Below are 72,089 nucleotides of genomic sequence, written 5' to 3'. Positions count from 1 at the left end.
TTTACTTTGGATTTTGGTGTTTGATGACCAACACAACTAAATTAGACTAATGAATTTGCAAGTGTTTATTTTGTAGTTCAATAGGGTGCAAGACGTGACTTGGACGAAGGCAACATGGTGATCCGATGATCAACACCTTAAGAAAGACCTTAGAAGCATAAGAGAAGACCCAAAATATAAAGCAAAGTCCAAGCACAAAGATTGGAACCAAGCCATACGCAAGATCGCGAAGAAACAAGCTCACTGAGGTGACCGGACGCTGGACCGAACGCTGGGCAAAGGACTCGGTAGATAGGCGATCGGACACTAGACCAGATGCTGGCATCAACCAACCGGACGCAGGACAGCAGTGTCTGATCAAGTACAGTAAGGTTCTAGAGCAGCAAATCTGCAACCAGACACGTTCGGTGGCAGGCGACCAGACGCTGGCCAGCGTCCGATCAGTATATTGCCGGCTCAATGGTCGGGACGATTCAGCGTCCGGTTAGTAGCAGTTTCATAGGAATTCGACCCCAACGGTTACTTTCTCAGTGGGGCTTATAAATACAACCCCCAACTGGCCATTTGAACATAGTGGAGCTAAGGAAACATACCAAGGGTGTTGATACACCATTTTAGTGATCTCCACTTGCATAGTGCTTAGCGATTCATCAGGTGATTAGCGTAGGTGCTTTGCGAAGTGCTTAGGTTGATTAGACCACCACTTACGCGCTTGCTCTAGGTTTAGGCCTAGTGTTTAGTGAGGTTTGCATACCTCTTACCACTCGATGCTTGCGAGCACCATTGTTGTACATCGGAGGGGCTTGAAGTCTTGTGAGATCACACCAACCGCATTTGTGGTGTGGCTGCCACCGTGTACCGGAGGGAACAAGGCCCACGGCGTTTCGGTCGGAAGCTTGATAGTAAAGACGGCGGGGAGCTTCTGGGAGAGGCTTGTCAAAAGGCACGTCGGAGACCCACTTACGCGTGGAGAAGGCCTGAGGCTATCCATGGAGTTACCCGACCAGTAGCTTGGCCCTTGCGAGGGGCTCTAACGAGGACTAGGGGGAAGCTTGCGCGCTTCTCGATACCTCGGTAAAAATACCAGAGTCATCGACGGGAGTTTGCATATCTCTACCTTGCTCTTTAGCTTTTGCATTTACATTGATTACTTTACTATGTTTGCGGTAGAGATAGCAACACACTAGCAAAACCATAGTTGCATATCTAAATAGTTTATCTATTGCATAGGTTTTGCTAGGGTTAGAAAAAGAGGCCATAGTTTTAAGGATTAGATTTTTAAGTTGCCTAATTCACCCCCCCCTCTTAGGCGTCACGGTCCCTTCAATTGGTATCAGAGCCGGTTGGCTCAATTTGGACCTTTGGCTTAACCGCCGTTGAGCCGACACTATTTAGAGTGGTTGGGATGGATACCGCTAGGCCTCCGTACTTTGACGGCACTAACTTCCCATACTATAAAGCTAGAATGGCTTGCCACCTTGAGACGGTTGATTTGGGTGTATGGAGAGTCACTCGTGACGGGATGAAACCCATCAAGAATCCCAAAAAACCCACAAAGAGTGATGAAAAAGAAATGCACTTCAATGCTAGAGCTAAAAATTGCTTGTTTGAATCACTTAGTATGGATGTTTTTAACCAAGTATTCACTTTAAATACAGCACATGAAATTTGGTTAAAACTCCAAAAGCTCCATGACGGCACAAGCAATGTCCATGAGCAAAAATGTTGTCTAGCAAAACAAAACTATGATTCCTTTACTATGAATAATAATGAGCTTGTTCGTGATATGTATTCTCATTTGAATCTAATTATCAATGAGCTCCATTCTATATGATTATTAAAGCTAGATGATGCGGACATCATGAGGAAAATCATCTCCGTGGTACCACAAAAGAAATATGCAAGCATCATCACCATCCTTCACAATATGGAGGACTTGAGCAACATGACCCCGGGCATAGCCATTGGTAAGTTAGTGGCATTTGAAATGTCACGTAAGATGGGTCAAGAAAAAGCTTCTTCATCAAGTAAAGGCAAAGCTCTCGCTTGTAGTAAGAAAAAGAAGATGAAGGGCAAGCAAGTTGAGACAAGCTCAAGCTCAAGTTCCTCAAGTGAAGATGAAGAAGAAGATGAGGACGATGATGATGATGATGATGAAGATTCAAGTGATGATCAATCTTCCTCCTCCACCTCCAATCTTGATGAAGAATCAATCAAAGTGATCAACAAGGTGGAGAAGATGATCCAAAGGCTCAATGTCAAGGGTGTGCCCATCCAAATTCAAGATTTTATTTTCACAAATCAAAGAAATGAGCAAAGAAAGAGAGGATACTATGGATACGACGAGTTGAGGCACTTTGTGGAAGTTTGTCCAAACAAGCCCACACCCAAGACAAAGAAGAAGGCATGCAAGAACCAAGCCCTCACATCAATAAGATCATGGGATTATTCTTCAAATGAAGAAGAACCCCATCATAAGAGGCGAGGCCACAAGCAATCATCATCAAGCTCTTCTCGTGTGTGCCTTATGGCATGAGGTAACGAAAGCTCTTCCTCTAGTGAGAGTGATAGTGATGATGATATGCTTTCTTATCATGAACTTATGTAAGAAAATCTTAATTATGCTAAAGCTTGCACTAGTCAACAAAAGAAGCTCAAAAGTTTAAAAAAAAGCTAGATAGTTCACAAAAAGCATACAAAACCTTGCTTGAACAATATGAGAACTTTGCTAATCTCAATGTTGAACTATCTACTAAAATTGAGAAACTTGAGACTAGTGCAACAACAAATGCATGCACAATCAATGATGAGCAACTCTTAAAGAAAAATGAAAAATTAAAAGAAAAATTAGCTAGCTCACAAGAAGCATATAATAGTTTGCTTGCTAAAATGGAAACCATGTGCAAATATTGTGATGAGCTAACTAATAAAGTTGCTAATCTTGAAGCCGTTAGCACAACCCCCACCAAGGCATCTAAAAAGAAAAGTTCTATCTTTAACATATCTAAAAAGGATGCCTCTACTTCTTGTAATGATTTTATGTTTAGACTCACCTTTGTGCAACCAAGTTTATGTTGAGAAAGTTGTTGTAGATACATGCACACAAGAGGTTGCAAAGGAGAATGAGCAACTCAAGCAAGAAGTAGCTCGCCTCACCAAGGACTTGACTCAAGTGAAAGGCAAGGCGAAGCAAACCCAACTTCATCAAGATAACACCGTCAAGGGAGTGAAGAAGCTTGATAAAGGACAAACCATGGTTTGTTATATGTGCCACAAGGAAGGTCACAAGTCCTATGAGTGTAAGGTGAAGAATGGGGGAGGAGCAAAGAAGGAGAAAAAGCAAACAAGCAAGCTCTCCAACACCTACACCAACAAAGTGGACAAGAAGGCCTCCACACCTTATCTCTTAAAGAAGAAGAAAAATAACAAGGTAGTGGCCATCAAGGTGAACAAGCAAGCCAACAATGGGGTCAAACGCTTTTGGATGCCAAAGAAAATCATTTCCAACATGAAGAGCACCAAGAAGGTTTGGATCCCGAAAGGGAAGTGAGAAGTCCGTCGGACTTTGGGGAATTCGAAGACATGGCAAAGTTTAGGTGCATTTCATGGGGTGCATCATGATGGACAAAGTCATTGCCAAGTAGGTTAGTGAATACTATGGACCCAAATTCCTCTTCCCATGTTAGGTAACTAGATGTCATTACTTTCAATTAGTATTCATTTCAATTGGTATTGTTTTTCAATTGATATACTCTTAAAGCATCTAGTTATCTTTCATGCATATGTTTACATTTACATGCTTAAATCTTTTGTCATGCATTCAATAGGTATATCATATGGTAGGCTTGCTCGGTTTCATTATCAACCCTTGGAGCAAACCTACATGGTTTAAAATTCTTTAGGAGCACGGCACATAGCTTGTTTTACAATTATTTATCTAATATGTGCCAAAGTCCAAATTGTAGATAATCTCTCCCAAATATCATCTTTCAAGTGGTATTTTGATACTTAAATCAATGTGCACAAATTTTACAAGTATTCAACACTTGTGTGCACAAATTTAGGGGGAGCTTAATCTACAAGTTGGATGCTTTGAGACTAACACCTTTTCAAGCTTATCTTGTGTGTAGTAGTCTCATTGCAAGGAAAATGGAGTCCCCGGAGGAAAGCATTATACTTCAATTGGTAGAAATTAAATTGATTTTCACATGTGGTATTTCTAAACCGATATCACCATGTTGATCTCACTTTGTTATTTATTTGCTTTCTCCATGCATTATATAGATTAACCTCTCTTGTGCAATAAATTGCTAATTATGCATATGCTTTGCTTTTTATCATATGTATGCATAAATTTAGGGGGAGCTTAGTCTATATAATGTGATAGTCAAGTTTTGTGACCTATCCCATGCTAATCAAATACTTCATTTGGTTCACAAAGTTTGACCCTCCCTTGTGCTACTAATGTATTCCTTTTTGGCTGTTTGATGCCAAAGGGGGAAAATTTGAAGGACCAAAGACAAGCATTTAGTTACAAGTAGTAATGGTCTAAGAAAGGGAGGAAAGTGAATTATGGATTAGTCTAAGTAATGGGAGAATTTTTTAGAAAGCTAGGCTTTAATCCATAATATCACATGGGGACATTTGCAAGGGCAAGACAAGCTTTTAAGTAAAGTTTTTAATTGGTATCTATCAATTAGTATCATACTCCCTCTGTTCCTTAATATAAGCCATATAGATTTCTAAAGAAAATTCCAAAATATAGGTACGTATCAGCTCCCACGCCGATTAGTTTGGAAACCTTCCCACCGTACATAGCACATGCCCCAGCCAATTCCTTAGATTTAGGAAGCAATCTAATTGAGAGAGAGAAGATGGCCTGATTTTCCTTTTTTTCCTCGGTCTCACATCCTTTCCTAAGCCATATGTTAATATTAGTGCTAAAAACTATATGGCTTATATTAAGGAACTGAGGGAGTATAACATTGCCCTTTGCATTGCATCCTAGCAAGTAGGTAGTTTTTAATCTCCAAATTCTTATCATTTGCTTGCTTTGGTCGTGTTGTCATCAATCACCAAAAAGGGGGAGATTGTAAGAAAAATGGACCCTTGGCCTATTTACTTTGGATTTTGGTGTTTGATGACCAACACAACTTAATTGGACTAATGAATTTGCAAGTGTTTATTTTGTAGTTCAATAGGGTGCAAGACGTGACTTGGACGAAGACAACGTGGTGATCCGATGATCAACACCTTAAGAAAGACCTTAGAAGCACAAGAGAAGACCCAAAATATCAAGCAAAATTCAAGCACGAAGATTGGAACCAAGCCGTACGCAAGATCGCGAAGAAACAAGCTCACTAAGGTGACTGGACGCTGGACCGGACGCTGGGTAGAGGACTCGGCAGACAGGCGATCGGACACTGGATCGGACGCTGGCGGCAACCAACCGGACATAGGACAACAGCGTCCGATCAAGTATAGTAAGGTTCCAGAGCGGCAAATCTGCAACTGGACGCGTCCAGTGGCAGGCGACCGGACGCTGGCTAACGTCTGATCAGTATATTGCTAGCTTAATGGTTGGGATGACCAAACGTGTCCGATCAGGACGATTCAGCGTCTGGTCAGTAGCAGTTTCACGGGAATTCGACCCCAATGGCTACTTTCTCAGTGGGGCTTATAAATACAACCCCCAACCGGCCATTTGAACATAGTGGAGCTGAGGAAACATACCAAGGGTGTTGATACACCATTTTAGTGATCTCCACTTGCATAGTGCTTAGTGATTCATTAGGTGATTAGCGTAGGTGCTTTGCGAAGTGCTTAGGTTGATTAGACCACCGCTTATGCGCTTGCTCTAGGTTTAGGCCTAGTGTTTAGTGAGGTTTGCATACCTCTTACCACTCGGTGCTTGCGAGCACCATTGTTGTACATCGAAGGTGCTTGAAGTCTTGTGAGATCACACCAATCGTGTTTGTGGTGTGGTCGCCACCGTGTACTGGAGGGAACAAGGCCCGTGACATTTCGGCCGGAAGCTTGATAGTAAAGACGGCGGGGAGCTTCCAGGAGAGGCTTGCCAGAAGGCACATCGAAGACCCACTTACGCGTGGGGAAGGCCTAAGGCTATCCACGGAGTTACCCAACCGGGAGCTTGGCCCTTGCGAGGGATTCCTTGCGAGGGGCTCCAATGAGGACTAGGGGGAAGCTTGCGTGCTTCTCGATACCTCGGTAAAAATACCAGAGTCATTGACAGGAGTTTGCATATCTCTACCTTGCTCTTTAGCTTCCACATTTACATTGATTACTTTACTACGTTTGCGGTAGAGATAGCAACACACTAGCAAAACCATAGTTGCACATCTAAATAGTTTATCTATTGCATAGGTTTTGCTAGGGTTAGAAAAAGAGGCCATAGTTTTAAGGATTAGATTTTTAAGTTGCCTAATTCACTCCCCCCTCTTAGGTGTCATGATCCCTTCAGTCGGATTTCATCATGACTTCTGTTTTCATCCTTTGTAGCGTTGGTAGGTAGGGGAATCCTTTGGCGCTGGCATCGAAGAAGAGCATCGCCCTCCAATCAGGGCGGCGGCCATCGGCTGGTGTCGTGCCCATTTTGGGCAGGAGCGGCGCCAGTGTGACCATGTCGCCAGCTGGTCAGGCACCGCTCGTGCTGGCACCTATGCCCTCGGGCATTCAAGGGTTGCCTTTGGATGTCGCGGAGCAGCCGGTGATGGCCGCGATACCGCTATCGATGGCGGGGCGGATAGGGCTGCCGACCACGCTCATGGCGTCGACCATGGTAGGCGTGATGCAGCCGGTCATGACCCAACCAATGCAGGTGGAGGTGGTGGTAGCCATGAGAGATGGGTCATAGCTGGGCGCGATTGCACTGTTGCCCGAGGCATTGGAGCAACCCATGCCATCGGTGCCCAAGCAATGGCGCTTGGCACGGGCTAGACAGAGGGGGAGGTAGCCAAGGGGTCCCCAAGAGCCATGGTGCTGGGAGAGAGGTTCGTGCCCACACCGCTGGCTCCTTCCATTGCCGAAGGGGGCATTCCAGCGGGAACATCATGGCGAGAGGGGTCGATGGTGCTTGGGGCCGGCGAGGAGTCGTCCCTAACCCTAACATTGGTGGGCAGTGGCTCGCCCACGCGGGGTGAGCCCTTGCTCTAGTGGACGGATCCATAGGATCCGGTGTCGATGCTTTTTAGCCTTGACGACGCCGCAAAGAGCATGGTATGGGAGAGCCTCAACGTAGGGATCGCGTCTATGCTCAAGGCCTAGGACCATGCCATGGGTGCATTGTGCTACATTGTTGTTCCCTCCGACCAGGTATGGTTTGGTCCTACTTCTTGCCCTCTTCTTGCTCTATTTACTTTTTATATCCTGACCATCATCTCCCTGTAGTCCCTTATAGCTCGCAGCTGGGGTAAATCTTGGTTCCTTCATCAATAGAAGGAAACCAAGGACTACCTCGTCGAGGAGGCATGACAGCTTAGCTCACTGTCACCTAGTAGAGGGTGGTCGAGCTGACTCCCCTTGTCGAGGAGGCAGCCAATCTTTGGTCATGGGTGGACAAGGCCCATCAGGATGCTGATGAGGCTAAGAAGGCGTTCGAGGCCCTGTCGGTGAGGTCACGGATGGATGATGAAGAGGCCGCTAGGGTCAGGAAGGAGCAGGATGAGTTGCTCCAGAAGGACGCCAAAACCCGCTAGCGGATCCTTGACCTTCTAGGTGAGGTTGAGAAAGAAAGGGATCTGAAGCTAGGAGCCAAGGAGAAGCTCATGGCCCTAGAGAAAAGGGGGAGCTTGGATGCCACGACGGTCGCTCAGCTGTGCAAGGAGCGGGATGAGCTGATCTAAACTGTGGGGAGGCTTCGCTAGGAACGCGGCATGGCTCATGAGGAGCGTGACTAGGCTTTCCGAGAGCGTGACCAGGCCTACCAAGAGCACGATGACACGCAACAGAAGGTCAGCTCCCTCTAGACCGAGCTTGAAAAGGAGACGACCCAAAATCTAGAGGCCGAGAGCATTGCTGGTGGGCTGGCTATGGATCTCATCGAGGAAAGGAGAAATCTTTAGGCAGAGAGTGACAAGCTCAGTATCCTAAGCGCTGCCCTTGGAGTGGTCTGCGATGACCTTGAGGTGGTGTGGTCAGAGGAGACTAGCTCGCTCATGGCTTATGCCATTGAGATCATGGCTCATGTGCGCCAGCTCAAGAGGAATGCCCTTAGCGCTAGGGTCAATTAGTCCTTCATGATTGCTCATTCTCATTATAGGGACAACATCGATCTTGAGGCGATGAGCCATGGCTACACGCCTGGTTATGAAGTCCATGAGCTGGAGGAGATGGAAATAGCGGTGGCTCACCTTTCGTAGGACCTAGCGGACAGGATAGAAGGCATAGTTCTCCCCTAGAGGGGCTAGTTAGTTAAATAGGTTAGGCGGTCATTCTTGTAATAAGCGGACAAGTTCTGACCCTTGTGCTTTGTTTAAACAAACTTCTTATTTCATTTGAACAAATTTATTCTTTCTTCCTTTTTGTGTGTAAAAAGGGGTTATGCGTTTTGACCCTTTGTTAAGACCGTAGAGCTTGAGGTGTGGGCAAGAAACTCTGATTGCGCTAGTAAGCAAGAGTGTTGTAGCCGCTAGGACATAGGTTTCTTGCAGTCCGACCAGCCTTACTCAGTCGTTCATTTCCACAAACCTTGCCTCTAGGTTTTTAATGTGAGGAAGGGGTCGGGCATGGCGACTGTTTAGAAAGGATATATATATACCCTTATTAGCCCCCGAGTGAAATCCAAACCCTGGCCGTTGCCAGGGTCGGGTTTCACTAAAGATAGAGAGAGATGATAGCGAAAGTAGTAGGAGGAAGCGTCTCTTGTTTTAGAAATGTTATCCTTAGTTTTTCATACGTATCCCCTCCCTAGGATCCGAGCCATCGTTCTGTGACCGCGCATTCAGTCTCCTTGCGAGTCCAATCTTTCCTCGAGCCCCCACACGTAGCGGGGGTCCGGTCGAGTGTCGGCTTATCTTTATGACCGTTACCCCCATCTGTGGTTTCTGCAACCAAAGGGGTTGAGCTAATGTTACTTGCCTCGATGGCTCGAGTGACATGCTTGGTGAGCTTGCTAATGGGCATGTCCGAGTGGAATCTAGGTCCATTGTTCATGACGGGGTCAGCATAGCCCTCATGTGGCATTCCACTTCTCCTTAACCCGCCTCCTGGTAGATATTCGAGTCATTTCGGAGATCGACTCAGGTGGCCCATTGGCCTCCCCTCGATGGAGATTCTATGGGCTTGGCTCGATGTTAGGATCGAACGAGAAGGTCGAGATGACCCTGTCCACTTCTGAGCGGTCATGCAAAGGCCGCTGGGGCTCATCTGCGTTCTCTCCCCTGGCTCTGTTTGACGCAAGGCGGCCTCGAGCCCTTCGTGGGTCAGCCTTCGAACCTCGGTCGGTCAAATTCCTGAGTTGGGGTTGGGCGGCTCAAGCCCCCAAGACCCATTGGGCTTGATAAGTGTCGGCCATGTTTTATGCGTCACCCCGTGCATAATTTCCACAACTGGAGAGGTTGAGCTAATGACACTTGCCTCGATGGCTCGAGTGTCGCACTTGGCGAGCTCGCTAACGGGTATGTCCGAGTGGAATCTGAGTTCATCGTTCATGATGGGGTCGGCATAGCCCTTATGTGTTATTCCACTACTCCTTAATCCGCCTCTTGGCAGATGCCCGAGTCTTTTCGGAGACCAACTCAGGTGGCCCACTAGCCTCCCCTCGATGGAGATTCTGTGGGCTTGGCTCGAGGTTAGGATCGAACAAGAAGGTCGAGATGACCCTATCCGCTTCTAAGCGGGTCGGGCAAAGGCCGCTGGGGCTTATCTGTGTTTTCTCCCCTGGCTCTATTTGACGCGAGGTGGCCTCGAGCCCTTCGTGGGCCGGCCTTCGAACCTTGATCGGTCGCCGCTCATATCGAATGAGACGACTACCACTTCATGATGTGACGCAAAGCGTTGTGATGCAATAATTGCATATGCGATGCTTGGATGTATGGGATGAATGAATGGATGAATGTATGAAAGCATGCATGGGAATGGATGAATGTATGATCATGCACTAGAAAAGCAGAACAGGGGTTGGTAAAGTTACCTTGATGGCTCGAGTGACGGGTTTGGGGAGCTCCTATCGGATATGTTCGAGTGGAATCTGGGTCCGTCGTTTGTGACAGAATCGGCATAACCCGCATGGGGCCTCCCACTGCTCCTTACCTGTCTCTCGATAGCGGCCCAAGCCGTTCGATCGACTTGGGTGACCTGCTGGTCTCTCCTCGACGGAGATTCCATAGGTGGGCCCCTCTAAACCCTTCCTGGGAAGGCGAAGGCTAAAGCTCAGAGTATGGACAACTAACTCTGATCACGCTGGTGAGCAAAAACACCGTAGCCATTAGGGCATAGGTTTCTTGCGGTCCGACCAGTTTTACTCGGCGTTTGTCTCCGCAAACCTTGCCTCTAGTTTTTTAACATGAAAAAGGGTCGGGCATGGAGAATATCTACCGAATAGACACACTCTTACTAGCCCCCAAGTGAGGACTGACCGCTGGCCGTTGCTATGGTCGGGCATCACTTAGAGATCGTGGAGTCGATAGCAAAATCAATAGGAGAAGACGTACGTAAATTAAGGGTGATCCATCTCTCGGCATTGGCCCAAGCCGTCCGATCGACCTAGGTGACCCGCTGGCACAGGACTTACCTTGATGGATCAAGTGACAGGTTCGGGGAGCTCTTACCAGATATGTTCGAGTGGAATCCAGGTTCGTCGTTCGTGACGGTGTTGGCATAACCCGCATGGGGCATCCTATTGCTCCTTGCACGTCTCCCAACAATGGCCCAAGACGTCTAACCGACCTAGATGACCCGCTAGCATAGGACTTTTCTACGGAGATAGAGGATGAGATCATCCTCTCCAAAAATTTAGTTAGGCAGATAAGCTAGGTGGCGAACTCATAACAAGTGAACAAGCTCTTAGATTTCGTTATGGCCAAACATATTTTTAGCCCTTCTCCCCTTTTGTATAAAAGGGTTAATGCATCCTGACCCTTTCCGTCGTTAAGGCTGTAAAGCCCGGGGTACGGGTGAAGAAACTCTGATCACGTTGGTGAGCAAAAACATCGTAGCCTGCTGGGGCATAGGTTTCTTGTAGTCCGACTAGTTTTACTCAGTAGTTCGTTTCTGCAACCCTTGCTTCTAGGTCTTAACATGAGAGAGGGTCGGGCATAGAGAATGTTTGTCAGGTGGATATACTCTTAGACGCGTACCGACTCTTTCCATAGTTAAGGCTAGAAAGCTCGGGTTGCGAAAAAAACTCTGATCACCCTGGTGAGCAAAAATGCCAGTAGCCACTTAGGGGCGTAGGTTTCTTGCAGTCTGACCAGTTGTACTCAACTGTCTAGTTTCCGCAACCCTTGCTTCTGGGATCTTAACAGTGAGAAAGGGTCGGGCGTAGAGAATGTCTACCAGAATAGATATGCTCATATCAGCCCTCGAGTGAGGCCCTGACCCCCTGCCGTTGCTAGGGGTCGGGTGTCACTAAAGATCGGGGAGTTGGTAGCGAAACTGATAAGAGAAAGTGTGCGTATATTAAGGGTAAAAACGACATAGCTGTTCGATGTTCCAGGCATTGACGAAGACTTCGTCATCGATGGTCTTGAGCTTGTAGGTGCCTGGTAGGAGCACCTTCGCGATGACGTACGGTCCCTCCCATGGTGGAGAGAGCTTGTGATGATTCTTGTTGCTCTAGACGAGGCGGAGCACCAGGTCCCCAACATTAAACGCCCGACCCCGCACTCGATGGCTATGGTACCGGCATAATGCTTGCTGGTACTTGGCCGAGCGGAGGAGGGCAACGTCGCGTGCTTCCTCTCGCTGGTCCATGGCATCCTTGAGGGACACCTTGGCTCCCTATTCATCATACACCCTGACCCTCAACGCTCCATAATCGAGGTCGGTCGGGGGGATAGCCTTGGAACCGTAGACCATGAAGAATGGTGTGTAGCCGGTGGCTCGGCTCGGGGTCATCCTCAGGCTTCAGAGCACCGTGGGAAGCTTCGCGACCCATCGTCCACCAAACTTGTTCAACCGATGGAAGATCCTAGGCTTGAGGCCTTATAGGACCATGCCGTTTGCGCACTCGACCTGGCCGTTCGTGCGGGGGTGCGCCACGGCGGGCTAATCGACGCGGATGTGGTATTCATCGCAGAATCAGAGGAACTTCTTTCCGGTGAACTGCGTGCCGTTGTCCGTGATGATGGAGTTCGGGACCCCAAAGCGATGGACGATGTCGAGGAAGAACAACATGGCTTGCTCGGACTTGATCGTGGAGATTGGTCGAGCCTCTATCCACTTTGTAAACTTGTCTACGGTGACAAGCAAGTGCGTATAGCCCTCGAGCGCCCTCTTGAGAGGTCCGACCAGATCGAGCCCTAAGACCGCGAACGGCTACATGATGGGGATCGCTTAGAGTGCTTGGGCCGATAGGTGGGTCTGCCGAGCGTAGTATTGACACCCTTCGTAGGTGCACACGATATGTTCAGCGCCGGCTACCGCGGTCGGTCAGTAGAAGCCTTGCCGGAATGCGTTTTCGACTAGGGTTCTAGGCGCGGCATGGTGACCGCAGACCCCACCATGGATGTCCATTAGCTCCTCTTCAGGTACCATAGTATTGGTCCCCGACAATATATGTGAAAACATATGCAACATCCAGATAGAACACATGCAACTTGCAACATCAAAACACTTGCTGCAATAGAAGACTAAAACCGATGAAATATATTGTTGCAACATATGTGTGAAAACATATGCAACATCCACATCAAAATACTTGCAACATAGTGTGAAAACAGATGAAACAATGTGAAACAAACGTTTGCAGCATGCCTCTGAAACGTCTGAAATAATTGAAACATACATTTGCAACATAGAGGGGAGAGGCCTGGATCGGTCGATTCCAGCTAACGGGGTGGGAGCCGGCGGCGAGCAGTTGCACGCGAGCACCACCCAGCATCAGCGGCGTGCGCGAGCACTGCCACCACCAGCGTCATGCACACACGTCACGTAGCATTTTCGATATATTAATTAGATAATAGCCAACTACCACAAAATCTCAGCACTTGCAGGTAATGTGGCGGCATTAATCAAACTCTCGGTATCTCTAAGTCTAGAGGAAAGGGGGGCTTGCACGTCGTCACTTGCATTGCATGTACCGGACCGGGCAGTGATGAGAGAGATGGGATGAACACCACCCCGTCCTTCACCATTGAATAACCCGTGGTGGCTTAAACATCGTCACCTCAAATCCACATCCACGGCTAATCAAGCCTCTGCCTACCTGGACGAGCATGCGTTCCCCGCAACCTGGTCTAATGCTGCTCCAATAATGGTGCCGAAATGACTGGCGCGACGCTGGGACAATTGACACAGCGCCACCACACCAAAGGTGGAGACGCCAAGCCACATCAAATTTATGAACAAACGGGCAAACGGCACAACATGGCCAGCGTCCGTCGTCTGTGGCACCGATTGGTAGCAAGCTAGCCTCACCCTCCGCGCGGGGCCTGTAGCAGCAGCAAGCCGGCGGATCTGTCTAGCGATGTGGCGGCGGCTTCTCGTCGTCGAGCATCTGAATGATACCACTTCAAGCACAGGCCCTTATAAGTTAATTTGTTTAAAGAGGTTGCATGTTTTGTCTTCAGATAAATTCTGTCTATTTATGTCGACAGGTCCACCTTTTTAAATTTAAATTAAATTTAGTCTTGTGAAATCATTGGTCCCTATTCGTTTCGCTGAAATTTAGCTGATGCTGATGCTAATACTGATTTGTTGTGAGATAAAAAAAATATTATTCGTTCACTAAAAAGTACATGCTAAAACAAGTTAAAACAGAACGGCTTTTATTGTAGCGCGATTCAGGATAGAGTTTATTCGAAACGTACGGTTTGGAGAGAAGTAGTTCACACTTGCGTAGGATAAGCTTAAAAAGTCTGACCGGTTTGCAGTTTGCACCCGTCACAAAAGACGACACGTAGCTACTCGAGCACGACTGCACGAGATCCTTTTCATGTCAAGTAGGGGATGCGCTCGTCAACGGCTATCGCGATTCGCGAGTCATGCAGAAGCAGCTTTTGTTCTGTCGTCGTCCTGATCTGATGCAGAGGCGAAGCTTCCGCGAAATTTCAGCTGAATATATATATATATATATATATATATATATATATATATATATATATATATATATATATATATATATATATATATATATATAACTACTACCTGTAGCTGGCTATAAAATAACTTATTTTATAGCCACTTTGAATTACGATAATTACTATGTTAATTTACGAGATTAACTCTTTACTAAATGGTTACTATAACGTTATGGTAAATATCCCTATGCGTTATAGTAACACAACTATCGTAAATATGTATTGACATTATCGTAAATTAGTATATAAAATTATCGTAAATGGAAGTGGCTACAAAATAACTTATTTTGTAGCTGGCTATTGAATATACTATATATATATATATATATATATATATATATATATATATATATATATATATATATATATATATATATATATATATATGCAAATTACTAAATGCCTACGTAACAAGTGGTTCTTGCGTTTGTATCGGTTCATTTGTAACCTTCACATATAAAGACGCGGGACGTTAGCAGCTTAGCTAGGGGCGATGCAAATAGCATGTACGTATAATTCTGTTTGAAAAAGATAATACGTACTTCCTTCCGTGCCGGCATATATACTACTTGCAGAAGGCATGCATCACTAATGCACGTCAAATGATGCTAACGAGGCGGTGAAGGCGGAGAGGCAAACCGGAAGAGAGTAGAGCTGGGGCTTGAGCCGTGTAATTTGAGGGCAGATCTTTTGGCATGATCCAAAGCACAACATGGATACGCGAGTCATGTTGTGTCTAGGATTGCGGCATAATGGTGGGCTGCATTGCTCGGACCGTACTTTTGATTGTGTATGAACCGACACAGTACAAAAAATAGTATGTAAGCACATCAATAATACTATTTCTAGTATTTACCATACTATCTCTCATCTAATTTTTAATAGAGTATGAAAATCATCAGAACTTTCGTGACAATGTTAGGTACAAAAAATATATTTTTATGTCATGAGCAGACAAAGAAATCTAGCAAATATAATTTGAGAGTCGTGCTTGGACCCGCATGATATCAAGACATGCATGATGGCATTGCTATGAACGGTGCGCCGAAGCAAAGACTTCACGTGCCACACCGGTACAGCATGGCCAGACATGCCTCGCGTACATAAGGGATCATGGTCGAGAGCGGGCTAAAGCATGAGAGTTGTGTCGTGTCGGCACAGCCCTGCATCTAACCTATCCAAAGTCTACGCAGTCCTGTCCATGTCCACTGTTGCCCTAGCTAGCCCCTAACGCTGAGCGGCCAACAACGATTGAAGCGTCAAGGCGAGATGCTAATATGCGAGTACATTGTCGGCTCTTATTTTCCAGTAGAAAACCCCTATATACTTCCATACTCTCTTACTCAATCGACGGCTAAAAAGTTTAGATAAATAGTACTGAAGTCTCTTTTGTGTCTATATTTCAAACTGTTAAGTATGACATTTGAACTATTTAACAGTTTATATAGTAATTTATGAAAGTTTTTAACTTAATCTTCGAATTTAAGACTTATCATGTTAATTGTTTATAGAATTAACAAATAGTTTTACCAAATTTCTATAATTTCTTTTGTACAACAAATCCTAGAAATCCTAGATCCGCCGATGGTTTTACTAAAATAATGACGACGAGGGACAAGTAAATTTAATCGGAACATTCTCTAAGGTCTTCGCTGATGACTTGACCAGCTCAGTATACTCTCAGTGCTCTTTTTCGATGACCAAGGGGCCCTTCGGTACCACTACTGGGGCAGCTCCCGGAGCAGCTTCACAAGGATGCCAGCCAAACACTTTGGGAGGTGGCCGCTCCACGCGTCAAGTGGAGCTGGAAAAGGGCAGCTTCGCCCCGCTCTCACTCGTCTCAGTGGGGCCTCACGTGGGTACGAGGAGGCGCACAGGGAGGCGCGCGTGGCAAGAGGAGGCGTGGCGGCATAGAGAATGAAGCTGTGCCGTTGTGGGGTCGTCAGGCGCGCGAGCGCGCCGTCGGGTCGCTGAGGACGGCCAGGCGCGAGGACGGAGCTCCTCGGAATCGAGCGGCTAGGAAGAGGATGAGGAAAGAAAAAAGAATGAAGGAGATGAGATGGAGAAGAAAAAATAAATAAAAAAGAGAGAGATAGTATGGTCATTTCATCTTATTTATCTACCGTGAGAAACTGTTTTATCGAACACTTCAACAAATTAAAACAACTACAACTTCATAAGTGGAGCTGTTCGCCTGTTCTTCTATGAGCCAAAGCCTGAAAAACTGCTCCACAAGTGGAACAGAGCTGTATCAAACGGGCCTGACATGCAGTATGACGGGTCAGTGTTTAGTGCCGCTGTTCACCACAGTGTCCCAGAGACCAAGATCGCTAGATCAGTCACAAGGATGGGTCGGGTAAGGTTATTAGTCGCTGCTGTTGTGTTCAGTGAATCAGCGTATCGATGACAACTCGGCATTCATTCATGCATTCATGCATGCGACGAACAGGTACCAATGCAAGCTTCGGTACAATGGGAAACTCACCTGAAACTTCATCCATGTTGGAATCAAGGCTGCAAAGAAATGCCACTGCATGCGCCGGTGCTGTAGGCTGTAGCAGCATCGCAGGCAGCACTTATTTCGACATATTCATATAGGACCATCCAAAAATCCAAATCCACACATTCAGTTGATTTGATACTATATGCATGTATGTGGTAGACTAGCTAGATCCAAACAAACATCCTGGCCGATACCATACAAATTAAGAAGATTCCTACTTGAATCCTTGATTCCATCTCTTGAGCCTTACAAGATTCCTCTTCAGCCACATTGAACAACGTCAGGCATTAGCATCGTACACGAAGAGGATCCGAAGCACCAAATTACCGCCAAGTGAATCGATGCAAGCACAGTATTATACAACAAGATACATACATATATGGCGCACAACACCGTGCAACGCTGATGTAGACTGAAGACTACCCTAGCACCAGTAACCACCACACTATGCCATACCCAGCCAGTAACAACATACCATCACATCTCGCCATACTAGAGGCTACTAGAGCCAGTAACCACCACACTATGCCAACGCTGATGTTCTCTATAAAAAGATGCCGCAGCGAGCGTCCAGGCAGGATCGATCACGAATGTCTAAAAGCCACTGCACCTACTAGTAGAGGCTTAAAGGCGACACAGCGCCAGCAGAGAGCGGCCGCCATGGCGCTTCTTTGCTCACCTCGTCAAGCAAGCTCCTGTTCCACCCTTATAACTCTAGCAGCAAGAGCGCGAGACCAGTCGTAGCACTCACACACTAACCAAAATCCACACGAGAGGGCTGGCTTCCGGCAAAACAAGCTAAGCTGCCTCGACACAAGTACAACACAAACCATATAAAAACGCTAGCTGTAGACCCGTTGTCCGGCCGTCGTCCCTGGCCGTGCAGACTTAGCGTGCTACTCCAACGAGAAGAGCAGCTAGCAGGCAGTTTCTTCTCCATCCGCCGGCGCCGCTACGACGGCAGCAGCTATCTAGCTAGCTAGCCGAGGTATGTAATAACTGTTCCATTATATTCCCAGCCGACCGCCGGCGGCACCGTGCTCACGCGTGCAGATCCAGTAGCAGCGCCGGCGCCGGTAGCGATGGTGACCCAGCCGGCCGGCTTTGATTCGTTTCTTCGCTGTTCTTTTTCAGTTCTTCTTTCGCTTTGTAGTTCGCTTTTACGTATCAGGGATTCTTGCTTGATCCAGAGGATTAGGCATCCATCGCTGATGCTGCAGGGGCGGAGCTAGAGCTAATTCGCGGGGTGCGTTTGTCTTGTGGGTGCTGTAAACTTTTATAACTGGGTTGCAAATATGGTGAAAAATTAAACATTATCACTATTTTTTCGTTTCGACGCGGGCGCACCCACAATTCTCTATATAGATCCGCCCATGGATGCCTGATAGGTTCCTTCTTTAGACGACAAATCTAATCGCGAAGCGACACCTACTGGGTCAGCTTGGCATTTCCGACTATTTTGCACAGTAAAAGTACACACAGACTTGTGTTTTCATAATACTCTTTGACTGGGCGTTGTTCGTATTTGAAAATAGCAAACCGTGTTCATATGTTACAGGATATATATGATTTTGACGGGTTTTGTTTTAGGATCATTTTTAGGGTTGTTAGGTGGGGTGGGACTGACTTTTCGCAGACCCGCTGGCCAGATTTGGTCCAAAAGTGTAGCCGGGCCAACAGGAAGACACTCGGGCTAAGCTCTGTGGGCTAGAGTTGGGCCGAGTTTGTTTTGATTAGCCTACTGCTTCAACAGTGTCCAACAGAAACTCCACGATTTCTTTTAGATTAGATTGTGAACGTTACTCAAAATGTTCTGATTAGTGGAAGTCTATTCATATGTTCAGTAATAAAAAACAGTAAATAAATATCCTAGTATTAACAAACGTTTGAGTAACCTTCAACGACAAAAAGAAAAACAAAGCCCACGATTTTGTTTAGATTAATTAAGAGAAAGTCCACAGATTAGTGAAAGATTAAGTGTTCCTATGTTCCTTAAAAATGGTAAATAAATATCCTACTACGTATTCGTTAATTAATCAACGTTTTAGTAACTTTCAATGAGCAAAAAGTTGCAGCTACGCTGGTTTGTAACACAAATAATCAGAACATTTAAAAACAACTCAAGCCATCCTCCAGATTTTTCTTTGGGAAAAAATATTTTTAGTAAATTATTCTGCTCTGTGATAGTATTTTGTAAGCTTCAAAATTCGTGCTTGCATAAAAAAAAACCTCCATCACGCGCTATCTTTGAGCCTTTGACAGTCAAGGACTCAAGGTTAGTATATCATCACTTGACTCTTGATGGTCTCTCCCCGGCCTTGTGCTGTGAGTCTTTCTATGCACTACTCTTCGATTAAAGTATTCACTTGTGTAAGTTTTCTCGCTGGCCGCCAGTTCTCTGCGTCTCCTCGTCGAAGCACGATGAACGCTGGTATGCTATGGTTGATTGCCCAGGTAGTTTGCAGGGCAAGTACATGTTATTGAGTCTGTAGTACATCTGAAACCCAGTATTTTATTTGCAAATATACTATATATTATGTCTACTTTATTTTCTTAAGCGGGAGGAACCTGGGGGCACGTGCAGCCTGCACTGTTTTGGGCTTTGTTTTTTTTAATAATATATAGTGTAGAAAGAGTTATGACTCCAACTTTTTTACAAGGGGCATAAATTAGATTTAGACCAAAACCATTGCAGAGTTTTAGTAAAGATGTCACAAACAAATGGAGAAAGCATGGAAAATAAAATACGATAAGTTTTAAATTATGGCCCAATCCTAAACATAAAGTTGTCTATAAGATAAAATATGCGTAACCGTCGACTCCATAGTGGCCTAGATGGAGTTGATGTTTTTTTAAATAAATAAATAAATACATAAATAAATAAAATAAAAAAATATTCAAGGCTGTTTCTTTAGTTGAAACTTATTGTTTATATATATAAATTACCAGCTTAAAAGGAAGCAATATCATCACTTGGACGACAAAAAAATTAGACAAGTGAACTTATAAATGCATTTTTTGTTTACTCCATTGGCCACTCAACTTAAAAGGAAGCAATATCCATCACTTGCACGATTACTCAGACCCGTTAGAGGTCATTGTCGTCCAATCTATTTTCTTAATCCAATCAGTAGCTCTCTTATCAATTACAAAAAAAAAACTTAAAACAGCATAACGACAACCGGAAAAGCACCGTTTGCATAGGTTAGCCACATGATGCAATCAGATATGAAAAGAAAAAGGGTTCTTTTTTTTAAAAATGGGGACTATCAGCCTAGCAAATGACAACACCATGTTGGCTTGATCTTATCAGGCATGATATAGTGTTTTTCTCTTACAATAAAATAATATCAGCTGGCTTATAAGCCACAGAAACGATAAAGCGAACACGGTGATACATGCATGGCTTTTATATTTAGGCCTTGTTTAGTTGGCAAAATTTTTTGAGAAATGGTACTATAGCACTTTCGTTATTATTTGACAATTAGTGTCCAATCATAGTCTAATTAGGTTTAAAAGATTCGTCTCGTGAATTTCGTCTAAACTGTGTAATTAGTTTTATTTTTTATTTATATTTAATGCTTCATACATGCGTCCAAAGATTCAATGTGATAGGGAATCTTGAAAAATTTTATAAAATTTTGGGAATTAAACATGCACTTATATCACCGTCAAGCCAAGCCATGCAAGAGGCGTGACATGCAGCCTCCGCTGCCCGTCCGCCCACGCCACACAACACGAGTCACGACAGCAACGACCGTTCCACGCCGCTGCCGCATCATGCGCGAGCGCATGAGAGTCAACACCTACTCCACGCTACGGCGACCCACGCGCTAGTGGTTTGGTTGCCACTGGCGCACGCGGGTCGGGCTCGTGCGCGAACAGGGAGGGGAGGGCAGGGCCGGGGCAGTGAGGTCACCCACGAGATCGCGACTGGACTCAAGCGTCTCCCACCAAAAGTCTCTAGTCGCCACCCTTCCCTCCCAAGCCCCAGCGCCAGCGGCGTGGTTCCTGTGGTCGGGCCGGCGGGCCCCGTCTCCCTCGCCGGGCTTCCTTTCTCCGTTTCTCGTCTCGTCTCTCTCCCGGCGCCCGCGCCCGCCGAAACTCGAATGGAAACCGATCCGTCACCCAAACCTCGCCCGCCGCGACGTCGAGCGCGTTTAAAGCGCAGCAGCAGCATAAGGAAAAGAGGAAGCGAGCGAGCGAGGATCCGGGAGCGTGAAGCGCGAAAAAAGCAGGGGAACGAGCGAGGAAGCAACGCGGAAACGGGAAAGCGAGCGAGACAAGCGCCCGATTTGGTCCCCCGCCCGCTTCGTTTCCTCCGCCGCACGCCTTCTCCGGTTCTCCCCCACTACCCCACCTCCCCCTCCCGTCCCCTCGCCTTCCCGCCACGCGACCCGCTGCGTCGCCGGAGCGCTGTAGCTGTCACTGTGCGCGCCCGCCCGCCCGCCCGCTCGCCGCGCGCGGGCGCTCCCGCTCGTTAGTGGGGTTCTCGGAATTCGAGGTTCGCTGACTGATGTGCTTGTGCGGAATGTGGCTGCAGATCGGGGAGGGGTGCGGTGTCATCTCTCCTGAGCAAGCGGCGCGGCGATGGCCGGGGGGCAGGCGCCCGAGGCGTCGCCCGGGCGGTACCAGCGCCGCCGCGACGAGATCGACGACGACGACTGCGCCGACGTGCTCGGCATCGACGTGCGTGGTCCCGACGCTGACCCGTTCGACATCCCCGCCAAGCGCGCCCCCGTCGAGCGGCTCCGGCGCTGGAGGGTGAGTACCTCACCCCCATTCCCGGCCACTATTTTGAATTTGCTGTGCTGTGCCCTCTGCCTTCTGATACGCTGACTTGAGTGCCTGCTTTGTTGTAGTTGTAGCCGCTTTCTGTAATTCTGGGTAATGTGGTTTAGTTTTGTCCGCATCTATATAAAACTTTAAATGCGAGGCAGTTCACTGTTCACATTACCGTGTGCAAACCCGATAAGGAACCGTATAAACCCGATAAGAAACAGTACATACCCGTTCTGAAACAGTACGCACCCGTTTCATTTTTCCCCTTTTTTTTCCTGCCCTCCTTCCCACGCGAAGCGTGGGCGCCCACGCACGCTAGCCAGAACTTTAAATTTGAGGCCTTTCACATCATCGCGTTACTGTTCATCCGGTGTTTTCACATCAACCCGATAAGTTTTTTCCTTTTCTTTACCCGAAAAAGGAACAATGTCAGCCCGTATCGCCGGATGCCACACTGTTGCTTTTGTTTCCTAATGAGATACTTCAAATTCACAGCCCTCATAGCATCCGAATGCCTCCTTAGCCTGTCCAAGTGCATGTGTTGTGAACTAATAGCAAGGATTATTAAGTCATAATTTGGTGACACACTTTTTATTTGTATATTGGATTAGTCTATTGGGTGGACTTGATACCTGAAGTAAATACAACATTGCTTCTGGTTAATACTAAGATAAAGAGTAAAATGCACCACGGTCCTTAACTTTTCCCAAATTCTCATTTAGGTCCATAGACTCAGGCTCTGGGTCCTTAATTTTCTTTTTGATACATAAAGAGTTTATGGATCTAAGTGGGAATCTAGAAAAAGTTTAAGGACCCCAGTGCATTTCACTCAGATAAAAATTGAAAGTTTTAGAATGGATACAATCTGGGGCAGAGCAACCATAGGAGATGACACAACAAAACTATCTCACATATCTTTAGATTGAATACAATAAGAAACTGTAGGAGTTGACAGTTTACACAACAAAATCCACCTATGACCATTCACCATCTCTAATACGTCCTCCATTGAAAGAAAAATGCAATTCACCGTACTAGTTTCTAAAACAAATGATTGAATTGCCTTGAAGAGCTGAAATAACTCCAGGGTTAGCTAGTTGATTTCATTTGTTAAAATCTTTTATGCTTTGTGAGCTCGATAGAAGTCCACCCATACAACAGGGCTTGCCAAATTGACATTAACATTCTTTCTGAAGAAATGGAGCTTTCTCTGTGGATGAAGCATATGGTATTTATGGTGTTCATCCATGAAGAAAATTGCTGTAATGTCCTTGGCCTGAATTCTAGTGCTTCAAATCCACCATGTTGCCGCATAGTTCAACCAATGTGAATGTGGTACTGTGGCTGACAAACAGTAAATCACTCTCCATTCCTTTTATTTGATGTTAATGACTTTCACGCTCTCCAAGATATGACATTGACAGCTACTGTAATGACTACTCCCTCCATCCCAAATTATAAGTTATTCCAAGAATCTTGTAGAGTCAAAGCATCTCAAGTTTTACCAAAATTATAGAAAGAATTATAAAGATTTATGACATTAAGTAGATATACTATAAAAATATAATTAATGAAGAACCTAATGATACTTAAATATAAGGTTGGACGAAAAACTCGAAGCTCGTTAGCTCGCTTGGCTCGTGGCTGGCTCGACTCGGCTCGGCTCGGCTCGTTATGATAACGAGCCGAGCCGAGCCAAGATTTTAGCTCGTTAGCTATAACGAGCCAGCTCGCGAGCTAAACGAGCCAAGCTTCCAGGAAAAAAAGTATCAAAACTTATATTAATTTTTATATTACTTCATGTCTTGCACTTTACAATTGTCTGGTAACTGGTCTAGACCCTATAAATTGACTGGTAACTGGTCTAGATCCATTTCTTTTATATTATTATTATTCTCAAACTTTAGATAAATGCAAATATTATATTTTGTGTATTTTATACCTGGCTCGCGAGCTTAACGAGCCAGCTCGAGCTTTTAACGAGCTGAGCCGAGCTGGCTTTCTGGCTCGTTAGGATAACGAGCCGAGCCGAGCTAGCTCGTTATCTTAACGAGCCAGGACGAGCCAAGCCGGGCTGAGCCAGCTCGTTATCCAGCCTTACTTAAATGGTATCATAAATGTTATTATTTTATCATATAAATTTGGTCAAATTTAAGATGCTTTGACTTTCTAAGATTCTTGGAATGACTTATAATTTGGGATGGAGGGAGTATATGTTAGTGACAGTTGGTAAAATTATAATATTACAAAACTATGTTATAGGGATATCATTTGCTTTGGGCATATGGCCAATTTAGATTTATTGTGAAATAGCTGGACCGCCCAGATTCTAATAACAAAGAACACATTGAAACTGTTAGTCGCTGAATTCTTACTCTTGGTAGTAGTAGAATTTTTACTCTTATCGAAAAAGGATGACACTAGGAGTTGAGGCAATTTTTTGGTTTATTTTCAAATGCCATACCCACCTGAGGGGTTGGGGATACATATTTATAGGCTGCTAGCCAGCTAACCATATGCCAAGATACTAGTCTAAGATGCTAATATGCTGTCCTCTAAGATGCTGTCCTAGCTAAAGACCAGCTGCAAGGATGCTGTCCTCTCAGATGCTGCTGCAGCCAGCCCCACAAAGACCAGCTGCAGCCAGCCCCACAAAGACTGCCGACAGAGACTTATCCCATCATTCTCCCTCTAAGTCTTGTGCGTCGTCTTGTGGGAAAGTTGAACCATCCCGGTTCTGGAGCAGAGCTCAAGGAACTTGATCCTCCCAAGGGGTTTGGTGAGCAGGTACGCAAGCTGGTCCTTAGTGTTGATGTAGCTCGCCTTGATGTTCCCTTCCTCCAAACAGCCTTAGATGAAGTGGTACCTCACCCGGATGTGCTTGCTGTGTTCATGGAAAACAGGGTTCTTTGCCAGGGCCAGAGCGGACTTGCTGTCCACCCTGAGCTCCACTGCTCTAGTGTCTCTGCCGAGGAGATCACCAAGCAGTCGAGCGAGCCAGAGCGCCTGAGTCGAAGTGGTGGAGGTCGCTATGTACTCGGCCTCACAGCTGGATAGGGCCACCACCTACTGCTTGACCGACTACCAGCTAACGAGGCACTTGCCGAGGAAGAAGAGGATCCCGCTCGTGCTCTTGCTGGTGTCGATGTCGCCGGCGTGGTCGCTGTCGCTGTACTCGACGAAGTGTGCCGCCCCAGGGCACCTAGGGTAGTAGAGGCCGTAGTCGAGAGTCCCCGCAACGTAGCGGACGATCCTCTTCACAGCCTGCTGGTGCTCCGTTGTCAGTCACTGCATGAACCGACTAACGTAGCCGACGGAGAATGACAAGTCCGGCCGTGTGTGGGCGAGGTAGCGAAGGGTCCCCACAAGACGCCGGTACTGCGTAGCGTCCACCTCCTCCGCCGTGCTGTCGCGGCTCAGCTTCAGCCTCTCCTCCATCGGAGTGAGAGCTGGGTTGCAGTCGGTGAGCCCAGCTAGCTCAACGACGTGCTTGGCGTAGGCGGTCTATCGAAGCGTGATCCCGGAGTCATCCTGGTGCACCTCGATTCCCGGGTAGAAGGAGAGAGGCCCCAGGTCACTCATTTGGAAGGTGGCCTTCATCTCTTCCTTGAATGCCGCCACCTCCGCATCCTTGGTGCCGGTGATCACCAAGTCCTCGATGTAGACACCCACCAGCAGAGCATTTTCTCCACTGCCCCGTCGGTAGATGGCTGTCTCGTGCGGGCTTTGCTCGAAGCCCATCCCCTTTAGCGTGGAATCCAACTTGACATTCCACGCCCTCGGTGCCTGCCGCAAGCCATAGAGGGCCTTGCGTAGGCAGAGCACCTTGCCCTCCTTGTCGGGTATCGCAAATCCCGGCGGCTGGTGCACGTAGACCTCCTCCTTCAAGTCGTCGTTAAGGAACGCCGACTTGACGTCTATGTGATGAACACGCCAGCCCTCCTGGGCAGCTAGCGCAAGGAGGAGTCGCACAGACTCCATCCGTGCCACGGGAGCGAAGGCGTCGTTGAAGTCGACCCCCTCCTGCTGCACGAAACCTCGTGCCACCAAGCCAGCCTTGTGCTTGACGATGGCGCTGGCTTCATCCCTCTTCAGCTTGTACACCCACTTAAGGGTGATCGTGCGGTGACCACGAGGAAGCTCAGCAAGCTCCCAGGTGCGGTTCTTCTCAACCGCATCCATCTCCAACTACATCGTGGCGCGCCATGCCGCGTGTCTCTCGGCCTCTGCGAACGATCGAGGCTCGCTGTCGTCACATGCAAGGTGCAACTGCGCCTCCAGGTCCTCCAGGTCGTGAGGCACCAGTCCCGGCACCGACTGGTCGCCGAGAAGGTTCTCCATCGTACGGTACCGCAACGGCTCGCCGTCGTGGTACGCGTCGATGCGCTCCTCGTCGTGAGAGAGCGGAATAGCGAGCTCAACCGGGCTGTGCTCGACACGAGCTGGTGTTGGAGTAGACATGTCCGGAGAGGTGCCTGTCGGTGCTGGAGTGCGTGGCGTTGCCAGCTGTGGTGGAGCCGGCGAAGGACTCATCGTAGCCGAGGTCCTGGCTGGAGAGCGTGGTGCTGTCGGAGTAGCAGGCGCCGGGGTCGGTGGAGGCTCGGGCACTGGGGTAGACGCGCTCGCCGAAGAAGAGCTGCCTACTCCCTCAGCTCCCTCGAAGTGGACGTACTCGACAGTGAAGTCGTCGTACGTCGGAGCCGAGCCGTCGTCCACCGCCTTGTCCCACGCCCATCCTCGCCCTTCATCGAACACAACGTCGCGCGCCGTGCGCACACGCTGTGTCTTTGGGTCGAGGATGCGGTAGGCCTTCGTGCCCTCCGCGTAGCCGATGAACACTCCCAGAGTGCTCCTGTCGTCGAGCTTGCTGATGTGGCCAAACTCCTTGGCAAACGCGAGGCAACCGAAGACCCGCAAGTGGGAGACCGCCGGTTTGCGCCCATGCCAAGCCTCGTACGGCATCCTGCCGTTGAGCGCCTTGGTAGGTGAGCGGTTGAGGATGTAGACGGCCGCCACCACCGCCTCTCCCCAGAAGACAGCCGGCACCCCCCTCTGCTTAAGAAGGGCCCGAGCCATCCCCACAACCGTCTGGTTGCGCCGCTCGACGACGCCGTTCTGAGCTGTACGGTGCGGAGTAGTGACGCTGAATGCCCTCATCAGCGCAGTACGACGTGAATTCAGCCGCCGTGAATTCGCCGCCGTTGTCGGTGCGCAGCACGCGCAGCTTGCGGCCGCACTCTGCCTCCGCAGCAGCCTGCGAGCGCCTGATGGCGTCCGTAGCCTCTCCCTTGCTGTCGAGGACCATCACCCACATGTAGCGGGAGAGGTCGTCGACGAGCAGCAGGAAGTAGCGTCGTCCTCCCGGTGTGGCCGGTGTCACCGGGCCACACAAGTCCCCGTGCACAAGCTCGAGCCTCTCCTTGGCTCGAAAGCTTGCCCGCTGGGGAAAGGGGAGTCGTCTCTGCTTCGTCAACACGCAAACGTCGCAGAGCTGCTCCACATGGTCGAGGCACGGCAGGCCTCGCACCATCTCCGTGGCACTGAGCCGCTTCAGGGCCTCGAAGTGAAGGTGCCTGAAACGCTCGTGCCACTGCCACGCCTCGTCGTCCCAACGAGCAGCGAGACAGAGGGGTTGTGCCACCTGCACGTTGAGGACGTAGAGTCGATTTGTGCTTCTGGTTACCTTGGCAAGAAGGTGACGACGACGATACCAAATCCTCATGACTCCATCCTCAACCACCACGCGTGAATCATTCTCATCCAGTTGTCCCAAGCTGATGATAGAGTTCCTCAACGCGGGGATGTAGTAGACTCCGGTGAGCAGCCTGTGCTCATCAGACACGGCGGTGAAGATGACGGAGCCGACGCCCTTGATCTCCACGCCAGAGGCATCCCTAAACTTGACGGAGCCTCGGACGCTAGAGTCAAGCTCGGTGAAGAACTCCCGTCGACCGGTCATGTGATGGGTGGCGCCGGTGTCGAGGCACCACCCATCAGTATTGTCGTTGCCGGAGCTGTCGCCGAGGAGGGCGTGTGCTTTTGGCTCGTCAAGGTGGAGGAGAGCCGCTGCGGCCGGTGCCGTTGGAGGTAGCTCGATGCTTGCATGTGCCATGAACAGAGCCGGCTCCTCCTCCGCCTGTGCGACGTGGGCCTGGCCGCGTCGTGGCTGTCGACAGTCCTTGGCCCAATGGCCAAGCTGGCCGCAGTTGCGGCAGGCGTCGTCTCGTGCCGGCTTGTGCCTGCCGGCGGCGCCGCCCTGGGCGCCTCCGCGGGCATCACCCTCGGCACGTCCTCGCGCCCCGGCCTTGGCGTCTTTGCGCGCCTTGCCACGCTTGCGGCCGCCTGTCGCGGAAGAAGGCTCCCCCTTCTTCCGGTCACCTTGGCTGGCAAGCCACTGCTCCCGAGTGAGAAGGAGCTTCCCTTCTTCCGGTCACCTGTGGCTCATCGCTGTCGACGACCTTGAGGCGACCTATCGTCTCCTCGATCGACATCGTGGAGAGATCTAGCAAAGACTCGATCGAGCGAGCCATCTGCTTGTACTTCTCGGGGACGCAGCGGAAGAGCTTTTCGACAGCTCTCTCCTCGCCGTAGGTGTCATCGCCGAACTGCACCATCTTCTGCAACAGAGTGTTGAGACGGAGAGCAAAGTCATCAACGTCCTCACCTGGCTTGAAGGCCAGGTTCTCCCACTCCTTGCGAAGTGCCTGCAGTGTGGACTTGCGGGCGCGGTCGCTGCCGATGCGTGCTGCAGCGATGGCGTCCCAAGCCTCCTTGGCAGTCCGCTTGTTGGTAAGTGAGAACTGCATCTCGGGCGGGACTGCAGCGATGAGGGCATCCAACGCCCGTCGATCTAGGTCGTAGTCGACGTCGCCGTACCGGACTGCCTCCCACATGTGCCGCACCTGGAGCTTTACCCTCATCACCGCAGCCCACTCGACGTAGTTGGTCTTGGTGAGGGTAGGCCACCCACCGCCTGGGCCGACGTCCCTGACGACAGCCTGGAGCCCGTGGTAACCACGGTACCGATCCGGGGAGAGAGAGCCACGCTGCCTGTGAAGACCGAGCTCTCTATCGACCCGTCCGCCACCGTCGCCGTGTGCGCCTCCTCCAGGAGCGCCGCCGCCGTGCGCGCCTCCTCCAGGAGCGCCACCGGCGCGTCCGCGCCTGTAGGGGCTGCCGCCGCGCTCGTGGGCGTGCGCGGCTGCCCATTGCGCCGCCCGCGCTCGTCCTGCCTCCCTCCCCAGCAACTCGAGGTCCGCGTCGGCGCTGTCGTCAGCAGAAACGGAGCTGCTGATGCTGCCGCGTAGGGCCTCTACCTCTGCTGCCGCCGCACGCGCTGCATCCGCCGCCGCCGCTGCTTCCGCCTCCGCTCTAGCTACTGCCAGCTCCGCCGCTGCCAGCCTCGATGCCCTTGCCGCCGCCGCAGCGGTCTCTGCCGCCGCTCGCTCGCGTTCCTCTGCCGCGGCAAGTTCGGCCTCCTGCCGACGCCACGTGCTTGAGGCGACCGAGCGCTGAGACTGCCCTGCGGACATGATGCACTACCGGGGGGCTGCTGCGTGGGGAGAGGGCTGCTTCAGATGAGCTGCTGCTCGTCTGCGCAGAGGGAGAGGAGTGAGCAGGAGCGGCCGGAGGAGCTGCTGCTACCAACAGCTGGGGCTGTTGTGGGGCTGGGAGAGAAGATGAGCAAGAGATGCTTAGGCTACAGGATAATACGGCTCTGATACCAGTTGTTAGTCGCTGAATTTTTACTCTTGGTAGTAGTAGAATTCTTACTCTCATCGAGAGAGGATGACACTAGGAGTTGGAGCAATTTTCTGGTTTATTTCCAAATACCATACCCACATGAGGGGTTGGGGATACATATTTATAGGCTGCTAGCCAGCCAAGCATATGCCAAGATGCTAGTCTAAGATGCTAATATGCTGTCCTCTAAGATGCTGTCCTAGCTAAAGACCAGCTGCAAGGATGTTGTCCTCTCAGTCAAGATGCTGCTGTAGCCAGCCCCACAAAGACTGCCAACAGAGACTTATCCCATCAGAAACACCCTTGTTTTTAAGAGAAGAGGGTGTACCTTCTTATTTTTAACAAACAACAATTGAGGGAAACAAAAACCTTAACTAGTTCATGCATGGTTTCCTGTGCTTCAGACATGCTTGTTCTGAAATTTCCAATAATTACTTCAACTATTGCTGCTGCACATGCAGTCTTAACTGTTTTTATCTGTTCACTAATTTTTACACTTTCTTATTGTGTTTTTTTTCCTTTGGCAGCAAGCTGCACTTGTCCTCAATGCTTCTCGACGATTCAGATACACGCTTGACCTAAAAAAGGAGGAGGAGAAGGAACAAATAAGGAGGAAGATAAGGGCCCATGCCCAAGTCATACGGGTATTCATTCTATCTTATATTCCTTTAATTCATTTTTATACAATGCTGCACCTTTTTCGTTTGATGGATTTGAGTTCGAATGCAATCAGGCCGCTTTACTATTCAAAGAGGCTGGGGAAAAGCAGAATCATGACACAGAGTTACCAGGTAACTGTTTGGGATAATAGATGCCTTTTAGTTTTAGGTTTCACGGAGAGTACAAGTGTCAATATCTTAGTTGTAATTATCGGTGACATTTGTCCCCATGATCAACATCTTTGTCAAGGATTGGTTGCTACTAAGTTGAGGACCTAACGGCATATTTATCTATAGTTGTGCAAAAATGGCAATACTACTTTTGTAATACTTCATTATTGTTCTTTTTATGCAGAAATTCTCCCGCGGGGGTTTGGAATTGGAGAGGAGCAGCTGACAGTGATGACTAGGGATCATAATTATTCTGCTCTGCAAGAATATGGAGGGGCATGTATCATTATCTTTGAAAGTAAATTTGAGTCTCCAACTTATGGACAGCCAATTAAGGCATGCCTGTCTTCTTTGAAAATTAGGTCAAAGGGCTCGCAAATTTACTGAAAACCAACCTAGAGAAGGGAATTCATGGCGATGAGGCAGATTTGTCATGCAGGGCAAATGCTTTTGGGCCTAACAGATATCCTCGCAAGAAAGGAAGGAGCTTTTGGGCAAGCTTCCTTACCTGATTTAACTGTGATTACTCTATTAAAGCTATTGCTTTAACAGTTAACATTTTTTTCTTTTGGTGGGGGCGGTTCTGTTTCTACAGGTTTTTCTTTGGGAGGCCTGCCAGGACATTACGCTAGTTATCCTTATCATAGCTGCAGTAATTTCTCTAGTACTGGGCATTGCAACTGAGGTCAATTCCTTTAGTCTATCATATGTTTTTCCTGTTCCTTTTATGCTATCGTTTGTCGATCATTTGCTATTGATGCTTATCTGCTTATGATTTGAAGTCTGTTATATAAGCTTTCAGAAACAATGTTTTTGTTGAGCACTTTACCTATACAGTTATGCTTTTAAACATATGTTTTGTTTATTAGTTCTAACTCCAAGGGTTTCACCAGGGTATCAAAGAAGGCTGGTATGATGGCACTAGTATTGCATTTGCGGTTTTTCTTGTGATAGTCGTTACTGGTATGATGCTTGTTTTTTACCCTCTAATCTCTATATTCATTAATGCTCTAAGCAACATAATACAATAGGATGATGCAAATCATGGGTTCACTTATTCTTGAATTTTCTGAGTAAACGCAGTAATTTTGGGAGGTAGAATCCAGATTCGTTATTATCCTTACTTTCAGTAATATGTTTGTAGTGTGCAGGATTGAATCCTTACTAATATGCTTCCAGGTTGCTGTATAGTTTTTTTAGTGCCTGTTTTTCGCCTTTGCTAAACGATTTTCTATTGAGAATAAAAGTTCCACCCCTAACTATTTTCTTCTCTTATTGTGGTAGCTGTTAGTGACTACAAGCAGTCACTGCAGTTCCAACACCTCAATGAGGAGAAGCAAAACATACAAGTGGAGGTTTGTGAAAGGAAACTACCATACAAGTTTGGGTCAATAGATTGTAGCACTCTAATTTAGTTTCATCATTCTGTGTTGTTCAGGTTATTAGGGGTGGTAGATGGATTCAAGTATCAATATTTGATATTGTAGTTGGTGATATTGTAGCTTTAAAAATCGGTGATCAGGTAAGGAAGCAAATATGTTTTGCTTTGATTTATGGCAAATGTTTGTGTTCCTGACATTATAATCGTATCGAAATGGCATTTTTAGGTCCCAGCTGATGGTGTTGTAATCAGCGGTCATTCTCTTGCCATTGATGAGTCCAGTATGACTGGGGAAAGCAAGATTGTAGGCCACATTTTACAGTTTACACTCTACCTAGAATCAGTTTCCCAATGGTTAGCAGACACACTAAACAATGCTTTCTTCTGTTAGGTTATGAAGGATCAGAAGTCACCCTTTTTAATGGCTGGATGCAAAGTTGCTGATGGTTTTGGTACCATGTTGGTGAGTGATTGTATTTTGCCTCCTTACTCCTTGCTTATTTTTCTATTTTGTTCTGAAAACTACATGTTCTTGAAGGAAAAGAGGCTAGGCTCAATTTGTATTGTTTAAGTGTATGTTTACCCACTCCTGAGAATGTTTCCAGGGGTTCACTTGTGTTAAGGACTAACAGTCTAACACTCTTGACTATTATACCTTAACAACTTACAATTACAAAGGGGTATCCCTTTTTTTTGAACGGGAAATACAACAGGGAAAGCCCCCACTGTAGGATTTTATTAAATAAATCAGGAACCTGTACAAAAGATAGAGAAATAACAACAAACCAACCAGCCGGAGGGCTTAGGTAGCCATGGCGTGAAGGGAACCGCAGGCCAAAATCCAGGGAGGCCTAAGAGAGGAGATCTAAACAGAGGAGAAAAGCTACACGTTTATCATCTCTCATTCTAAAAGCCTGAAGTTTGGCCTCTTCACAGGAGAGGTTTTTCCAAGAAGAGAAAGAAGGCCGGCCTCTGTCAAAGGGGTATCCTATGTCTGTAGTCACCTGGAAATTTGACAATAGACTCGGTCATACATGATTTCTGCATCTCTTGTTCCCCTGATACATCAACAATACCAACTATGTAATATTGTAATCGCTGTGTGCGGACACGCAGAGGCGGGAAGTTCTCTTCCATTTTCAAAAAAAAAAAAAACTGTAGTCACCAAGTTCCTAGGTCGATTGGGTCGAGGAACATTTTTTTTCTTGAACAACGTAGGAGAGCTGCTTGTCATTTTATTAAGAAAGGAAATCTTACAAATGTGAGGGCTAGAACAAACCTTCCCAACACACCCTACTTACACTAATCCATAGCTAAAAAGAAATTTGCACCACTGCAAAAATAAAAGCCTGATCATGACCTGCTTGGTCAGGATAAGCTCCTGAGGAGAAGAAGCACCGGGCAAACACCACAAATGTCATTCCTCTACCATTTGAGGAACCTGGACATTCGGACGAGTTAAAAAACAGCAGCTGTTGAGGAACATGGAACGCTATTTAAGATAGGTTTTGCCAAGGCTAAGACGAAATTGTTCCCCTGTTCCCCGGATGATGAATGTGGCATTGTACCTGTACCACGTTCTTGGTGACACTCACTGGGTATCCCATTTATTTACGCCCCCCCCCCCCCCCCCCCCCCCCCCCCTAGCATGCCAATTCCTACCTGAACTTGCTGTATGACTCAGCAGCAGCTCCCTTGCTGATTCATCACTTTAGCTCTGCTTCCCCTGCTTGGCCATCTGCATTTAGTCCTCCTTTGGTATTTCTCCTAGCGCCTTTCTTGCACCCTGCAATCACGTTTGGCAAATTGCCGATGATTTAATGACCTACTTTTTGCTTACTCATGCAGTCCAACTCTAACTGATTAGGCCCTAATAGACCGCTAGACCTCATTGTTGGTGTGGACAAAATAGCCTTCCATTGGATTCATGGTGCATAATCGCCAATGAAATCCATAGTAGGGTGCTCATGCTTAAAGGTTAAAACACTGGTTTCATTGTTTTAGATGCCCTTCCAGTCCCAGGCCCATCGGAGTCCACAACCAGACAAAGCCTTAGGCTTAACTCTGCCCAAAAGACTAGTCTTGATAGGTGAGGGTTGCCCCCTGAAAGTGTCGTAGATTGGGTATTATGTGTGGGATAGATCGTATTGAGCCTCTCAGGCAGTATATATAAAGTACAGAGACTTCTGACTCGGTGAGCAAGTTCCCTCGCCTGTATACATATGTCAATATCGGATTACAATCCTAATCCTGACTTATATGTTGTGATCCCCCACCATCAACTTCCGATGTAAAACTAAACCTAGCAAAATACACCCATTCCATATCTGTTGTTCATTGGTGTGTATATGGAGTTTTTTGCTGTAGATTGTACAAAGGATTACACTTTCAGCTAGAGTAATTAATAGTGCGAATTAGTTCGTGACACCCTTAAGAAATGTCCTTATTAACAGGCTTTGCGATGAGGCATGGATGTTTTGTGTATATGAACGTTTCCAGTTCTTTGCAGGTAACAGCAGTTGGCCTTAACACCGAATGGGGTTTATTAATGGCCAGTATTTCAGAAGACAACAATGAAGAAACTCCTCTGCAGGTTTCACCCTTTTATCTTTCACTGATGATTTGATCAGGAATTGTGCATTGTGCTTTGATACTCTGAAGCCTTGCTTACATTTTGTGGTGTACTTCATGGGTTTATCTTTTCTCTTTAAGGTGCGGTTGAATGGAGTAGCAACATTCATAGGTATCGTAGGGCTTTCTGCTGCTGCTATGGTCCTCGTAGTCCTCTTTGCAAGGTAATAACAATATCTGTAAGTCTTGACGATTAAAATTCGAATAGCTCAGGTAACCCTACAGTTGAAGGGCAGGCTGTCACGCTGATTCACAACACTATTTTTTTGTCCTTTTAGTATTCTGGAACTGCTAAAGCACTACAAAGCATATTGCAGACACCACTGACAATATAATGTGTTGGCTGCCAGAGGGCAGCTTGGCCAACAGGCCGCTTGGATTGTATTGCAAAAATGACTTAGGGATACAAAGATGCTAACCACTGCATATATAGGCAAGTGGTGTACCTACTTCTTAGCATATTCTAACTGCATAAAGCAGATGCTATGATTCCTACTTGGTTGCCAAGGCACCATGATCAACTTGGTTGCCAAGGAAACACATTACAGAGAATAGTAAATATCTTATAGCAGGTAACATGAAAAACAAGAACACTAGGCTAACTACTGACAATTCTCCCCTTTAGCCTTGTGGTCCTTGGAAGTGATATGCTTGAGCCCAATTCTTCCCCTCATCTCTTCAAATTTTGATCTTCCAAGAGACTTGGTTAGAATGTCAGCCAGCTGATTAGTGGTGGATATGTGATCAGCCTTGATACTTCCATCTTCCAAGCAGTTTCTAATGAAATGGTACTTGATTCTGATGTGTTTACTGCGCTCATGAAAGACTGGATTCTTGGCTAGAGCAAGTGCAGACTTACTGTCAACCTTCAGTTCAACCACTTCCACATTCCTTCCAAGGAGGTCTGCTAGCAACCTGGATAGCCAAATAGCTTGTTTTGCAGCTGTGGTAGTGGCAATGTACTCAGCTTCACAACTAGATAGAGCTACCACCTTCTGCTTCACAGACTGCCAGCATACAAGATTGCTTCCCAGGAAGAACAGAGTGCCACTAGTGCTTTTGCTGGTGTCAATGTCCCCAGCCAAGTCACTGTCGCAGTATCCAACAAACCTTGCTCTCCCTGGAGCTTTAGTGTAGTGAAGTCCGAATTCCAGAGTACCAGCCACATATCTCAGGATGCGCTTGATGGCAGCTTGGTGCTCTGCTGTTGGTCTTTCCATGAACCGACTGACAAAGCCAACTGAGAAGGCTAAGTCAGGTCTTGTGTGGACCAAGTATCGCAGGCTGCCCACCAATCTTCTGTATTGGGTAGGATCAACTTCTTCAGCCGTGCTCTGCCTGCTCAACCTCAGCCGTTCCTCCATTGGTGTATGGGCAGGGTTGCAGGCATCCATGCCTCCTAGCTCAAGGATCCTCTTGGCATAATGGGTCTGCCTCAGAGTGATCCCAGCTGAATCTTGATGTACTTCGACTCCCAGGTAGAAAGACAGAAGGCCGAGGTCGCTCATGTCGAAGACCTTCTTCATCTGAGCCTTGAAACCTTCTATGGCTTGAGTGCTGGCACCGGTGATGATCAAATCATCAACATAGACACCGATCAGCAGCAGCTCCTCCCCTGTTCCTCGCCTGTACATCGCAGCTTCATGGTCGCTTTGCTGGAAACCCATCTCCTTGAGGGTGGCATCCAGCTTGGCGTTCCAAGCTCGAGGAGCCTGCCGCAGGCCATACAGAGCCTTGCGCAGACGGTACACCATCTTCTCCTTCCCGGCGACGGTGAAGCCAGACGGCTGCTTCACATACACCTCCTCCTTGAGGTCGCCGTTGAGGAAAGCAGATTTGACGTCCATGTGGTGGACGCGCCATCCTTCTTGGGCTGCCAGCGCGAGGAGAACTCGGACGGATTCCATGCGCGCCACGGGAGCAAACGCGTCGTCGAAGTCGATCCCTTCCTGCTGGACGAAGCCCCGCGCCACCAAACGCGCCTTGTACTTGGTCACCGCGCCCCGCTCGTCCTTCTTGAGCTTGTAGACCCACTTCAGAGTGATGGGCCGATGACCGGGAGGAAGCTCCACAAGTTCCCAAGTGCAGTTCTGCTCAACTGCCTTGATCTCCTGCTCCATGGCGGCCTGCCAGGCAGGATCGCCTTCAGCCTCCGTGAAGTTGGCTGGCTCGCCGGCGTGCGTGAGATGAAGCTCGGCGAAGAGACGTGAAGCCGGCAGCGGTGTGGGTGCGTCCCCGATGATGTTGGGCATGGTACGGTACCGCAGCTGCTCGCCACCGTAGGAGGCATCAAGGCGATCGTCGTCGTCCTCGAGCGGTGACGCGAACTCAACTGGGTCCGCCTGCTCTGTTTCTGCTGCTGGTGAAGCAGAGGAAGCTGGTGAAGTAGAGGAAGCTTGTGGATCATGCTCCCCTGGAGCTGGTGACGGCGTGTGCGGCGGGGCTCCGTCTGTGTCGACTCCCCAGAACTCGATGTCGAAGTCACTGGAGGCGGAAGCAGACGTCCCGGCGGCCGAATTGGACCAATCCCAGCCGCGCCCTTCATCAAACACCACGTCGCGGCTCACCTTCACGCGTCCCGTCACCGGATCGAGGACCCGATAGGCCTTGGCGCCCTCGGCGTAGCCGATGAAGACCCCAGCCTTGCCGCGGTCGTCGAGCTTGCGCAGGTGTCCGAGCTCCCTTGTGTAGGCGACGCAGCCGAATGTACGCAGGTAGCTCACCGCCGGCGCTCGTCCATGCCAGGCTTCATGGGGGGTCTTGCCTTGCAAGCTTCTTGTTGGCGCGCGGTTGAGCAGATGCACCGCCGTCATTACCGCCTCCCCCCAGAATTTGGCCGGCATGGACCTCTGCTTCAGAAGCGCGCGCGCGGTCGCCACGACCGTCTGATTGCGCCGTTCCACAACACCGTTTTGCTGCGGTGAGTGTGGTGCAGAGTAGTGCCGCTTGACTCCTTCGGCGGCGAAGTACTGCGCTAGCTCGCCGACGGTGAACTCTCCTCCATTGTCGGTCCGCAGTACCTTGAGCTCACGGCCGGTCTCCTTCTCTGCTTCGGCCTTCACCCGCTTCACGGCATCCGCAGCAGCATCCTTGGTCGGCAGAAGCACCGCCCACATGAAGCGGGTGGCGTCGTCCACCATCAGCAAGAAGTAGCGGCGCCCTCCTGGCGTCGCCGGCGTCACCGGCCCACATAGGTCGCCGTGGACGAGGTCCAAGGGCGCCTGCGCGCGGTACTGCGCCTGCTGCGGAAATGGCTTGCGGCGGAGCTTGGTAGTGACGCAGGTGTCGCAGACTTGCTCCGCATGCTTGATCACCGGCATCCCCCTCACCATCTCCTTCTTGCCGAGCTGGTGCAGTGCCTCGAAGCTGAGATGCCCGTAGCGCTCATGCCACCTCCATGACTCGTCCTCTTTCGTGGCGGCAAGACATACCGGCCGCGCGGCCTCCAAGTGCAGGACGTACAACCGACTGGGCCCGCGATGTACCTTGGCGAGAAGACGACTACGCCGGTCCCAGATGCGGAGCACTCCATGATCAATCTCCACCCTGGAGCCTCCTTCGTCGAGCTGCCCCAAACTCATGATCGAGTTCCGGAGCGCTGGGATGTAGAAGACGCCGTGGAGGACGCGCTGATCTCCGTTTTTGGCCTGGAAGACGATGGAGCCGGTCCCCTTGATTTCCACTCGAGACGAGTCGCCGAACCGCACCGTGCCGCGCGCCGTGGTGTCGAGCTCGGCGAAGAGCTCCCGGCGGCCGGTCATGTGATGCGTGGCCCCGCTGTCGAGGTACCATCCGTCGAGCGCCTCCTCGTTGGCGCTGGTGTTGAGGAAGACTCGCGCGCGCGGCTCGTTGATGTCGAGGGAGACCGTGGCCTTGGAGCAGACGGCTTCGTCCTTCTCGTCAAGCTTGAGGAAGCCGTGGGCGAAAAACAGAGCACCATCATCGTCCTCTGCTTCTGCGACGTGAGCAGCTCCGCCACGCCCTCCACCGCGCCTTCCTCCTCGATCACCTCCAACACGGTAGCCTCCTCCGCGTTGGTTGCCACCGCCACCACCGCGGTCACCACCACCACGGCGCGGCTGGCGGCAGTCGCGCGCCCAGTGGCCGCGATCACCACAGTTGAGGCAGGTGTCGTCGTTTACCCCGCGATCGTCGCCACCGCGATTTCCCTTCCCGCGCTGCTTCTTGCCGCCGCGTGGACGACGTCGTGGTTCCTTGCCCGACGCGGAAACGGCAGCCTCCTCCTTCTCCTTGGCACGCCACTGCTCCCTTGTCAGCAGCAGTCCACCGATGGCGGCCGGTTCCGCGTCCAACGCCTCCATGTCGTCCACCGTCTTCAAGCGTCCAGACACCTCCTCGATGGTGAGGTCCTGGAAGTCCAGAAGCGTCTCGATGGCGATCCGGAGCTGAGCGTACTTTGGCGGCACGGCGCGCAGGAGTCTCTCCACCGCGCGCTCTTCATCGATGTCGTTGTCGCCGTGGAGAAGAAGCTGCTGCTTCAGGGCCATCAAGCGAAGGGTGAAGTCCTCGATCTGCTCTCCTGGACGAAAGGCGAGCTTCTCCCAGTCGCTGCGGAGTCGCTGGAGCGTGGCGCGGCGCACTCGATCGACTCCGATTCGCGCGGCGGCGATGGAGTCCCAGGCCTCCTTGGCCGATCCCTTCTCGGACAGCGGCATCTGCATCTCCTGTGGCACGGCGGCGATGATCGCCTCCACCGTGCGCCTGTCCTCATGGTATGGCAGGTCCTGGTACTCGATCGCATCCCAGAGTTGCCGCGCCTGGAGCTTCAGCTTCATGATCGAGGCCCACTCATGGTAATTTGTCTTGTTGAGCATCGGCCAGGTGGAACTTGCGCCAGAGTCCTTGTACACGGTCTGGATCACCGGCGAGCGGCCCCTGGCCCGTCCGCGGCGGCGATCCTGATCCCGATCGGGCGACCGCGTCTGCCTGCGCTCGCGCTCCGGACTCCTCCGCGGAACGGGCGGCGATCACGCGGCGGATCCTCCTCCACCAACTCTCGACGCAGAGCCGCGGCCGTGGCGGCTGCGTTCCGAGCTGCTGCTGCTGCGGCCTCCGCGGCCTGCTGCGCCTGCGCGGCTGCGGCCTCTGCCGCGGCCAGACGCTGCGCCCGGTGCTCGGCGGCGGCGGCTGCTGCTGCTGCTCTCTCTGCGGAGGTGGCCATGCTCTTCCCTATCTCTCAACCGGCTCTAGATACCAATTGTTGGCTGCCAGAGGGCAGCTTGGCCAACAGGCCGCTTGGATTGTATTGCAAAAATGACTTAGGGATACAAAGATGCTAACCACTGCATATATAGGCAAGTGGTGTACCTACTTCTTAGCATATTCTAACTGCATAAAGCAGATGCTATGATTCCTACTTGGTTGCCAAGGCACCATGATCAACTTGGTTGCCAAGGAAACACATTACAGAGAATAGTAAATATCTTATAGCAGGTAACATGAAAAACAAGAACACTAGGCTAACTACTGACATAATGTTCCTTATCTATTAGAAATGACCTATGACTCATTATGAACTGATCTATATGTGAGAGTGAGACAAACAGCATCAGACTTATTATTTCCCTTTTCGTGTTCCCCCCATAGTGTCCTCCGCGTGCTCGCCTGCTCTTGCGATGTCGGTAACGTGGCCTGCGGCCTCAGTGGCTCGCTCTGCGGGCTGCGGCGTCTGCTCGGACGCGTGCCCCGGTGCTTGCTTCTCTGGCGGTATGCTTGCTCTCTCTGCGGAGGTGGCCATGCTCTTCCCTATCTCTCAACCGGCTCTAGATACCAATTGTTGGCTGCCAGAGGGCAGCTTGGCCAACAGGCCGCTTGGATTGTATTGCAAAAATGACTTAGGGATACAAAGATGCTAACCACTGCATATATAGGCAAGTGGTGTACCTACTTCTTAGCATATTCTAACTGCATAAAGCAGATGCTATGATTCCTACTTGGTTGCCAAGGCACCATGATCAACTTGGTTGCCAAGGAAACACATTACAGAGAATAGTAAATATCTTATAGCAGGTAACATGAAAAACAAGAACACTAGGCTAACTACTGACATAATGTTCCTTATCTATTAGAAATGACCTATGACTCATTATGAACTGATCTATATGTGAGAGTGAGACAAACAGCATCAGACTTATTATTTCCCTTTTCGTGTTCCCCCCATAGTTTTATCCTATAGGGCTCAAAATGACGACATACTGCAGATCTTTTTTTTTTCTGCTGTAAATCCGCTGTATATATGTCAAATTAGAATTTTTTTTCTCTTTGCTTCCAGATATTTTACAGGACATACTACAAATTCAGATGGCTCTGTTCAGTTTGTTAAGAGGCACGCGAGTGTGAAATCTGCAATATTTGGTTCAATAAAGATACTAACTGTTGCGGTATGTAGTGGCTGTTTTTAGTACATTGTAGATTTATTTTTTTAATTAAATCGTATAATGCTGAATCATCTAGGTAACTATTGTTGTTGTCGCTGTACCTGAGGGCTTACCGCTGGCTGTCACACTAACGTGAGCTGATATATTCTGGCGTTTTCTTTAATATTGCATTTTATTTTAATTTCTCAATGTCCTTTTCCCATTTCATCAGTCTGGCTTATTCCATGCGAAAAATGATGGCCGACAAAGCACTGGTACATATTTCTCCAGATTAGTTTATGATGTATTCTTCCAGTTATCACATGTTGCTAAGCATGTCAATTCAGGTGCGGAGGCTTTCTGCTTGTGAAACAATGGGTTCAGCTACAACTATTTGTAGTGACAAGACTGGTACATTAACATTGAGCCAGGTTAGTTGTTTTTGTTTTGAAATGGGCCTTGTACTTATTCGTGATACTATGTACTCTCTCTGTTTTAAATTATAAGATGTTTTGGCTTTTCTAGATACATGTCTTTTACTATGTATCTAGACAGTGTATGTCTAAATGCATAGCATAAACAATGTATCTAGAAAAGCCAAAACGTCTTATAATTTCGAACGGAGGGAGTAGTAAATTGCCTCTGGTTTTGTGATTATTTAACCCTGGAAATTTTTGTTGTTCAAGATGACTGTTGTGCAATCGATTGTCGGTGAAGTAAAGCTGCAACCTGCTGGTAATGTTGATAAACTGTCACCTACTGTAGTCTCACTTCTACTTGAAGGAATTGCACAGAATACCTCAGGCAGTGTGTTTGAGGCACAGGTAATGTTGTGTTCTCATCACATAACTACAAAGGTGAACTTAGATAGTTCTTTATGAAATAATTTTGTAAGACAGTTGCAGCTACTTTGTATTCAGCTTTTAACTTGGGCTGTTGATTTTGTGGCACTGTCGCACGAACACTGCACACAAACTTTTTTTTTTCAATGGGTGTGTCTGGGGGTGTAGGGGGATGGATTTCTTTGTCCTCATTTAGTTTTTCTCCTGCGTGTTCGAGAAAAAAATCTAAATGAATAGTTCCTAGATCAATTGCCAGTTAATTGGGTTTCTATCTATTTATTTGGGAAAGTTTTAATTTTACAGGCAAGCATGTAGTTTTTTCGTTGGTGTGTGTCTGGTTGTTTGGTGTATGGGTTACAAACCTTTTTCTTCTTAATATAATGATATGCAGCTCTCCTGCGTGTTCGTAAAAAAAAATCTATTTATTTGGGAAGTAAGAGATATGTGGCTTAGTAAAGTGGAGATAGGCTACGTAGGACTTAGGAGTCAGTTCATGTCCGTAAAAGAGAGATCCTTGTATCCATTTTAAGGAAATGACTGGTGATACAGCAAAAGGCTTTGCCCACCAAATTGGTTTAATCAAAATCTCTAATCAACAAAGATGCCTGGCGACTTGAGGGGACCATCCTTGGTGGGTGTTGGAGCTTAAGTTTTTAAATTTTTCAGTTTGGTTACTGTTGAAACTGATGAAATGGTTATTCTGGATGTATTTTGTGATTTTGTCTTATACGTTTGGCATATCTAAATTCTTAGCTACTTGGTGTCTGTGTATGTCAATATCTTTACTGCTTCTGTTATCATTGATGCTACTTAGAGTGGTCTATTCTTCTGATATAAAATATCATATTTGCGTATTTGTATCCCCCTATAATGTCCTAAATTGTGGCTTATCAGGATGGTAGCGTCGAGGTAACTGGTTCACCAACAGAAAAGGCTATCCTATCGTGGGGTCTTGATGTAAGTTTATTAGCTATTAAAAATTACTTCTATTTCTGGTGACATTGTTAAAATTTAATTTAATTTCTGATAACTACATTTTTTTCCTTACCCTGCTGGTACCTCATAGCTTCGTATGAAATTTGCGGAGGAGAGATCACGATCATCTATAATTCATGTCTCTCCCTTCAACTCTGAAAAAAAGCGCGCTGGGGTTGCAGTGGTTGCGGTAATTCCATCTGCATTTTCTTTTTCACTTTGTCTTTATTGTTTGTTTGAGCTCTGTTTTACTATTACATTATTCCTGCTTTTTGGTGTCCTATTTGTTGAAATGATTGATGCCAGCTTTCTGTGTGGATGAATTATTTTGAGACTTTGTTAAATACAAGGCTACATAATACATATAACTTAAAACGATAACATATTCTGAATTTTACTCTTTTTTTCTAGCTCTGTTTCTGTATGTTGATTGAGTTCCAAATATTACTTTAGGATAAATTGTTGCATCTTATATATTGAGATTGCTTGTCTCTTCTCAACCATCCTTTGTCATTTATCCGTGCTTAATAATATGGCACTGTTGAAGTATTCTTGAGACAAATGTACTCATCGTTTTCATATTGAAGATCTAGTACCCAAATGTACTGTTGTTCAAATTTGAAATCTGTTGACCCAAAGCATTCCGGAGGCACTTAATTCCAGTGAAGGGAGCAGTAATCTTGTTCATGTGCCATTTTCAGAGAGATTTGGATGTTCATGTACACTGGAAAGGAGCTGCTGAAATTGTTCTTTCCTTGTGCACAAGTTGGCTCGATGTGGATGGCTCACCACATGAAATGACACCTGATAAGGTAGAAACACTGGTCCCTTCAGGCTTACCCACTTGCCCCCTCCATTCCTAAATAGATTTCATTCTAGGATCCTGTACAAGAAGAACCAAGGCACACATATAGAAGACTATAGCTTCACGCAGAGCCTTCGTCATGTTAATAGTTCTTGGGATGGTCTTTAAGCTATTCCTGTTCCAAGTCATAAAAATATGTCGTTTGGGACAAGATTTTAGTCGAACCTTAAACAAACTAATCCCCTGTCAAACATGTCGTAGGACAATATTTAGTTAAACCTTAAAAAACTACAAACATCAATAACCTAGAAATTGTTTAGTTTGAAGACATGCAAGATGCAAATTATATTATGTGTAGAATTTTATTGAAAAATATATGCAAAATCTTATAAATTTGAAGGATTTTAAGAATATATTCTAGTAGAAACTATTGGTCAAATATATGCATCAAAGGCTGCAATCTCAAACGTGATAAGTATTTTTGCGGGACATGTAAGGAAAACATGGTAAAAAAATCATCTTGGGAACGACCCTGGAAAGCTATAACCCTATAATTGCAGATTTGAGAATAGAAGATGTATTTTGACACTTCTCATTTCCACATCGATCTTTCAGGCTAATCAACTCAAGAAACTTATAGAAGATATGGCTGAGCAAAGTCTTCGATGTATTGCTTTTGCTTATCGAAATCTTGATCTTAAGGATGTTCCAAGTGAGGAGCAAAGAATCAACTGGCAATTGCCAGATAATGAATTGACTCTTATTGGAATCATAGGGATGAAGGTATATGCTCATGAACTTGCAAGTGTTGAATTATGTTGCTTGTTCTAGCTCTTGTAGCCCTTGCTTGTTGCTGAGTTTCCCCTGTTTATTTGCAGGATCCTTGTCGCCCTGAAGTAAGAGACGCTGTTGAACTGTGCAAAAAGGCTGGTGTTAAGGTGTGCATTTGTGTTGCGTTCATGCCTAAGCAAACGTTTGAGGACTGTTCGAAATAATACAAGTCATATCTATCTCAGAAATAAGTGTGCTGAGGTTTCTTGCATAGTATTTCATTATTAAATATTATTCATCATATAATACCCATGTTAGAAAACCAGATTTCATAAGTTTTTTTTTCATGAATTTGTATTCTTTTACTGGTTAGCTCAGTATGATGTTTGATAATTTTATTTTTCTGTTTTGAGATGCAATTCAAAATGGTAAAGTGAATGAATCTTCTAACATGGGTACTTGGTAAAGTGGATCTCCTACCATGGGTATTTTTCTATTATCTCTAGATACAAAAGCTGTTTATTTGTATTTAGTGGTTGTGAAAGCACATGAATGTTGGCCATGTTAACTTTTCCTAAAATTTTGTCTGCATTACTGGAGTGTGAAGTCATCACGAATCTAGCCTGGCTTCTGTGGTTTCTAAATTCCTTCTAAATAAATAGGTACGAATGGTAACTGGAGATAATCAAAAGACAGCTAAAGCAATAGCACTTGAGTGTGGAATACTCGATGACTCAGAGGCATCTGCACAAGCTATAATAGAGGGAAGAGTTTTCCGTGCTTATGATGATACTGAAAGGGAGAATGTTGCCGACAAGATTTATGTAAGTCTTAACTCATTTGTGTTTGAAAGTCCCTCCGTTCCAAATTATAGGTCGGTGTGGCTTTTCTAGTAGACATAGCGTATATCTAGGTGCATAACAAGAGCTATGTACCTATAAAAGTCAAAACAACCTACAATTTGGGACGGAGCCACGGAGGTAGTACTCTGCAACATAATTTAGTTTGGATTGATTGAGTGTGTGGTGTTTGTGTCATTGCTAAGCTTGGCTCTTGTGATTGCTACTGTTCCTCTAGTATGACTGCTAATGTCCCTTTTCTTAACTTCTGATATCCTATGTTCTGTCATTCTGTTACAACTAGAAGAACGCCCCGCGTGTTGCTGCGGGAATAGCTGGTGAAACTATACTACTTATATTTACTAATATGATTGAATAAATGTCATAATACATGTTAGTGGATGATTTTTAGCATTCTGATGTGGACAACTAAATATATGTTAGTAAATGATGTGGTTTGCTAATGTGAATAGCTTGAATGAAAACATAACGGCATGTGTTAGTGGATGCTGATGTTGACACTTTGCATGGCGAGATAGTTGAATGTGCTAGTGGGATGTTCTAGTGGATGCTGATGTGGACACTTTGCATGGCAAGATAAATTGCTAGTGGGGTTTATCTTTATAAGAGATATAGATATCTCATGCACTATTGTAATTGCTAGATAAAAATATGAAAATTTGAAACAACTGAATCTGTGTTCCACAAACCTAGATACAAAATGTTCACCTTTTTCAGTTTCATTTAGCTTGCTAGCTGGTTTTGTCGAGACAGTTTTTGACTCTTTATTTCATCATGTAAATGGACAGGTGTTCTGTGTTTAGTCCTTGGATTACACTTTATATTGTTCATTATGTGCTCTTGCTATTGACTGTTCTACTGGGACTAAGATCTATCAACAATACATTGCAGGTGATGGCACGATCTTCTCCTAACGACAAACTTCTCCTAGTAAAAGCTCTTAAGAAAATAGGCCATGTTGTAGCCGTTACTGGTGATGGAACAAATGATGCTCCTGCATTGCATGAGGTACATTCAATTTGGGAGTTCATATTATAAATGAATACAAGAATTTGCCATGCATGTGATTATATGATGCACTATTTGGTAATGCGGTACTACTAACATATTGAGGTTTCTTTCTTCTTCTTCTCAATCTTATCATTGCTCCCATTTATCAGGCAGACATTGGTCTTTCTATGGGCATCCAAGGAACAGAAGTAGCTAAAGAGAGCTCAGACATAATTATTCTGGATGACAATTTTTCTTCTGTTGTGAAGGTTTGGTATATTTTTAGAATCTAATGATCTTGATAATATGCACCTAATACAGCGTTTTCTTATATGTTCTTCATTTGTTTTATATTATAGGTGGTTCGCTGGGGTCGCTCTGTTTATGCAAATATCCAAAAGTTTATTCAGTTCCAGCTTACCGTAAATGTTGCAGCTCTTGTCATCAATATTGTTGCTGCTGTTTCCTCAGGAAATGTTCCTCTAAATGCTGTTCAGGTTTGTATAAACATCTGTAGTATGTTTTTTAAACAATTACTGCTATAGCTATACTAAATAAGATATTTAGTGTGGTTATATTGATATTTTAAGTTTTTAACTGCAACCGATTTCTGAATACCAAGAGATAACTTACTCTTGCCGCACCCTGTTTTCTTTTTTTTTCTTTTCTCGAACAGCGCAGGAGAACTGCGCATCATTTCATTAAGGTAGGAAAATGTTACACGGGTCTAAGAGACCCAACTCACACACCCCACTCCCTGGACACTAAATTACAGACTCGCCACAATTACAGCAGAAACGACCAAATGCCTCCGAGCTTTAAGCTCCAGCAGGCTGCGATCTGAGAACAGGCTCCTGGAGTTTAGAGGCTCCAGCCGACTAGCCGAGCACCAGAGACCTCCCTCTGAGCTAACAGCCCTAATGACCTCCTGAACGCTTGGCCTCTTGTTGTCAAAGACACAAGAGTTGCGATGCTTCCAGATCTCCCATGCCACCAAAATTATCAAGGAGTTGAGGCCTTTATGCGCTTCTTTGGGGACAGCTGCAATTGATCTCTTCCACCACCCCGAGAAACGAGTCACAGTAGGTTGTGGTGCCAACTGCAGCAGCCCTAACTGTTGCAAAATCAGGGTCCAAACTTGTCGAGCGAAGACACAGCCCATCTTGCAGTTTAAATGGTTACAATGTTGCATGCTGCAATATGTGGTTGTTAGCATTATACACTTGGTCTTGTCTTGTTGCTCTCCATTTTGTGCTACTAATCTGAACCAAATCCTGCTATTATTTTATTATTCTTTTACTAGGTGAATCAAGTGCTTTATGTGTAAATAGGAATTAGTTGCAGACATGTAATCCATAGCTAAGCTATTAAAGATATATGCACAAATGTGATGTAGTAACTATTAGGAATAACATCTTTTCTTTTTGAGTAATGTGTTTTTTCCCCTCGAACACACAGTAGAGTTGTGTATATTGATATTATATAGAGAGAAAGAAAGGGGATAGAAATCCCATACAATGCAACCTCTATGCCTCACCTATGAGACAAGAGAAGGTTGCAAGGAACTGGCCTTTCTAGACACTCTAGCATCTCTCCACGACCAAAAAAAAATGAAAAATAGATCCTGAAGTTTTCGAGCACCAGCAAAGCACCATGGACTCACTTCCTCTTTGAAGGAATGCTGTGCCCTTGCTAGGGAAGGAATCACAACGTCAAAACCTCTATTCCTTTGAAGCCACAAGGTCCATGCTCCCAGGATCACCATACTGTTAAAACCTTTTCTTTGGGTATTCACAACTTTTTTGTTTGCTTGTCTCCACCAATCAGTGAAGCTCTTCTCATTCCTTCTAGGTACAGTGCACTCAAGCCCAAGAGGGGCTAGCAAATTATACCGAAATTGCCTAGCAAAAACACAATTAGTGAGGACATGCTGCACTGTCTCCTTGAAGTCTTGGTCATAAATAATACATTGCTCGGGATAGGGAGTTGTCTTTGGGATAACCGGTCTGCAGTCCAGCACTTATCTCTAATCGCCGTCCATAAAAATATCTTGCATCTCGGAGGACCAAAACCGCTGCCAAGGCTCAAAGGTTATTGAACCAAAAAAATAGGCTCTGTAAATGGATTTAGAAGTAAAGACTCCACTCCCCTCATGTCTCCAAAAAATGTAGATCATCTTTGTGTGTTAGATTGAACTCCTCAGTAATGCATTATAAAGCCCATGGCTTAAAATAAATGTCAATGTGAAAATAATATTGCCAACTTGCCATGGACCAAACCAAGTTGTTAATGAACAAAGTGTAGTTAAAGTATTAAGCTTTTATTTTAAAGTTGGACACCAACAAATATTAGCTTCCTTTTGTTTCTTATGCAGCTTCTCTGGGTTAATCTCATCATGGACACACTTGGTGCTCTTGCTTTGGCTACTGAACCACCAACGGATCAACTTATGAGGCGGCCACCTGTTGGACGCAGGTTAGAAGTCTTTTCCTTTTGAATCATTATGGGTGTGATTGGTTTCCTCCACTAGGCTTAGCCTGCATTAGGCCTTATGCAGCATAACCCAATCCACCATAAATATATGCAATATATGTTGGTGTTTGGTTGTCCTCTGCACTTGCAAACATAAAGTAAGATTGCTTTCGGTTGGTTACATCATGTTGCGTTGCATGTGGTCACCTCAATGTTCTAGTATAGGTGGGGAGGTGAGAATCTATTTTTATGGACCTCATCAGCTTGTGCAAGGCGCATGCATTGGCTAATATGACCAGTTCTGTCGTACTAGCTAATGCAGCACTGGGCTTATTATGAATACTATGCAAACCTGCATAAGGGCCTTTGCAGTTAACCAAACATGGATAAGCTGCACTGCACAATCCTGGATGTAAACTAATGCAGGCAACCAAACAAACATATCTAACACAAAATCTGCATCTGCACTTTATTCTTCTGCAAATATCATCTTTTATTCAGTTAGCAGTTTGTCGTTTATGTTTCAAAATTTTCAATAATCAACCTACAATAACATGGTGACAATATTGCTGCAAAAGCACTCCACAATCTGGTTTTCTAGCATACCATTCTTCAAACCCAGTTTGCTATTTTAGCACTCCTTAATTACTTCCTTGTTTTTCCGCCATCATAGCATCATGCACAGAATTGAATACCAATGGCTCAGGTTTTGGACGTGGCGCCTCTCACCGTTATTTCCTCCATCTCCATAGTTATTCCCAGTTCCTTATCCACCTCTCTCTGCCTTTAACCTTCCATCTACCTATCCTCTGTTCACCAGTTGACCACACATATCTGTTGGCCCCGAGATCTCCCGCACGGGTGAGCCGACCGCTCACCGGGTTCTCTCACACACACTACAGCTGGAGGTAGAAGAGGGAGGGAGAACAGAGCACACACACGCACATCACAAGCACCAGCGTTGGCCGGAGATCTGATGAGGAGATGGCAAAACTGAACTCTCTCACTTTACTGAGTTGCAGTGGGAAGCTATATATACAACACTACCCATCTAATCCTAGTACACAGACATGCCAGGCTGCCATGCTGTGGCTCCAGTGTGGCAGGGGAGCCTTTCGGCGCCTGCCCTGCCGCGGCTACACAGCAGGGGAGCCCTTTCGGCGCCTGCCCCTGCCGCGCGTACAAAGGGAGAGTAGCAGATTACTTTACAATATCGTAGGCTCCTCCAAACTCATTGCCTCTGGCTTCATACCAAGCTTATGCTGGCTTCATGTGCTGAAAGATACTGAGGCCCAGGGAGAGTATCAGGGAGGGCATGTTCGTTGAGGTGCATCTTCATTCTTGGGGTCCCCTAGCGGTGAGCTCAATAGCTCATGCAAACCTGTCTACCGCTTGTTGCCATGGGCAGCAATGCGTCCTGTGGCTCCATGGTTTGTGTTAGTCATGTTGAGGCCCAACACCATGTACACATCCACAAGAGAGAGGGCGAGGGAGGGAGGGCTCCGCCATGGCAAATGAGGGGAGGAAGACGACCGGCTTCATGGAGTGCTAGCAAAGATAAAAACTTGGTAGTATGGAGTGCTAGAATACCAACCTGGGTTTGTAGAGGTGGTATGCTAGCAAACCTGTTCATGGATAGTGCATAGTGTTATTGAGGCAATTTTGCCTAATATAATGGTTAGTTGCAAAGCTCTCTTCTCCTAATAAAGGTTGTTAAATACTCCTGCTTCACTCAGTTTGTGAGGTGTCTGCACATGTCAAGATTAGTCCCTACTTTATTTGGTCCTACATTAGGTGAAGTTACCCAGAATGGTGCTGATTGATTCATAAGACAGAAAATCATTGACCTGTGAAAGCTTGTACCAAGCTGTAAAAATTATTAATACTCCATATTATTACAATTAATTATTCTCTCTGGTCACAAACATAGACGTCTTGGATAATATTCAGTCAAGTCAATTTTGTGAAACTTCCATAACCTCATAAAATTATTAAAGTTTACACATATATTTCAGTAGAAAATAGTGTTCAGAGATATCGAAGATTCTCTGTCCAAAACGCCAAAGTATTTTAAAGTTTTAACTGGAGGGAGTATTATATGTGATGTGAAAGAAGCTAGTTGCCGAAGTTCAGTTCTGGAGGTCCTGCCAGCTGCCTTACCAAATGCTTCCTTTTTTTCATGAAGTAGAGACTAGACAGTAGAATGTAGTGGCTATTTTATGTTTATTTATGTTAGTTGTGTTTTTACACTGTTACGAATAAAGAGAGACTCAACTGGATGATAATATTGAGGCCCAATAGAGACTATATAGAGTGTATGGGAGACACAAGAGGGAAACCCTAGACTAGAAGATTACACTAATACCCTTGACTATTATATACCTGAACACAAGTCATCTTTGGCTCAAATTTGGGTGACTATTTTTTTCTTATTTACAATGCCACCTAGTTACTCCTAGGTTGGTTGGGTTTTTCTAATGATGTGTTTATTGTTAGTACTTATTTGTCATTTTTATTTTTTATTACCTGTTACTGGTTCATCAGGTTCTGTGTAACCTTTTACTGAGCATCACCATTTAGCTTGACACATATCTTTCTTAAGGTTATGTTGTGCCTGCATTGAAAATGTAATTTCCTGGTGAAGGAATCACCCAAGAAATAGCATATTCTTTGTATTATTTGCATTTCAGATTAATTTAAAACTAAAGGATTCATTGTATTTTTTTCATAATTTTTTGTTGTATATGCATAAATGGCTAACATTCTTGTGCATTTGATGCAGGGAACCTCTTGTGACTAATATCATGTGGAGAAACTTGTTTATTCAGGTATTGAGGTCCTGCCAGATGTTGCCTAACTTTAAACTGTGACTGGACTACCTTTTGATAAATATTGATGTTTATATGTAACCACAGGCTGTCTTTCAAGTTGCTGTTCTTCTGACTCTCAACTTTAGGGGTCGGGATCTTTTGCATTTGACTCATGACACACTAGATCACTCCAGTAAAGTGAAAAATACACTTATATTCAACACATTTGTCTTGTGTCAGGTAACAAATGTTTGGACAACGGATTTCTCTTTTATTCTTAGATTTTCTTCATTCGAAGCAAGGGATATAATATGTTAGTAACCACTAGCATATGCTTAAACCATTCTGGGAATTGACGAACCTCGAATCCTTGATTTCACATTTCCCAATAGGTGTTTAATGAGGTCAATTCTCGTAAACCAGAAGAACTGAACATCTTTGCTGGAGTTTCAAGAAATCACCTTTTCTTGGCAGTAGTGAGCATAACTGTTGTGATGCAGGTATGAATGGGGTTTTAGATAGTTTTAGCAATAAATTTAGGATTTTAAGGACATAACACTTGCTGGCATGCCTTTTTTATGTCAGGTGATAATTATTGAGTTCCTCGGGAAATTTACATCGGCAGTGAGACTCAACTGGAAGCTTTGGCTTGTTTCCGTAGTTATTGCTTTTCTAAGGTAAGATACTTTTTCCACTTTAATAAAAGGGCGTACCGTGTCAGTGGCAAGCCTTACCCTCGCCTGTGCAATGCGAGGAGACCGCGACTCGAATCCGGGACCTTCCGGTCACCAGGCCCGCCCTTCACTTTTTCCACTTTAATAACCTTAAGTTTTTTTGTAAGGATAAGCTATGCTTTCTTAAATAATTTGATGGAGAGATCTAATAGCCTCCTGAACTTTTGGGCAACATCCATCTGACAAGGCGACCACCAGATATAAAAGATCAGACATCCTATTCCTGAACTTGTACCACCAGTTACATTTTAATTTTGAACCGAGTGTTGCTGGTGGTTTTTGCTTATGTTGGCGGGTGATGTCCCTATTGTGTATTATTATGATGGGAACAATTTGTAGCTATAACCTCGTGTCAGATTCGTTTAAAAAAACTTTGTGTCAGGAAGGAGGATTGGGGCAAACCTCAGCACCCTGGTCTCTTCCCTTCCTCCTCTGGAGTCCACTACATCCTTCTCTTTCCTCTTTTCACACAACGGCATCGCTGTCCTGATCCACAGCCACAGCCTCCGGTCATCTAGCTCGGCATTGGCGGCTTATGGCATTTTAGTTTCATATAATTTTCTATGATTTAAAACAGATGAGATTTAATTTCTGATAGGTGCCCTAGAGGATTGACTGTAGCTTGCTTGTAATTAACTATTGCCTGGTCATGCAGTTGGCCCTTGGCTTTTGTTGGAAAATTCATTCCAGTTCCGAGGACTCAATTGAAGGATCTCATCTTAAGGTGTTGGCCTAAAAGTAAGGATCTCACCTACTCCTTTTTTGTTAGATATTGGGACTGTATTGCATCTGCATCAGCTGCAGTTTGCTTCTTATGTTGCTTATTTATTGGAACGGCCATTATTTTATACTTAATAAATATGTAACCTTCGGGCCTCTTAATGTGCAGGTGGTGAGAGTGCAGCACAACAGACTCAGGATGACAGAATAGCAGAATCGCGGGTGTGAAGCTGTTCTTGGGCAACTTTTCGAAATTATCAGATGCTGAAATATAGTGTTGGTGCACATAGATGGTGTTGGCTAATTTGGGGTGCTGATTTCTTCTAACCATGCTACCTTGCTCCCTGGCTATGAATTCTATGGCTGTAGTCAGCAATCGGTACATCCTCGCTGACTCGTGATCTAGAATTTGAAGTCACTGTAAACAAAATATGTTTACTGTAGCCTAACGAAGTTCAGGACCTCCAGTGGTTCATTGCACAAGTTGTGCAATCGGTCTCAGAATCCTTTGGGAAAGTCGCTATAAACAGTTTTTCTTGTCGGCAGGAGTGGAGTGTAGCTCTTTTTCCCTAATATCATTTTCCTTTTAGATGCAATCTAGAACATTGTCAAACACTCTAACTGGTCACTGTTGGGTGTAAAGTCTGATATCTGATTGCTACTGGGATGCGGTCGAAGGATTTGAAATTTGTAATATGAATTGTCTGATTTTGTTAGAGTTGCCTTTGGTTTGCCATAATAGTTGTATTTCAAAAGGTTGACTGGCCATATGTATTGCGATTGTTAAGCCATTTTTATTGGCAGTTTTTGTTACAATTTTTTGCATGATACTATGATTAGCAGTAAGCACAAGGTACGGCCATCCATATTCCCAAGAGGCTATGTTTTCACTTTGGCGCCGGAAATTAAACATAGCTAACTAGTGTAGAACTCCAGTGGAAGTATGATTTGTTTTTAATTTCCCATATATGTCCTTAGTTTTCATTGATAGTCGTGGACAACTCCTTATTTTGTATCCTCTTGGTATGCTGCAGGTTCTCTGTAAATTCTCACATGTTTTTTTTTTCCGAATCAGCGATGGTATGCAAAATTTCTAGTTTCTAAAGGGTATCACTTAAAGGTAACCTTTTGCAAAAGTAACAAGGCGAGGCATGCATTGCGTGCAAATTACCTCTCGATTTGTTTAGGGGGACGTGCCTAAGCATGTCGCGGAGCCAATAAGTAGGGCACATGCTTGGTGGCCATCTATGCTTCGCCCGAGGAAATCATGATGCTTGCTTTCCCTGGACGAGATGCATGGCGGCCTTTCATTAGTGGAACAGTGGACGGAGCTATTAGGATACCGACTTAACAGAGGATCCTATTGCGTCTAACCTTGGTGAACTCACGAAATGGAGTACAGGTACTAGAACTAATTAATAAGATCAATGGGGGCCTTGGATCCCGCAACACACCGGATGCTGTTCTGTCGTGTGTGCCCACTTCTGTACGGACATTCTCGCACCTGGCGAAAGAGCTCTCAACAATGCATGCTGCCGCCATCATCATGATTCATGGAGAGCTAGTTGCCGCCTGCAGGTGCTGGAAGAAGATAATGAACCATGCAGATCCAGTGACGAAGCCAGAAAAAAATTTAGGAGGGATTGAACAAAAGAATAGAAACTTTTTTATCTTTTCTTAACCTTAGCCCCTCCTACTTAATACATATATGTATAAAATTTTAAGAGAGAGTTTAGGGGAGCTCCACGTGCCCAGGATCGGTAGGGGGGCTAGAGCCCCCCTAGCCCGACCGCTGGCTTCATCACTGTGCAGATCGATGCAGGTATGCACGCATCAGGCTGTTGGGACAAAACAACTGACAGAGCCACAAAGGAATGGAGGTGGCACAGATCGTGTACAACGGCTGCTCTGCAATAGCAAAATATCACATTTTTTAGTTTTGAACGTGAATGGAAAGGTTTGTTTTCCGGATGAACGACAAAAAATAGACACTATTGGTGCTCATATAGACACACGCGTGTTCACCCTTGTGGACGCAAATCTTAACCCCATGAACGCTCATAACAGGAAAAATAAGCTATTAAATTTTAATATTGATAAAAATCATCATAAACATCTCGTTATTGACTGGTGCGTATACCATTAAGGACCTCTTTGAAATGTAGGAATGAAAAAAATGTAGGAACAAGAAAAACATATGTAGGTAGAAAACAAAGGATTGGAAAACATTGAAATTTTATAGGGATGATTTTTTGGATGATCATAAGAAAAATATAGGAAACGACAGTACTAGTAAATATGATTAGATAAATAAATTAGAGTTAAATGCACCAGAGGTCTATTAACTTGTGAGGATGTTTCGGTTAGGTCCATCAATTTTCAAAGTGGCTTTTTGGGTCCATAAACTTTGTACGTCATATCACTTAGATCCATACCTCTCCACATTGACTTCTCGTGCTGATGTGGCATGATGCCGTGGCCATGCGGGCGTGCATGCAGGTGTGGGGGAATACCGGCAACTACACGGCCAACAACACCTACCAGTCCAACCTTGCAAGCCTCGCCACGGCGCTCTCCAGGAACGCCTCCGCCGCTGCAGGCGCACGAGCAGGCACCGCCGCCGCCGCCGCTGTGGCCATGCGGGCGTGTGAGCAAGTATTCCCGCCGCTGCCACACGGGCACAAAAGGCGGATGGCGCGGCTGGCGCCGTTAGAGAAGGAGAGCAGCAAGCCACTGTCGTGGTCGCAGGAAAGCTCCGGGTGGGTGCTAGAGCCGTCGAGCCGGTCAGGCGAGGGCACGACCGGCGCGATGCAGAGGGTGAGCACGCAGCTCCACATCCTGCTGAAGGAGCTGAGGTCGGCCACCGACAACTTCCACGAGCGCAACCTCATCGGCGTGGGCAGCTTCAGCAACGTGTACCGCGATGCGCTCCGCGACGGCACCCGCGTGGCGGTGAAGCGTGCGACGTGCGCGTCCTGGCAGGTCCTGCCGTAGTTCTAGACGGAGATCGTGGTGCTGTCCCGCATCGGGCACCGGCACCTGGTGTCGCTCATCAGCTACTGCAACGAGCAGGCGGAGATGATCCTAGTGTACGAGTACATGGAGAAAGGGCAGCATCGGCGTCCTCCCGGACATTGCGTACGCGCTGGCGCTCTGCCGTGGGGACGCCAACGCCACGGCATGCGGGTCCTGCGTAACCATCGCCTTCCAGAGCGCACAGCAGCTGTGCGCCTTCGACAAGGACGCCACCGTCTACTACGACGGCTGCTACCTCCGCTTCTCCAACATGGACTTCCTGGACGACACCACTAGCAACGACAACGAGCTGATCCTCATGAACTCGTTGAACGTCAGCTCGCCGGTCAAGGTGTTCGACGCCGCCGTCCGCGTGCTCCTCAATGCCACCGGCGACTACGTGGCGGTGAACTCTACCAGGCTATTCGCCACGGGGGAGGAGGCGTTCGATGCCACTGACCCCACCATCTATGGCCTCACGCAGTGCACGCCGGACATGACGCCGGCCGACTGCCGGCGATGCCTTGGCGATATACTTGGAATCATGCCGCGGTACCTGAGCCATGGCCGTGCCCCGTGAGCCGCTTGACACGGACACCATCGCGGAGGCCATCAGCGTCATCTCGTGCTTCTACGAGGACAAGACGGAGTGGGGGCGGCGCATCGGGTGGATCTATGGGTCAACGCTCGCCGGCAGTGGCGGCCTACGCAACTGCGGTCGCGGTGTCTACCTCTTCAACAACCGCTTCTCGGGCGCCATCCCTGCCTCCATCGGAGGCTGCGTTGCGCTGCAGGCGTTTGATGCCAGCAACAACCGCCTGACCAGTGCGGGCGTGCGAGCAAGTCCGCCGGCACCACCACCAGCTCATCATCGGCCCTCGCCGCCGCTGAGCTGGGAGAACACCTTGCTGTTGGCGACTCCCACGTCGGTGACGACCGTGTCATCCGGATCGCCTATCGTTAGGAAGCTCATCGACGACGGCACCTAGCATGGCACGACGACATCCTCAGGGAACTGTGCGCCGATGGCGCTGCTGTCCTCGAACGCGTCCCGCCGCATGTGCGTCTTCTGTAGCTGCAGGCAGTACTTGAGGTTCCATAGCACGTCGCCCATGGACCACGGCCGCTCCTGCCCGTAGTCCACCAGGCACTGCTCTGCTGTCTCCGCAAACTTGTGAAGCGAGTTCTCGTTCACCTCCCCGAGGATCCGTGGGTCGGCGATTCGGTCCAGCTGCCCGCGCCTCTGCCACCCGATGGCCCACTCGGCGAGGTTGATCTGGTCACGCTCCAGCGCCTAGTCGATCAACGGCCGTGCGCACAGCACCTCGAACAGCACCACCCCGAAGGAGTAGATGTCGGAGCGGTCCGTCAGCTGCTGCGTCTTGAAGTACTCCAGGTCCAGGTACCCAAAGCTGCCCTTCACAACCGTGCTCACATGCGTCTCCCCGAATGACGGGCCGATGCGCAATAGCCCGAAGTCGACCACCTTGGCGATGAACCCGTCACCGAGGAGGATGTTGGTGGACTTGAGGATAACTATATATAGACATTGAACTAACATGCAAGTTACTTCAATTGTAGAAAGAATCACTTACAGACACTAGTAGCTAAGGAGAGCTTTGTCGAGAGCATCTCGGTTTAATAGTTAGTGTAATTCATTGAACTCAATATGTAAAACGTCATAGCCACTGAAGTAATGCTCTGGTCTAATTTTGACAACAAGCCATGCCTCTTCGTTGTCACACGCTCTTAAGTACCACTTGTTTAACAAGTACATTTGTGTACCCAGTGATGACAAGGACTTAGGGTGGACAAGACTCCTGCCATACTCATAGGTCCGATAAATATCAAAGTTGGCTGTTGGTATTGATCCTCCCCCAATGAGTTGTTGAGGTGTGAAACCTGTTGTGGCCATGAAGTCTTGGAGTGTCTCCCTATCGATTGTACCACCTTGTGCATTTGTACAATCATCCTCAACAATTAGCGGGTCGATAGATTGCTTAGATTACTGCCCGAGCTATGCAACATCTTTCCATGCTCTCTTCGCTTTCAACGACGCCTTATATGACTTGTTGAGAGAACGTTCATAGTTCGATAATGGCGAGGGCTTATGTGCATCACGTGGCTTTTTCTCGCACTCATTGATTTTTTTCCTTAGTTCTTGTTGAGCTATGTAGTGCGGCTTTGGCGGTTTTTTCTTAAGTTCCAACCTCCTTGCTCTTGATTCTACTAAACCTTGCTTCTAGTTAACCAAATCTTTTTGTGCCGTTGCTTTTTATTCCTCTTCAGACTTCTCGTAAGGCAGCTTCTCTAGAGGGGGCTTTGTTTTACGATGGCTGGCTTTCTTCTTCACCGAGGGCGGGGGCCACTTCTGGTTCTATAGTGTGGGAGGTGGAGGAGGGGGAGACCACCTTGGAGGAGATGGAGATAGAGATGCAGTCGTGCCATGAAACACATCATCATCGTCCAGAGCATCATCATCGTCCATAGCACTCCGATGATCATCATGGAATAGAAGATCTGAACTCAGGTTGGGAGACCTGTGAGTACAAAAATGATTATTACGCGAGAAGCCAATAATTGAGAATGATTATTAAAAAAACTATTTTATTCACTTTCATCCGCACCATCATGAGGTAGTTGAGGAGGAGGCGACGATACCCTAGCCACCGCACCAGGAATAATGATGTAGCGCTTGCACCATAAAACGAATGAATGCTCTGCTTGTCCTAAGGTCTTCTCCCCATCACCTCCAGGAAAGTCAAGAGGCACTTCCCTATAGTCTTTTATAACTCTATCCACCGAGATGCTATAATAGCCAGGTGGAATTGGATTCCCATGGCTTGTTGGTGTCTTCTCAGGGACCACAGGAGAAACAATATCGTGCGTGAAGGGTCGAGATGGCGGACTAGAGGAGGGTGAATAGTCTTTTCTAAAACTTAATCGCGTCGGCTAACTGATACAAATGCGGAATTAAAACTATCGGTCTGGCCAAGACTATACTCCACTATATATGTTCACTAGCACCTTGCAAAGATAACAATTATGCAACAAAGGTGCCGGGCTAGCTAGAGCTCTCCTAAACAATTTTAAGAGTAAGGTTACACAAACCTATGCCACTAGTATTTTAAGCAACAAGAGAGCTCCTACACATGCTAGTAAGCAAAAGCACAAAGCTAACAAAGCTCACTAGCAATGCTCAATAACAAGGCAACCAATGCCTAATTAGAGAGCGCAAATACTTAGCTACACAAACTAAGCAATGTGACTAACAAGGTTACTAAAACCAAATTAGCCACGCAAAGGAGCTACTTCTATGCTACACAAGCAAGAAGGTAATTAGCAAGCTACACAAGCTATCTAATTACAAGAGCAACTACACAAGCTTAATATGTATAAAGGTAATTGCAAGCTTATGTAATGGGGATGCAAACCAACGGGAAGAACAAGGTTGACACGATGATTTTTCTCCCGAGGTTCACGTGTTTGCCAACACGCTAGTCCCCGTTGTGTCGACCGCTCACTTGGTGGTTCGGCGGCTAATTGGCATCACCCGCCAAGCCCGCACATTGGGCGCCGCAAGAACCTACCCCTTGAGTGAGGGTAGCTCAATGACACGCTTTACTAAAGTTGCTCTTCGCGACTCCCGCGGGGCAAGCACAAGTGCCCCTCACAAGCACTTCTCCGGAGCACCGCACAAGCTTCTTGCGCGCTTCGACGGAGACCACCACCAAGCCATCTAGGAGGTGGCAACCTCCAAGAGTAACAAGCACCACCGGCTTGCAACTCGATCACCTAGTGCCACTCGATGCAACCTCACGATGCAATCGCACTAGAATCGCTCACTCACACAATCGAATGATCACTATCAAGTATGTGTGAGATGGAGGGCTCCCAAGCACTCTCAAGCATGGACACAAAGTCCCCTTAGGTGCTCTACACCAGCCATGGCCGAAGGCCACTTCTATTTATAGCCCCAAGGGCTAAACTAGCCGTTACCCCTTCACTAGGCAACGGTCGGGCCGACCGGACGCTCCGGTCATGTTGACCGGACGCTGGACCTTAGCGTCTAGTCGCCCGCAGACGGCCATGTGTCCCGGTTCCAACGGTCACTTGACTTGACCGGATGCAGCAGCTTTCAACTGACTGGACGCTGAACCCCCAGCATCCGGTCGTTTCTAGTAAGGTACCGACCTTGACTGGACACGTCCAGTCACACTTGATCGGACGTAGCCAGCGTCCGGTCACACTCCAGCTTCTGCGTCATCGTACGTCAGCCTGACCGAACGTAGCCTGCCAGCGTCCGGTGCATTCAGATCCAACGTCCGGTTAGTTGACCGACGCCAGTATCTTCGCGATCAACTCGTTTTCACTTCTAACTTCTTCACCCTTGCTCCAATGTGCCAACCACATAGATTTGCATCCAGCGCAATCGAAAATAGGCATTCCACTTTCCTGAAAGTGCCAAATCCCGCCGAGCTTGTGAGGCGGGAGGGAGAGAGGGACCCAAACCCATCTCAACCCTACAAACACCACCTCTTTTGTAAATGTGCCAACACCACCAAGTGTACACCATCATGTGTATGTGTGTTAGCATTTTCACAATCATTTCCCAAAGGATGTTAGCCACTCAACTTGCCACGCCACTCGATCCTAGCGACAATGCAAAGTTAGATCACTCGAGTGGCACTAGATGACCGATATGCAAACAAGTTTGCCCCTCTTGATAGTACGGCCATCTATCCTAAACCCGGTCATAAACTTCTCTACACACCTATGACCGGTGAAATGAAATGCCCTAGGTTATACCTTTGCCTTGCGCATTCCATTCCATCTCCTTCAATGTTGATGCAACACATGCACCAACACGATCAACAATGATATGATCTACTTCATATCATCACATGATCATATTGGTTCATCAATCTTGACTCTACTTGCTCTTCACCGTTGCCATCGTCCATCGGCGCCAAGTCTTGCTCAAGCTTCACCGCCACGCGGTCCATCACTCCAAAGCCTTTGACTTGCCCTTCACGCTTGCAACCGGTCCATCAAGCCAAGTCTTGTCTTGATCTTCTTCACCTTGATCACATGACTCAATGTCATGTCTCATGTGCAATAAGCTCCTTCATCATCACATGTGTGAGCTTTGCAACATCTCCAAGCCATTTTCACCTCCATGGCATATGTTGCTCACACACATATACCTATGGACTAATCACCTGTGTATCTCACATAAACACAATTAGTCCACCTAAGTTGTCACTCAATTACCAAAACCAAACAAGGACCTTTTAGTGCGCCACCAAGACTATGGCACCGGTATTCCCCAAGGGAATGTGCAGCTCACATGGTCTCAAAGGCACAGTAATGTCATCCATGGGGAAGTCTTGCAATGCGTCATCTTGATTTAGGAGCTCAGTGGAAGCGCAACTGCTTCTTAGCTAAGGGGGGCTAACATTGACTGCATGCTCTAATGTTGATGACTGCCTCTAGCAACTCAATTGTAGTGCCACTTGATGTTTGATTTCCTCTTGCATTCTCGCGTCCATGTTTAGTTCTCGCTTCTATGATTTAAGCACTGCCTCCTTTAACCTATGGATCCGCTATGCCTCCTCATCCTTCCTTCACTAGTGACTTCTATAGGTAGCGGTGTCCTCAGGGAAGCCATGCCACCATGAAACCAACCCTTTGCCTCACGTTCGCCCAGGGTGTTTAGGAGTCTGGAGGGCGTATGTGAGCACATCCTTCTCTCAGTTGGGCATAAAAGCACCACTAGCAGAAGTGTAACACCCTCGGTGTTACACCGTTAATCATCTACTAAAACATGTCATGAGCATCATACTTGTGTGTTAATGCATGTGGTGAAGTGTGTAGATCAATTTCTGTAACTCAAAATGATCAATAAAAATGCTAAACGAAAGTTGGTTCGATGGTTCATGCATATCAAGTAGGGTTTAAAACTAATTTTTATTAAGCAAAAATACTATAGAACATGTGTGTGATACTTAAATAAAGTTGAAAGTGCAAACTTTATAGATGATAATGAAATACTTGCTGTTGAAAAAGAATATTGCTAAGTAATATTTTTAGTAGCTTAGAAATGCAATATGAAATTAAGATTAGGTCAAACGCTTAGAAAATTTCTAAGTCTGTGGATAGCTAGACGCTGCTATGTTTAGCAATTTATTTGGAGAGATTGGGTTAAGGAGTGGTGTAGTGCTATGATTCGATTTAGTAGTTCTATATGCATCTTGAGTGTAGTGAGGCCAGGTTTAGGTTTAGGAGCAACAATTTGGTCATGATTAGCGCTTTAAAATTCATGCACGTCACAACTTTGTGCTGTCTGGCGCCGTGCGTGCGCGTGTGGCCATGCACCGGCTTGCCATGGCCGTCGTGGCCTTGTTGTGGCTTGGCTGCTCTGGCCACACCGCTAGGCCACCAGTCCGCTCTACGCCCGATCACCCCTGCCATCGTGGCTGTCACTGGTGCTACTGCTGTCTTCATGCCCATGCCGCTATGACCCTGCTGCCGCCATCGTTGCATCACCATGCTGCGCCGCTGGCCTGCCTTAACGCTGCATGCACGTGGTTGTGTCATCGGTCGTGAGTGTATGTGTCTATCAGCTAGTGCCTAGCCGCAGGCTACGCTGATCGCACCAATTGTGCCCCGCCAAGGCACGCCCTTGCCAAGTCACTGGGTGCCCCTCTCTAGCTGCCCCCACCCCCGCTTTGATTGCGGCTCAGCCGAGCCTCAATCTGGAGCTTCGCCCCGCCACCACACCGTTAAGACCCATCACTGCCCGCGCCATGGCCAGCCTCCACCACTTCACCCTACGCAAATTCCTCTGCACCACTCGCTCGCATTGGCTCCCTCTCCAATGTGCGCACTCTAGTGGAAGCACTACCACCTCCCCGCCGCTGCTAACATGGTTGTGTCCACCATGGCTCATCGCCGTGCTTGTCGCGCGCACGCAGCCAGCCATGCTCATGTAGTCGCCACCTGAACCACCACTTCGGCTGGGTTCATGGTGTGCCCCTGGTGCTTATCCCCTATCTCTACTATCCAGTCAGCGCTATAGCTCACCGGGATGACCGTGGTGCCACCGTGCTTGACCCGACTACGAGGAGCCTCCGTTGCTGTGGCTCGTTCGGCTAAGCGGTGCTGCCCTACCCCATGTGCTGCCACGCCACTGACCCACCTCATGCCGTGACATAGCCGCCGATGTTGCTATCACATCATGTCATGCTCACGCGTGCCCGCTGCATCGCACTGCGTCGCCTACCGCTGCACTGCACTACATCATTGGCCCGCTTTGATGTCGCACGCACGAGCATGGGCACCTATCAATTAGCGTTTGGCCACAGGCCACGCTGGTCACATCGACCGTGTCCCACCAAGGCTCGCCTCGTTGAGTCACTGGCCACACCCCGTCTCTCTCTCTTTCCTTCTCTATGCCGTCGAGCCATGCCAACTCAACTACCTACGAGGGGTCATCTCCCATCAATTCCATGCACCCACAACTCCATCCTCACAACCTCTCATCAATCGCCCCCACCATGCCTTGATTATGGCTAGGCCAAGCTCCAATTTTGGAGCTTTGCTCCCACCACCGCGCCATTAAGGCCTAGCGAGCCTCACCATGGCTAGCTCCAACCTCGCCATGTCGTGTCGAATTGACCGCACCACTAGCCCCACCTAGAACCCCCTCTTCGTTGTGCGCACCCAAGTCATAGCCCTATAGCCGCCTTCACGCCATGACATGGTCGTGTCACTGTGGTTTGCCATCAAGCTCACCACGCGCATGTAGCTAGACTTGCATGGGGCGTCTCTGGCTAGGCCACCACCATGGGTAGGATTGTGGTGCATCATTGATGCTTACATGTCACTTCTATTATCTATTGCATGTTGTGGCTCACCAGAATGCGGTTGCTACCACCACAGGTCGCCTACCATCGGGGAGAACCCACTCTACTTCACCTCTGTTTGTGCAACCACCACCCATTGTCGCGCGTCAGCCCATAGCTGAGCATTGGTCCCATAGCTAGGTCTGCAAGGGTCTCGGTTGGCCGGCGTAACGGGACCATACCGATCCACGCCATGCCGGTGAGCTCATGGGGTCGCGGGGACCTCCCCGATGCGAATACAACTTCTCTCAGGGTCTTTCATGCATAAGTGCTGACTGAGTAAATAGGACGGATTGTGGCTGCAAGAATAGTAGGAAGCTCGGGGGTGTTTTCACTAAAACGCCAGTGCACGCGTGGGCTCCCCACCGTGGGCCGTCTCCACGCGTGGGCCGTGCCCCATGTGGGCCGCGTTGGGCCAGTTTGGTTCATCTTTTTAGTAAAGAATTAGAAATGGTTTTGTATTTTTATTTAAGAACCAATTTTGTGTAATTAATCTAAAATCATATAGGTGTCCAAAAATTGTTAAACAAATTTTGTTAGGTTCCTAAAATTGTGATGTATCTGCTAGTATATTTTTCACATATTTTTGTAATATTTCCAAGAGTTATCTAATTAATTTAAGATGCTTAATATTGTAAGCTATAAATTTGTAGGAATTTTTGTGAGGAATTGGTGATAGTGTTGGCTCTGAAACTTTTATAGTAAATCCCTAACATTATTAGGTGCTCACTGTAATTTTTGTAGATCCATAATAATTAGTTTGCTAAGGTAGCTAAATGAGCCCTAGTTTGAAAATTTATATTTAATCAGTAAAATGCCAAAGCACCTCGGGATTTGAAAACTAGAATATTTTTTTAGAGACAAAGCCTTACTTGACGATGTGGATATGTATACCAGTATGTTACTAATTAAATCTGGCTCATTAGCTTGCTGAGGGTAATCGTATATTTAAGAGTTGCGGTTACCGTTGATTAATTACGCCTTTGCGTTGTATCCACGTATATCATAATAGGAACAATGATGGATGTTAGAGTCGACTGAAGTAGCGGAAAATATGATGCCTTGATGATTGTGTCACTATGATGGAATGCGAACTTTTGTTATATCTTACTTAGGCAAGCCCTGTTGCATAACCCCTATTATTCTGCACTTTATCTTATGCTTGTGCATTAAGTTTTAAGGAGTTGAATGAAAACCACTTGCATATATATATATCCTTATCCTATGAGTCCTACTAGTATGTTAGGATCATGTAAATTGATATGCTATAGGATCCGGTAGAAGTCGAGTGATTACCTGTCACTCGCGAGAGATAGGAATGATATTATTGTTGTTGTCACATGGAATATATATGAATGATAATTGGAGACCGGGCGGAATGGTACTTTGGATCTAGACTTGGTTAGGCATTCGAGCGAGGGTCGGATTGAACTTGTTCCGCTTGTGTTGATTGAGGACTGTCCATTACTGTGGATGGTAGTTAGGTCATAGACTTATTATCCAAAGCACATATTTGCTTATGGAAGAGAAAAGGCTCCTTACGCTCTGGTCGTGGGGTTTGGCTCTTTCCAAAGCGACTGATTGGAGGCAGGGAAAGGTGGAGGTCTAAGCACCATACTGATACTAGGTCTTAAGTGTGGGGGCTTAGAGTCTAAGTTTGGACTAGGACCTAGACCTCACGATAGGAGTGGAATGGGTTGGTCTTGTTTATGCCTTGGGTACAAATGAAGCGTGTGTTTTGGGGTATCTAGCTAGGATACATTGGTTCATGAATCGCTATTTCTGTGAGATGGTACCGACTTGGCTATGGTCTAGCACCGTAGTAAGAACTAGAATATGAAATATGGTAAAATGGTTCTGATTGCTTACCACCTGCTTGAAAGTAGCATAGGTGCTTACATAGAATGGTTAGTTAATGAACTAATGATGACTGCTAATGAAGTTGAATATAAGGACACATGTTTAGTAATTCTTGCTAGATGCAATAACCCATAAGCCAGATAGCCTTGCATATCCTTAGAGTCTTTTATTTTCCTCCTATTGGGTAAGTCTTGCTGAGTACAATCGAGTACTCAGTTTTATTCCCCTACTGCAAGTGATCAGAGGATACTTAGAGCTAACTCTTATGTGTGGAAACCTCCTGGTGGGCTCAGAGAGGATTCCTTTCATGCTACGACCATAGTATTTATTTATAACCCTCACGAAAGATTTTTATAAGAAAAGATGTAAAATCTGCTATCATCTCTTGTATAAAAATGTCCATTATGTTAATGCTCCACCATGTCCTTAAATTAATCCATCTTCCTCTATAACTCTGATAACATTGTTATATTCTGCTGTTATAATAAATTGAGGTAATATTCTAGTACTGTAATAAAGTGATGTAAGAAATGACTTAGGAATGTTGTAAGCTTTATTCTCTCATTTATGATCCTGATGGAAAAATGTGGATTTTCAAGTTCTCCCTTGGGATGTGCTCGATGAAACTGCGTAGTTTAGTGTCCTCTCTTGGGAACATAGTGTCTAATGGAAGACAAGTACTCCTGGGAGGCATTAGATTAAACGGTTCTGCCACATGGAGGTCTAAGCACCACACTGAGTCTGGGACTTGAGTGTGGGGGCTTGGAGTCCAAGTTTGGATGGGGACCTGGACCCCTAGACAGGAGAGTGGTGGGTTGGTCTTGCTTGTGCTTGGGGTACAAGCGGGACGTGTGCTTTGGGGTACCTAGCTAGGATACATCAGTTCACGAATCGCCGTGTGATACGGTATGACTTGGCTATGGTCTAGCAACATAGTAAGAACTGGAAGATGAAAGAGGATAAATGATCTGATTGCTCAACTCTTGCTTGAAAGTAGAACATGTGCTTACATAGAATGGTTAGCTAATGAACTAATCATGACTGCTAATAAAACACATACACAAGGATTCACTACTAGTAATGCTTTTCGCAAAAAGGAAACCTAGCAAACCATAAAGCTTATCATATCCTTTGGAGTCGAGAAATTATTCACACTAGTCGGGTAAGTCTTGCGAGTACATTGTGTACTCAGGGTTTATTTACCCCTGTTGCAGGCGTAGCTTGAGAAGTGACTGTTATGTGGTAGATTCTTCTAGTGGGCACTGATGGATCCTTGTATCTTATCATTAGATGTTTATTTCAATTCCACTGTTTAAATTCCACACTCTGAACTTGGTATTGTAATAATGTATTTCCGAGAGCTCTTGTTGTATGAAATGGAGTAAGTATTGTAAACTCGTTCTCATCATTGGATTCTGGATGAAAAATGTGGATTGTTCGAGTTCTCCCTTGGGATGTTCTCGATGGAACCGCCTGGTGTAGCTCCCTTTCAGGGTGCTTAGTGTCTAGTGGAATACAAGTGCCTCTGGAAGCATGTTATTTCAGGCGGTTCTACCACAGGTGATATTAGTGCCAATAATGAGTTATGAGTTTCATAACTCTTTTGAAAACCTAAAATTTGACCAACAAAAGTTTTGCAAAAAGTAGGATGCGATAAAATTATGTAAATAAGTATAAGCCCTAGCAATATGGTCTATCTAGGATAGCGGCACTAGTTTTATCTAATCAATTTTCTATAGGTACACTAACTTACGCCGCGTAAGAATTATTTTGCAAGCAGAAAGTGAGTGTGCGATGTGCTAATTTTTTTTGCGAATGCCGCTATATTCTGGCTTGAGTGAACGGGTAGGCCGATGCATGCATCATGAAAACAGAATCTTGCTTAAACTAAACTCTCCCACATGTACAATTTGGATTAGTGAATTGATAGGATAACCTAAAAGAATGTGTGGGGGGTACGACCCTAGATACCAACGGCAGACCACATGGGCTGCGCCCCCAGGGGTGGCCCAGCCCATAAGATGAAGCCTTGTGGGGCATGACTCTGCTCGACGCCTCCCGCGAGACACTGGAAAGATATCCTGAAGATACTATGAGATCTGTTAGGATACGTACGATCCCAAGATTCCTGTAATCTGTTATTACTTTCTGGTCATCTCTCAAATCTAACCGACTTGTAACCCTACCCCCCGGACTATATAAGGTGTGCAGGGACCCCCTCCAAACTTACGCAATATCATACATAGCCAATACAAACCAACAGACCATAGGAGTAGGGTATTTTGTCATACTAATGGCATGAACCTATCTAACTCGTGTGTCTCTGTTGCCTTCTTGTTCTTGATTACACGCTTCTCTGCCGATCAATCTATCTTCATGGGATACCCTTCGGAGGACTACCGATGATATTCTATCAATAGTTGGCGTGCCAGGTAGGGGTGTGCATGATGTTTCCTATTGAACAAGATGGCTTTTTCCATAGGCTCTTCGTCCCTCCTATAGCCCGACCAGATCTTCATGGTCAGATCCATCTCGTGGGTCATCAACGCTGACGAAGTTGGAGAGCTCATCGAGCTGGTGTAGATCGATTCTGCGCCGATCACCCCAACACCTATGACTGTAGATCGAATCTCAGAACCGCCTCCGAGGTCACCTTCATCAATAACTTACCACTTGCTTCCTCGCTATCAAACGAGGCAGATCAACAACAATGATCTGATCGCATCCATCAACCAGGTTGGTCTAAAGCTCACCAATTGCCTCTCCATCACTGTATTTGCTCTGGACACTCTGGTTTAGTGCTGACCACCCTCCGATCTAGATCTATCAGTGGCTGCTTGGGAGACTCCAAGGGTTATGGCCCTACCCTTTGGGTTCGCCAACATCGCCACCGCTTACCAAGATGCCCTAAGGGGCTGATTTGCCAACCAGGCTGGAGATGACCATCCTCCCGCCGACCAGATCACCGACCAGCCTCCGCTGGCCATCAACAAGTTGCACATCGGTAGATGCCCTGGAGCATCCCTCCAATCCATCCTGGAGGAGAATCTAGACTCTGAGTCCCAGAGCTCTATGGAGATTATCGCCGAAACCACCACCGAGCAACTTCCTCTCCCTCCTTTTCGCGGCAGCACAATCTTCAATGTCAGCGTCAATAGCCCCCTCAAAATGGTGAAACCAAGGAGGAATGCACTGCTCGCAAGAACTAGAATGTCAATCGTGCGCACGCTAAGCAAACAAGGCTACCCTTGTGAGGGCCAAGCAGCAGCTTGACTCACAAGGAAGGCCACTCCAGCGCAACCTCGATGACGAGTTTGTCCATATTGATGGCCATGACATCTATAAGACTCCAAGCGCCAATCTGACAGTGGCCACCAATGAGCTCGTCTAGCTCCTGCAGACACTAGAGGTCGCCAAGGTCGCCGCCATGCTTAAAGCAGTGCACTATCAGGTCAACGAGATCCGTCTGGATCAGAGACCTTCATGCTCCACAACCTTGATTTGCTGATCAGCCACGCAAAGATCCGATCACCGCTCAAGTCACTTCTCCGACCAGCACCACGATGACAGGCAACTTCTCTAGGGTGGAGCTAGGGACAACCGCATTAAACATCACCGCCAACCCAACCAGGAGGTCGGCCAGGACGTCTGAGTGCACCTCAACAATCTTCGAGATGCACGATGACATATCGATGAACGCCGCTTTGGTCACCATGAAGAAGAAGTACGCCGCTGCCAGGAGTATGAGCAAGAGTACGGTAACCCAAACTCAGCTCTCAAGCCGCTCAATGCCGGCAATGCTGTAGACGATGGCGCCATCAACCCTGAATGGCCCCCAACATTCATGAGGGTGCTCCAAACACTTTAGTGGCCCCATGGTTTTAAAATCACCGGGGTCGAGTCCTATGAAGGAAGGATGAACCCAACACAATGGCTATAAGCTTATGACACTATTGTCCACGCCACTGGAGCAGACACTAGTGTTATGGCGAACTATCTTCCTATCATGCTCATACCAACCGCCATGAACTAGTTCACAAGCCTTGCCCCGGACTCCATCGGATCTTGGGAAGAGCTAAAAAAAGTCTTCATAGACAATTATATGGCTACGTGTACTCGGTCGAGCACCAAGCATGATTTCAACTGCATCAACCAAAAGCCATCCGAGCTCCTCCGCAGCTACATCAGACACTTTTCTGAGATGAGGAATTCTATTCCCAACATCATGGAAGCGGAGGTCATCACCACCTTCATCAGAGGACTCCATCACCACTAGCTTCACTCCAAGTTCAACCACAAGCTGCCCATAGGGATTGGCGAGATGATCATGACTGCCAACCAGTACACCGACACTGAGGAAGCCAAGGTGCGCTTCAATGAGGATGCGGGCACTCATCGCCCAACAAGCTACTACGACGACCGCCTCAATGACTGATGCCACAATGACAGCTGCTACGACGACCATAGTTACCTTCATGACAGTGGCCATGATCGGGCAGAAGGACCCAAGTCTGGTCAAAATCACCGCCGCCGGCCAGACCACGTCGTTGCCGCTGTTAATGAACCTCGCACCAAGCGGAACTATGATAAGCAATACAAGAAGATCCTCAATGGCCCATGCCCTCTCCATAAGAACACTAGACATAAGATAAAGGACTGCCTCGACTTGGCTAAGGAGTTCTAGGACAAAAGGCTAGACAACGACACCAATGACGGAGCCTGAGGCCGCCGACCACCTAGGGGTAATAACAATGCCTTCTAGGACCATGACAAGGTGGTCGCCACCATCTTTAGGGGAGTTGCCTCCACCGAGAGTAGAAGAGAATGGAAGCTCGCTGCCCAGCAGGTGGTGGGTGCTCGCCGTCACTACGGAAGATGCCACCGCCAACCCTAGCTATCACCCATGGTCCGAGGTCCCCATCACCTTTAGCAGGGCCAACCAGTGGGTGGACATCCGCTACATAGGGTGTTTCCCCCTCGTCCTCGATGCAACTATCCAGAAAGTGCTTTTTAGAAAAGTGCTCGTCGATGGTCAGAGCGCTCTGAATCTCCTCTTCGTTGGAGCTCTAAAGGAGTTGGGCCTCGGTATAATAGATCTCACACCCTCAAACTCCTCCTTCTAGGGTGTGGTACCTAGTAGGGCATTGAAACCTCTTGGAGAGATCACCGTACTAGTATAGTTTGGCGTGGCAAGCAACTACCGCGTTGAGCACATCAACTTCTACATCGCCGACTTCAACACCGCCTACCATGGCATACTTGGTCGACTAGCTCTAGCCAAGTTCATGGCTATACTACACTATGCTTATCTGGTGCTAAAGATGCCTTCACCTGTAGGAGTCCTGGCCTAGCGGGCCAACCTCTCCATCGCCTACGCCTATGAGATAGAGTCTCGCTCTCACCGAAGCCACCGACCTCTCCATCTAGATGGCTAGTGTGGTCACCGATGCTAAGATGGTGCCTACCGATGACATGGAAATCCCATCGCTAGAGCCTCCTCGCACCTCCACCAAGTCCAAGGAAACCAAGGAGGTCGGCCTTAGCCTCGACGACCCCTCCAAGACCATGAAGATTGGGGCTCACCTCGACCCCAAATAGGAAAGCACGCTCATCTCCTTCCTACATGCCAACACCAACATGTTTGCTTGGAAACCTACAGACATGCCAGGGGTTTCGCGGGAGAAGATCGAGCACTCCTTGAATGTCTTGCCGACCACCAAACCGATCAAGCAGAAACTCCACCGATTCATGCTAGACAAGAAGGAGGCTATTAGGGTAGAAATAAAATGGCTCCTAGCTACTGGATTCATAAACAAAGTGTATCATCCTGAGTGGTTAGCAATCCTTGTTCTCGTTCAAAAAAAGAATAAAGAATGAAGAATGTGTGTTGATTACATTGATCTTAACAAACACTACCCTAAAGACCCCTTCGGTCTGCCTTAGATAGATGAGGTTGTAGACTCCACCGTTGGTTGTGAACTGCTCTCCTTCCTCAATTATTACTCCAACTATCACTAGATCTCCCTGAAGGAAGAAGACCAGATCAAGACGTCGGTCATCACACCCTTCGATGCGTACTGCTACACCACCATGTCCTTCGAACTCAAGAACGTCGGGGCAACTTATCAAAGGGCCATCCATATGTGCCTCAATCAATAGATCAGTCGCAACATCAAAGCTTACATCAATGATGTGGTCATCAAGTCCAAGACCACCAATGATCTTATCGCTGACCTCGAAGAAACGTTCACCAACCTAAAAAGGTACCGATGGAAGCTGAACCCTTCAAAGTGCATCTTTGGAGTTCCATCCGGTATACTCTTGGGCTACATCATCAGCGCACGTGGCATCGAACCCAACCCCGACAAGGTCTCCACCATCACTAATATGAAATGGCCAACAAGTGTCAAGGATATATAGAAGCTTATATGTTGCATGGCTACTTTAAGCCACTTCATATCGTGCCTCGATGAAAAAGGGCTACCATTCTTCAAACTCCTCAAGGCCTCCAAGCGCTTTTCCTAGTTGAAGGAGGCAGACATAGCTTTGGAGCAGCTCAAGTGTTCCTAACAAAGGCTCCAATCATGATGGCACCACGGCCAGATGAAACTCTCTCAATCTACATCGCCACTACTTCTCACGTCGTCAGCACAGCCATTGTGGTCGAACACGAGGAGGCCAGGCATGCCTATAAGGTGCAACATCCGGTATACTTCATTAGCGAGGTTCTTAACAAGCCCAAGACTCGTTATCCTTAGGTCAAAAAGCTACTATACGCCATCCTGATTACGTCGCGCAAGCTCCGCCACTACTACGAGTATTA

General features: G+C 47.1%; 1 protein-coding gene across 4 annotated transcripts; it reads left to right on the top strand.

Annotated features, from left to right (window-relative positions):
• Nucleotides 1–17,700: 17,700 nt before the first annotated feature.
• LOC136475828 (calcium-transporting ATPase 5, plasma membrane-type-like) lies at nt 17,701–53,208 on the top strand. 4 transcript variants are annotated; one of them, XM_066473464.1, is made up of 35 exons: nt 17,701–17,749; nt 21,305–21,525; nt 29,814–29,930; nt 30,020–30,077; nt 30,301–30,392; nt 30,479–30,610; nt 30,712–30,801; nt 31,010–31,079; nt 31,401–31,471; nt 31,555–31,638; nt 31,724–31,801; nt 31,889–31,960; nt 34,007–34,090; nt 34,210–34,292; nt 40,421–40,529; nt 40,603–40,658; nt 40,738–40,780; nt 40,853–40,936; nt 41,192–41,329; nt 42,242–42,304; nt 42,414–42,512; nt 43,024–43,134; nt 43,743–43,910; nt 44,006–44,065; nt 44,561–44,722; nt 45,650–45,766; nt 45,919–46,017; nt 46,108–46,245; nt 48,123–48,223; nt 51,003–51,048; nt 51,136–51,270; nt 51,423–51,530; nt 51,616–51,707; nt 52,420–52,502; nt 52,654–53,208. In XM_066473464.1, the coding sequence occupies exons 2-35, from the start codon at nt 21,352–21,354 to the stop codon at nt 52,710–52,712; spliced, it is 3,276 nt and encodes a 1,091-aa protein (XP_066329561.1). In that variant the 5' UTR covers nt 17,701–17,749; nt 21,305–21,351; the 3' UTR covers nt 52,713–53,208. The 4 variants fall into 4 exon arrangements, with proteins under 4 accessions (XP_066329561.1, XP_066329558.1, XP_066329560.1 ...); XM_066473461.1 differs by lacking the exon at nt 17,701–17,749 and adding an exon at nt 20,749–21,101; XM_066473463.1 differs by lacking the exon at nt 17,701–17,749 and adding an exon at nt 20,749–21,191.
• Nucleotides 53,209–72,089: the final 18,881 nt, after the last annotated feature.

This window comes from Miscanthus floridulus, chromosome 8 (genome assembly GCF_019320115.1).
Source record: "Miscanthus floridulus cultivar M001 chromosome 8, ASM1932011v1, whole genome shotgun sequence".
In the NCBI taxonomy this organism is placed as follows: domain Eukaryota; kingdom Viridiplantae; phylum Streptophyta; class Magnoliopsida; order Poales; family Poaceae; genus Miscanthus; species Miscanthus floridulus.
This window is presented reverse-complemented; position numbering and strand designations above follow the sequence as displayed.

Excerpts from the sequence above, each read along its gene's own strand:
- LOC136475828 (XM_066473464.1), top strand. The coding sequence starts at position 21,352 with ATGGCCGGGGGGCAGGCGCCCGAGGCGTCGCCCGGGCGGTACCAGCGC. Across the intron at positions 31,080-31,400 it reads TCTTGTGATAGTCGTTACTG|CTGTTAGTGACTACAAGCAG; the intron begins GTATGATGCTTG and ends TTATTGTGGTAG. Across the intron at positions 44,723-45,649 it reads ATGTTGCCGACAAGATTTAT|GTGATGGCACGATCTTCTCC; the intron begins GTAAGTCTTAAC and ends AATACATTGCAG.